This window comes from Ornithorhynchus anatinus, chromosome 1 (assembly GCF_004115215.2).
Source record: "Ornithorhynchus anatinus isolate Pmale09 chromosome 1, mOrnAna1.pri.v4, whole genome shotgun sequence".
Lineage (NCBI taxonomy): Eukaryota > Metazoa > Chordata > Mammalia > Monotremata > Ornithorhynchidae > Ornithorhynchus > Ornithorhynchus anatinus.
In genome coordinates, this window is record NC_041728.1 from 185,893,458 (window position 1) to 185,954,405 (window position 60,948).

General features: G+C 53.6%; 1 protein-coding gene, 1 non-coding gene and 1 pseudogene across 2 annotated transcripts; 2 read left to right on the forward strand and 1 right to left on the reverse strand.

Annotated features, from left to right (window-relative positions):
* The first annotated feature begins 5,318 nt into the window (after positions 1–5,318).
* LOC114815583 lies at positions 5,319–5,456 on the forward strand. The gene has a single exon (XR_003763382.1). It is a non-coding gene; the product is annotated as a small nucleolar RNA SNORA7 (small nucleolar RNA).
* Positions 5,457–11,118: 5,662 nt separating this feature from the next.
* LOC114817196 lies at positions 11,119–11,236 on the reverse strand (annotated as a pseudogene).
* Positions 11,237–33,797: 22,561 nt separating this feature from the next.
* SEMA5B (semaphorin 5B) lies at positions 33,798–60,067 on the forward strand. The gene is made up of 21 exons (XM_029076375.2): positions 33,798–34,000; positions 37,043–37,142; positions 37,695–37,740; positions 40,871–40,933; positions 41,329–41,427; positions 41,882–42,095; positions 43,311–43,596; positions 43,788–43,923; positions 44,369–44,576; positions 44,992–45,199; positions 45,755–45,872; positions 46,578–46,759; positions 47,186–47,329; positions 47,440–47,587; positions 51,361–51,586; positions 54,578–54,793; positions 55,400–55,570; positions 56,396–56,539; positions 57,459–57,503; positions 58,781–58,983; positions 59,202–60,067. Exons 1-21 carry the CDS (start codon positions 33,826–33,828, stop codon positions 59,355–59,357), a joined length of 3,288 nt encoding a protein of 1,095 aa, XP_028932208.1. The 5' UTR covers positions 33,798–33,825; the 3' UTR covers positions 59,358–60,067.
* The last annotated feature ends 881 nt before the right edge of the window (positions 60,068–60,948 follow it).

A 60,948-nucleotide genomic window follows, 5' to 3' on the forward strand; every position in this document is an offset into this window, starting at 1 on the left:
ACCGACCCCGGACGGTGCCCCGACCCGCGGGACGGGCGCCGAGTGGGCGCGGGACGGACGCGGGACGGATGCGGGGCGGTTCTCCCGAGTTGTCGGGTCTGGGGAGGGTGACGGCGGGGCGGGGCGGAGCGGGGCGGTGTTGGAAACTTCAGCCCAAACAAAGAGACCATCCCACCATCACTCGAGTCCGCGATCTGCCCCTTCCCCACCCCCCGCAACGACCCCAACCCCTCCACCCGCAGGGCCAGGCCCCCGCCCACGGGATGGGGGGCAAAACCCACTCCGGAGAGCCGGTGGAGAAAAACCCCGGGACCGCGCCCATGGCCATCCCAGACCCCCGAGGAGGGGAGAGGGGCGGGGGTTTCTGCCCGACGGCGCAGCGCTTTGTGGTTTTTTCATTCATTCATCCATTCAATCGTATTTATTGAGCGCTTACTGTGCTCAGAGCACTGAACTAAGCGCTTGGAAAGTATAACACAGCAATAAAGAGAGACAATCCCTGCCCACAGCGGGCTCACAGGGAAAGAGACATTCATTCAGTAGTAGTTATTGGGCGTTTACTATGTGCAGAACACTGTACTTAGCACTTGGAATGTACAATTCGGCAACAGATAGAGACAATCCCTGCCCCCGACGGGCTCACAGTTTAAACGGGGGAGACGAACGGCAAAGCAAAACAGAACAAAACAAAACAAGACATCAATACAAGTAAACAAGCATCACTGTAAATACATAGAATTATAGATGTATACATATATACACGAGTGCTGTGGGGCAAGGAGACGGGGGGAAGAGCAAAGGGAGCGAGTCGAGGTGACGCTTAAGGTGAGGGGGAGCAGAGGAAACGGGAACTGAGTCTAAGAAGGCCTCTTGGAGGAGGTGAACCTTCAGTAGGGCTTTGAAGGGGGGAAGAGTGATTGCTTGGAGGATTTGAGGAGGGAGGGGGTTACAGGCCAGAGGTATCAGGTCGTTTCCCTACTTCCCTTCCCTACCACCCCCGCTCCCCCCCCCCCACCGGTCCCAGTGCACTGTCCAGGCCGGCCGGGGGAGAGGAGATCTCCGGCTCTGGGGCCAGGGAACGACGGGAATTTTTTTTTTTTAGGTATTTGTTAAGGGCTCACTATGTGCCAAGCACTGTTCTAAGCGCTGGGGAAGATACAAGGTAATCAGGTTGCCCCAAGTAGGGCTCATAGTCTTCATCCCCATTTTACAGATGAGGTAACTGAGGCACAGAGAAGTTAAGTGACTTGCCCATGGTCACATAGCTGATAAGTGGCGGAGCCGGGATAAGAACCCATGACCTCTGACTCCCAAGCCTGGACTCTTGCCACTAAGCCACACTGCTTCTCTTGAATCCACTTGTCAGCTAGGACCACCAGTGACCCTCCCCATCTTCATCGCCCCCGCCTATCCACCCCAGGTCTCTGTCTCCTAAAGACGCACCACAGCCGCACGGACACTGGCTACCTTCCTGGACACTCACCCTCAAAATGATAATGATGATAATAATAATAATATTTGTTAAACGCACTGTTCTTAGTGCTGGGGTAAATATAAGCCAATCGGGTTGGACACAGTCCCTGTCCCACATGGAGCTCACAGTCTTAATCTCCATTTTAAAGATGAGGTAACTGAGACACAGAAAAGTTAAGTGACTTCCTCAAAGTCATACCATAGACAAGTGGCAGAGCCGGCATTAGAAATCAGATCCTTCTGACTACCAGGCCCATGCTGTCTCCACTAGGCCATGCTGCTTCTGAGGCCATGCCCTCATGCTTAGGGATGGACAATTTCACATCCCTGCCTCTTCCCTCTCCATTCCTGACTCTCCCCATTCATCATCGCTGACTTTTTCCCACTAACCCAATATGGACCATCCCATACCCCTTGACTTTCCCCTCTCCATCCCTGACTCTCCCCCAGTGACCCAGCAAGGACCAGCCAATGCTCCCGACTCTCCCCTCTCCATCACTTACTCTCCCCCAGGAACCCAGCATGGAGCTTCCAACACTCTTGATTCTCCAGTCTCCATTCCTGAATCTCCCTCAGTGACCCAGCACAGACTGTTCAACACCCCTGACTCTCCCCTCACCATCCCTGACTCTCCCCCAGTGATCCAGTGTGGACCAACCAATACCCCTGACTCCCTTCTCCATCCCTGACTCTCTCCCGTGACCCAGCACGGGCCATCTGACAACCCAGACTCTCCTCCAGTGACCCAGCATTCATTCATTCATCCATTCATTCATTCAATAGCATTTATTGAGCACTTACCGTGTGCAGAGCACTGTACTAATCGCTTGGAAAGTACAATTCAGCAACAAATAGACACAATCCCTGCCCACAATGGGCTTACAGTCTAGAAGGGGGGAGACAGATATCAATACAAGAAAAAAGGCATCAATAGCATCAATATAAATAAATAGAATTATAGATATGTACATATCAAAACAAGTAAACAGGTATTAATGTAAATAAATAGAATGATAGGTACATATAGACACAAGTTCTGTGGGGTGGGGAGGGTGGATAGAGCAAAGGAAGCCAGTTGGGGTGATGGGGAGGGGAGGGGGAGCTGAGGAAAAGGAAAGCTTAGTCTGGGAAGGCCTCTTGGAGGAGGTGAGCCTTCAGTGGGGCTTTGAAGGGGGGAAGTGTGATTGTTTGGCCGATTTGAGGGGGGAGGGCATTCCAGGCCGGGATGTAGAAGGAGAGAGGGAGGTAAGGTAGGAGGGGGCAAGGGGATGGAGAGCTTTGAAACCAATTGAGGAGTTTTTGCTTGATACAGAGGGTGATAGGCAACCACTGGAGATTTTTGAGGACCATCCAAAACCCCTGACTCTCCCCTCTCCATTCCTGACTCTCTCCCATGACCCATCATGGACACTGGTCCATGGGTGTTTCCAGTCTCTCCTGGACCTAGTGGATTTTGTGACTGCACAGCTCTCTTGGGGAATGGATTCCAGTGGTCACTTCTGCTGGTGCACACTTTAAACTCTCAACAAGTACCAAGAATTGATTGGTGTTTGTGCTGCCCCCCAGCTGCAGCGGGGACCCCTCGCCAGCGGTTGGGGGGGTGGATTCCATGGTAGCCCTCCGTACCCCCTCCCCACATCTGTAAACTCCAACCCTGTCTTTTCTTGCTCTGAGTCCATCCATAAGGCTGAGGCCTGATCTGGCTTCCTCCCCATAAACATAGGGGACTGCCTACCATCTTGGTTGCTGACCTCTATCTCATCTCCCACTCAGGGTGTCCATCCCAAGCTGCTCACCGTGTCTTGGAATGGGATCCAGCAGTCCCCCACCCCCATATGGGCAGAGAGAGGAGCACCTGAGTGGTAGCTGGTCCCTGCTCCCCACAGCCCTTCCAGCCCCAGTCTATAGAGAGCATCCCAGAGAAGGGGTGAGGCTGCCTTCCAGGGATGGGTCACCACTGCCCCAAAATAATGTCTCCATGGCTTCTCTCGCTTTGTTGTATCGGGTCTCGAGGGAAGTTCTTCCCTGTGGCTACCCTGAATCCTTCCTGCTACAAAATCAGCCCAGATTCAGTGTATAAGACCAGAAGGCACCAACTGGAGGAGGCCTTTGGTGGCTGGTCTGAGGGAGGGCAGGTCTGTCCACAGGCAGGGGAATGGATGGGATGACCTGTGGAGTGCCCAACCAGCTGTGGAGACTCTCATCGGCACATTTCTATCCTACCAGTCCATCCCCAGGTCCAGGTGGGAGCTGCTGGGAGAGAAACACAACAGGAAGTGTTTCTGAGTCTGACAACTCTTAAACCATCCCCCAGACCCCCCTTTTGGGTTGGAAGATGCCTCCAGCTGGGGTTCTCTGAGAGGTGTCTCCAACTGGAAGGGTCTCTGAGGGGCATCTCTGGCTGGGAATTCTCTGGGGGATGTGTCCAGCAGTGTCTCTGGGTTAGTGAGAGTAGAAGCAGTGATGCTTATTTACTGCAATGAACTGTACTGAGTGCAATGAACCATCCTGGATGCTGGGGAAAGTCCAACTGAAACAGAAGACATATTCCCTGTCCACAAGGAGCTTCCCCTCTAAAGGGACAGACAGACATCGAAACAAACCAGTAACAAAATCAGAATGCATAACTGGATGTTGAAGAGACAGAGGGCTGAGGATGATTAGAAATAATTACTACTCATCGTCTGATTTAACTCCTCATAATAATAATGATGGTATTTGTTAAGTGTTTACTATGTGCCAAGCACAGTTTTAAGAGCTGGGGTAGATTCACAGTTATCAGGTTGTCCAACGTGGGGCTCACATTCTTAATCCCCATTTTCCAGATGAGGTAACTGAGGCACATAGAAGTGAAGTGACTTACCCAAAGTCACACAGCTGACAGGTGCTTCCTACCCAAATTCTCCCCTCCACCTAACTTTCCCATCAAAATTAAAAACAACATCTGCAACATTGTTACTATTCTAAACTCCTCTTTTTTTAAGTGGCATTTGTTAAGTGCTTACTATGTGCCAGGCATGGTACTAAGCTCTGGGGGTAGATATACAATACACAGTCCATGTCCCATATGGGGCTCACAGTCTTAATCCCCATCTTGCAGATGAGGTAACTGAGGCACAGAGAAGTGAAGTTACTTGCCCAAGATCACACAGCAGACAAGCAGACACCACCCTCTCTACTGAACTCAACTCATTCGCTCCTCTATCCCTTCTCCAATAGCATATCTCTAACCCACAGCCCTAGATCACCTCCACAGTCTGCTTCTTTCGCTCTTGTGCATGAGCTGCAGAGTGCTGCTGGCGGAAATCTAAATATCAGGTTGACTTCATCCACTTCAAGTTTATCCTTGCGTGCTTTAACTCTGCCCTCTTCTCTGCTTGGCAAAATTGCTTCTCCATCCTTATTGACACCCATGTCCATTGCCCTTGCCAATTGTTCCAGATGCTTAACACCCTCCTCAAACCCCCTGACCCCCTGCCTCCCCATCCCTTTCCCCTAATGACCTAGTGACCTGCTTCATTGAGAAAATTGACACTATTGGGTGTGATCTCCCTAAAATCTCCCCTGCCCCACCCCAGTCCCTCCTGCTTCCGGCCCCTTCTTAAACTCCCCAATCTTTCCCAGCAGTATCTCTAGAGGAGATCCCCTGCCTTCTCTCAAAATCCACCCTCTCCACCTGCACATCCGACCCCATTTCTTCACACCTTAACAAAACAATTGCCCCCTCCCTTCTTCCCTCCCTACCTGCCATCTTCAACTTTTTGCTCTCCATTGGCTTCCTCCCCATTGCTTTCAAACATGCCCATGTCTCCTTTATCCTAAAAAGTCCCTCCCTTGACCCCACACCCCTCTCAGGGTTGCACCTGGAGAGGTTCTAGTACTCCACCAGGCTCGGCTACGTGAGGGAGAGTCAAGCAGAGGCCTACCCGTTCCATTCCTAGCTTGGCCAGTGGCTAGCGAGTGGAAGGCAAACTGCTACAAGTGAAATCTCACCCAGGCTGGGCAGCAGCAGCCTGGGAGAGAGTTGAGGACAGAGATTCAAGTTTACTGTGCGGAAGGCGGCAGTGGTAAGCCACTTCCTTATTTTTATCAAGAAAACTCTATGGATATATTACCAGAACGATTGCAGATGGAGAGTGGGGCATTCTGGGAGAGATGTATCTGTGGTATCGCTATGGGTCGGAAACGACTCGCCGGCAGAAGACAAGATGAACCCGCAACTTCCTCCAGCTATCATCCCATCTCCCTCTTACCATTCCTTGCCAAGCTCCTTGAGTGAGTTGTCTACACCCGCTGTTTCAAGTTCTTCTCCTCCAGTTCTCTCCTTGACCCCCTCCAATCTGGCTTCCATTCCCTTCACTTCACAGAAACCACCCTCTCAAAGTTCACCAATGATCTCCTTCTTGCCAAATCCAATGGCCTCTACTCCATCCTAATCCTCCTCGACCTCTCAGCTGCCTAGGACGCTGTCAACAACCCCCTTCTCTTGGAAACATTATTTAACCTTGGCTTCATTGACACTGTCCTCTCTGGGTTCTTCTATCTCTCTGATCATTCTCAGTCTCTTTCATTGGCTCCTCCTCTACCTCCCATCCTCTAACTATGGGGGTGCCTCAGGGTTCAGGTCTATGGGCCTCAGCTTTACTCCACCTACATCTACTCCATTGTAGAACTCATTCACTCCCTTGGTTTCAACTACCACCTGTATGTGGATGATACCCAAATCTACATTTTCCCTTTCCCTTTCTCTCTCCCTTTCTGAAGTCTCGCAGAAGAAATCTCTAATTGGATAACCTGCCGAAACCTCAAACTTAACATGTCTAAAACAGAACTTTTTATCTTCCTTCCCAAACCCTGTCCTCCCTGTGACTTTCCTATCACTGTAAACGGCACCATCAGCCTTCCTGTCTCACCAGCCTTTAACCTTGGAGTTATCCCTGACTCCTCTCTCTCTCTTAACCCACATATTCATCACTAAATCCTGTCGGTTCCACCTTCACAACATTGCTAAAATCCTCCCTTTCCTCTCCATCCATACTGCTACTACATCAATCCAATCACTTATCCCATTTTGATTACTGCATCAGCCTCCTTGCTGACCTCCCAGACTCCTGTCTCTCCCCACTTCAGTCCATACTTCATTCTGCTGCCCGGATAATTTTTCTACAAAAATGTTCAGTCCATATTTCCCCACTTATGTTTGTGAGCAGGGAATGTATCTGTTAAACTGTACTTTCTGAAGCAGTTAGTACAGTGCTCTGCATGGAGTAAGCGCTCAATAAATATTATTGATTGACTGACTGACAGGTGGCAGAGCCAGGATTAGTATCTAGATCCTTCTGATTTGCAGACCCTTGCTTTAAACACTAGGCCAAGCTGCTTCTCCTCCCCTCCTTTCAACCTCTGTATTCACTGTGTCACCAAATCATGTCTGCTCTTCCCCCACAACATTTCCAGGGCCCACCCCTTCCTCCCTATCTAAACTTCCTCCTCACTGACCAGACCCTGTCTTATCTCAACTTGTCTCCTGCATCAGCCTCTCACTGACCTCCCTGCCTTCAGCCTCTCCCCTCTCCAGGCCACACTTCACTCTGATGCTCGGATCATCTTTCTAAAACTTAATTCTGCGCATGTCTCCCCACTCCTCAAAATCCTCCAGTGGTTGCCCATCCACCTCCACATTGAACAGAAACTTCTCACCTTCAGGTTCATGTCACATTTTTGGCTTCTCATCCCCCACTATTTCCCAGCTTGTTTTCTTTGTTCCTCTTAGCCACTGTGCCTCGATCTCTCCTCTCTCCCTCTTCTGATCCCTCACCTATACTCTTCCCTACCCTGGACCTCCTACCTTCAAATCCACCAGGCCCCAATTCTCTTTAAAGCTATGGCCTAGTGGGATGGGCTCTCTTCTCCCACTACCCCCCAGCTTGCCTTCTTTCTTCCTCCTAGCCACTGTGCCTCGATCTCTCCTCTCTCCCTCCTCTGTTCTCTCACCCCTATCCTTCCTTAGCCTGGATCTCCTCCCTTCAAATCCACCAGGCCCCAATTCTCTTCAAAGTTGGGGCCTGGTGGGAGTCAAAGGACCTGGGTTTTAATCCCAGCTCTGCCACTTAATAATAATTATTACTATGGCATTTGTTAAGCTCTTACTATATGCCAAACACTGTTTTAAGCACTGAGGTTGGACACAGTCCCTGTTCCATATAAGGCTCACATTCTTAATCCCCATTTTACACATGAGGTAAGTGAGGCCCAGAGAAGTGAAGTGACTTGCCCAAGGTCACACAGAAGATATGTGGCGGATCTGGGATTAGAACCCATGACCTTCTGATTCCCAGGCCCATGCTCTGCCCACTAAGCCAGGCTGCTTCTCCAAGACATGCTGCTTTTCCTTGACTCGTGTCTGCTGTGTGACCTTGGGCAAGTCACTTAACTTCTCTGAGCCTCAGTTACCTCATCTGTAAAATGGGAATTGATATTGTGAGTCCCAGGTGGGATAAAGACTGTATCCAACCTGATTAGCTTCTATGTACCCCTCTGCTTAGTACAGTACCAGGCACATGTAAGGGCTTAAAATATACCATTTAAAAAAAAAGAAGAAGCACTTCTGAAAGCCACCTGGTCCAGGAAGTCTTCCCTGATTGAAGACTGGAGGGATTGATCTTGTTTCCCTCCAGTCATATCTTCACCTCACTATCTGTCCACCAATTTCACACTTTTATACTCACTACTACCTGGGGCACTTATGTTCATAGTGACTGACATACCCTGCTGTTTAAACACTAATCATTTACTTTACTCCTTTTCCTCCAACCTCCCATCTGCAAATGATTTGTTTGTATCTCACTCTCTAGACTGTAAACTCTTTGAGGGCAGGGATTCTATCTTCTTAGTACAGTGTCTGGCACATAGTAAGCAATTTAACAAATACCATAATAATAATAATAATATTGTACTCTTGCAAGTGCTGAATCTAGTGCTCTGCTCACATTAGACTGAAAGCTCCTTGAGGGAAGGGATTTGTGTCTACTCAATCAACCAATCAGTGGCATTTACTAAGTATCAACTGTGTGCAGAGATATTAAGTGCCTAGCTAAATACAACATAAGACAGTAGGTAGAAACAACCCCAACCCTCAAGGAGTTTATAATCTAGTGAGTAGGACAGACATTAAAATATAGGGAGGGAAAGCTGCAGAATATAATGATATGGACATCAAGGCTATGGTGTTGGCTATGGGGTGAGTATCAAAATGTTTTAGTGGTACACACCCAAATGCATAGGTGAATCAGAGGGAAATAGATTATTCAGATAAGGTTTCCTGGAGGAGATATGATTTTAGGATGACTTTGAAGATGGGGAGAGTGGTGGCCTGTTGGATAATAATAATTGTGGCATTTTTTAAGTGCTTACTATGTGCCACGCACTGTACTAAGAGCTGGGGTGGTTACAAGCAAATTGGGTTGCACACAGGTTATGAAAGGGGAGGGAGATTCAGACAAGAGGGAGGATGTAAGCAAAAGGATCAAGGAAGGGATAGACAAGATTGAGGCACAGAGAGTACGTTGGTGATAGAGGAGCAGAGTGTGCGGGTTGGGCTGTAGTCAGAATTCAGAGAGGTGAGGTAGGAGGGGGCGAGCTGACTGAATACCTTAAAGCCAAGGGTGAGGAGTTGTGTTTGATGAGGAGGTGGATGGGCAACCACAGGAGGGTTTTGAGGAGTTGGGGAGGTGTGCTCAGAATGATTTTTTTAGAAAAATGATCAGAGCAGCAGAGTGAAGTATAGACCACAGTGGGGAGAAGCAGGAATCAGGGAGGTCAGTGAGGAGGCTGATGCAGTAGTTAAGGTGGGATAAAATACGTGCGTACATCAGCGTGGTGGCAGTTATGGATGGAGAGAAAAGGGCAGATTTTAGTGATTTCATGAAGGTAGAACCAACAGGATTTAGTGACGGATGAGTATGTGGGTTGAATGAGAGAGATGAGTCAGGGATAATACCAAAGTTAGGGGCTTGGGAGACAGGGTGGATGGTGGTGTTGTCACCAGTGATGGGAAAGATGGGGTAGCATTGTATGGGACGATGAAGACTTCTGTTTTGGACTTCTTAAGCTGCCTCATTCCCCTGCCCCATCCCCAGCTCTGTCCCATAGCCCGATCCCCAGTCCTGTCCCCCTCCCCCATCCCCAGCCCCAAAGAAGCAGTGTGGCATACTGGATAGAGCAGGGGCCCAGGAGTCAGAAGGTCATGGGTTCAACTCCCAGCTCTGCCTCTTGTCTGATGTGTGACATTGGGCAAGTCACTTCATTTCTCTGGGCCTCAGTTCCCTCATCTGGAAAAATGAGGATTAAGACTGTGATCCCCATGAAGGACAGGGAATGTCCAACTCAATTTGGTTGTATCCACCCCAGTGCTTAGTACAGTGTCTGGCACATAGTAAGCGCTTAACAAATACCATCACCATCATTGTTCTGCTGCCCCATACTCCTGTTCAGTCCCCAACTCCATCCCCCTGCTCTGTTCCCCTGACCGGTCCCCCCTTCCCATCCCCAGCTTCGTCCCCAACCCGGTCCCCCTGCCCCATTCCCCAGCCCCAGCTCCCTGCCCCTTGCCCCTGCCCCATTCCCCAGTCCCACCCCTTGGCCAGGTGCATGGAGGAAGGACACAAGACACAATAAGGCAAGAGGACAATGGACAATCTCGGAATGGGCAGCCTTGAACGTTCGCCCTTTGTGAGCGGAAACACAGCTGCCATTGATGGCGCTGGAGAGGGCGGGGGTCGGGGGGACCAGGGCTGTTTAGACTGGCTGTGTGTGTGTGTGTGTGTGTGTGCCTGAGAGAGAGAGAGAGAGAGAGAGAGAGACCGTGTGTGAGAGAGAGTCTGTATGTATGTTTGTGTGTTTGTGTGTGTAAGTGAGAGTCTGGGTCTCCGTGTGTGTGTGAGCAAGCCCAGGTGTGTGTGTGTGTGTGTGTGAGTGTCTGGGTCTATGAGTCTATATTTGAGTCTCTGTGTTTGCGTGAAAGAGAGATAGAGTTCTGGATGTGTGTGAGTCTTTGAGTGTTCAGGTCTGTGAGTCTGTTTGGGTGTCTGTGTGTGTGTGAATGTGTATGTGTGTGTGTGCGCGTGTGAGGGAGAAAGAATCTAGATGTGTGAGTGTATGTGTGTGTGTGCCCGGGTGTTCAGGTTTGTGCGTCTATGTCTGGATCTGTGTGTGTGCTTGTGTGTGTGAGAGAGTCCTGGTCTGTGAGTCTATCTGAAAGTCTCCATGTATGTGTGTTGTGTGTCTGTGTTTGTAAGTCTGGTTGTGTGAGTCTACGTGTGTGTATATATGTGTGAGAGTCTACGTATGTTTGTTTTTGTGAATGTACGTGTCCCTTTTTTTTATGGCATTTGTTAAGCGTTTACTATGTACCAAGTACTGTTCTAAGTGCTGGGATAGATATAAAGTAATCGGATTGGACACAGTCCATGTCCAACATGGAACTCATCATCTTAATCCCCATTTTACAGATGAGGTAGCTGAAGCCCAGAGAAGTAAAGTGACTTGCCTAAGGTTCCACAGCAGATAAATGACAGAGCTGGGATTAGAACTCAAGTTCTGCTGCCCAGGCCTGTGCTCTTTCCACTAGGTCACACTGCTTCTCTAAGCCTACAACACCTGCTATTCTCAGGAGGTCTCCCATCCAAGTACTAACCAGCCCAACCCTGCTTAGCTTCTGAGACCAGAGGAAATTGGGAGTGTTTAGGGAGATATGGCTGTAGACATATGGTCTTTACATCCCTTTATGTAAGTCTGTGTAGGTGTCCATGTGAACATCTTTAAATCCATTCACAAATGTTGTTTTCTTTTTTCATCTATGGTATTTATTGAGCACTTACTGTGTGCAGAATAGTGTACTAAGCGTTGGGAGAGTACAACAGAATTGGTAAACACATTCTTTGCCCACAAGAAGCTTAGAGCCTAGAGGAGGAGAGAAACATTAATATAAATAAATTACAGATGCATACATAAGTGCTGTGGGGCTGGCATGGATGGAATATCAAGGGCTCATAGGGTGCAGATACTAGTGGAAGGGCAATACAAAAGGGAGAGGGAATAGGGGAATTGAGGATTTAACTGGAGAAGACCTCCTGGAGGAGATTTGAACTTAAGGTTTTGAAGGTGGGGACAGTGGTATTCTGGCATATATGGAGAAGCAGTGTCCCTTAGCGGAAAAAGGACCTGAGGGCTAAACCCAACTCCATCGCTTGTCTTCTGTGTGACCTTGGACAAGACACTTAGCTTCTCTGTGCCTCAGTTCCCTCATCTGCAAAATGAGATTCAATACCTGTTCTCTCTTCTACTTAGCCTGTGAACCCCATGTAGAACCTGATTATCTTGTCTCTATCCCCAGCACTTAGTACAATGGTTGGCATATAGCAAGTTCTTAACAAACCCCATTATTATTATTATTATTATCATCATTGGGGAAGGAGTTCCAGGCAAGAAGGAGGACGTGGGAAAGGGGTCGGCAGCAAGATAGATGTGATAGGAGCACAGTGAGTAAACTGACACTACAGGAATGAAGTGAGCAGGTTGAGCTGTAGTAGAACAGGGAGATGAGGTAAGAGGGGACAAGCTGATTGAGTGCTTTAAAGCGATGGTCAGGAGTTTCTATCTGATGCAGGGGTAGATGTGCAGCCACTGGAGGATCTTGAGGAGTGGGGAGTTGTGGACTACACTTTTTTAGAAGAATGATCTGGGCAGCAGAGGGAAGTATGAACTGGAGTGGGGAGAGACAGGAGGTGGGGAGATCATCAAGGAGGCAAATGCAGGAGTCAAGGCAGGATATAAGATAAATACTTGGATTAACAGTGGTAGCCTTTTGGATGGAGAGGAAAGGGCATATTTTACGTGATGTTGTTGTGAAGGCCAAACCTACAGGATTTGGTGACAGATTGAATATGTGGGTTGAATGAAAGATTAGACATGGATAATGCCAAGGTTTGTGAGATAGGGATGGTAGCAGTGCTGCCTACAGTGATAGGAAAAACAAGGGGAGGACAGCAATTGGGTGGGAAGATGAGGAATTCCTGGACATGTGTAGTCTGAGGTGTAGGTAGAGATGTCCTGAAGACAGGAGTAATTGTGAGACTGCAGAGCAGGAGAGGTCAAGGCTGGTGATGTAGACTTGGAAATCGTTCACTTAAAGATGGTAGTTGAAGCCATGGGAATGAATGAGTTCTCCAAGAGATTGGGTGTATCTGCAGAAGAAAAGGGGACCAAGAACTGAGTCTCGAGGGAGCCCCACTTTTAGAGGGAGGGAGGCAGAGGAGGAAACTGCAAAGGAGACTGAGAATGAGTGGCCAGAGAGATAAGAGGAGAACCAGGAGAGGACAGTGTCAGCAAAGTCAAAGTGGGATAATGTTTCAAAGAGAAGAAGGTAGTCCACAGTATCAAAGGTATCTGAGAGATAGAGAAGGATTAAGATGGAGTGGAGGCTGTTGGATTTGGCAAGAAGGAGGTCACTGGTGACTTTAGAGAGGGCCGTTTTGGTGGAGTGAAGAAGGAGGGAGCCAGATTGGACGGGGTCAAGGAGAGAATTGGAAGAGAAGTGGAGGCAGTTGGTGTAGACAACTCATTCAAGGAGTTTGACGAGGAATGGTAAGAGGGAGATAGGGTGGTAAATGGAGGGAGCCATCAAGGGAGGGTGTTGGGTTTTTTTAGGCTAGACATAAGCATGTTTGAAAGCAGTGGGAAGAAGTCATTGGAAAGTATACGGTTGAAGATGGTGGTTGGAGGGGAAGAAGGGAAGGGGTGAATGTTTAATAAAATATGAAGGGATAGGGTCAGAGGTGCTGGTGGAGGGGCCGGATTTTGAGAGGAGGCGAGAGATCTCTTGAGATAGCGCAGGGGCTATTGGGAGAGTCAAAGAGGGTGGAGGAGGAGGAAGGGACTGGATAGGAGCAGGGGAGATATTAGGGATTTCACGTCTGCTGGCTTCAATTTTTCACTCATTCATTCAATCATATTTATTGAGCACTTACTGTGTGCAGCGCATTGTACTAAACGCTTGGAAAGTACAATTTAGCAATAGAGACCATCCCTGCTCACACTGGATTTACAGTCTAGAACGGGGAATAATGATGGTATTTGTTAAGCACCTACTATGTGCCAAGCACTGTTCTAAGCACTGGGGTAGATACAAGGTCATCAGATTGTCCCACGTGGGGCTCAGAGAAGTGAAGTGACTCTCCCAAAGTCACACAGCTAAGTGGCAGAGCTGGGATTAGAACCCATGAGCTCTGACTCCCAAGCCCGTGCTCTTGTCACTAAGCCACACTGCTTCTCAATAAACACTGCTTTTCCATTAAAGTACTTGGCAAGGTCATTAAGTGCAAGAGATGGGGCAGGGAGATGAAGCAGCAGGGGGCAGTGGGATGGGAGTCTAAGGAGAGAGTTAAACTTCTGGAAAGGTTGGTGAGGCTGATGGATGTTCATTCTGTCAGTTTCTTTAGACTTCCCATCAGTGGCTCTCGGCTGACTGGGTGAAGGAAGCGATTTCCCATCATTTGAGTGTGTTCCGGGCCGAGGTCCTCCAGGCTGTAGCCAGTCACACTGTAGCCAGTCGCATTCAGCCATCCTTGAGCAGCCGCTTCCTGACTGGGATGACGCTTGGAGTCCATAGAGGTGGAAGAGCTTCCCAGGGGAGCAGAAGGAAGCGTGTTGTCCCCCTTGATCCCAGCTATCTCGTGACATTCCCTAGCTGGGCCACGGAGAACACTAGGACAGGCTGGGCCTGCTCCAAGTCCCTGATCCACACTCCATGTCGGCGACAGGGAACAGATCAGGTAGGGTGCCCTCGACTCCAGCCTGGCCAGCCGTGTCAACCTTGAAGCTGCCTCCGTCTCTCAATGAACCATTCTGGACTGCCAGATTTAATCCTTTCCAGAAGGCAGATATGGGGATGGTGTGAAGTGCTTTGGTGAGGGCTGTGACTGCCAAGCATCGGAACTGGTGCTGCTGCTCCCCCCTTCCCCTCCTCCCGGACGCTTGCCCCACCAGAGACTGCCATTGGGAACCACAGAACCCAGTCCCAGACCCTGCGGGCCAGCAGGTTGCCCTGGACTCCTCTATACAGTTTATTCAAATGGGAGTGTTTCCCTGTTGGCCTGGGGCAATAAGCCACTCCCCCCTCCCACAACTCTGCTTTCCAGCCCATGCACCGTGCCACCCTCATCCCCAACACAGCACCTGCACTGTGCCACCCCTGCCCCCTGACACAACCCCCGCACCGTGCCACCCTCATTCCCAAAACAGCCCAACACCATGCCACCCTGACCTCCTGACACAGCTCCCACACCGTGCCATCTTCCACCCTCTATAAGACCACTCACACAGTACCACCACCTGACCCAGCCTCTGCACTGTGCCAACCCCCACTCCTTGGCACAGCCCCAGCACGGTGCCACCCCCAACCTCTGACACAGCCCCTGCACCGTGCCCAACCCCACACCCTGCAATGGCCACTGCCGTGGGAAGGGTTCTCTGCCACCCCTCCTCCCAGTCAGCAGGACAGACTCTGGCCAGACCCAGGGCCTGGAGCCTGGGGCCAGAGGCCTGGGGAAGGGGCGGGTTGTTGGCCCAGGGCCCTGACTGTTCTGGACCCTCACGGCCGGCGTGGTGCGGGCGCGAGCTCTTTCATGGGCACCATGCTGCGGCTGGCCCGGGGTGTGCTGGTGTCGGGTGGGATTTATGGGCTGGAGCTGGCCGCCGGGCCGCTGAGCCGCCGGGCTGCCGGGCCGCTGGGCCTCGGACCATGGCTGGCAGGGTGGCAGCAAGGGGTTGGGCCCACTGGACTCCACCATTAGGAAAGGGGCACCCGGCCTCCAGCGCCCTCAATGCCTAATGCTTATCTGGTGCTGATCCGATCCCATCTCCAGTTGGTCTACCTTGCCTTCGAGAGGCTGCCTGTCTGATGGGGAGCCCATGGCACGCGCACACGCGCACACACACACACACAAGTTGGGCCTGAGGAGTCAGACTGCAGGGCATAAGACTTTCTTCCCACGTTTAGAATGTGGGCCCATTACTGGGCAGGGATTGTCTCTATCGGTTGCCGAATTGTACATTCCAAGCTCTTAGTACAGTGCTCTGCACATAGTAAGTGCTCAATATAAACTATTGAATGAATGAATGAAAACACATACACACACACTTTGTCTCTGTTTCTGTCTCTCTGTCTCTCTCGGACACCAGCCCTGAGGGACACAGACTCCCATCCCCCGACCTGGGCGAGGGGCATATTCTTTTTCATTCATTCATTCATTCATTCATTCAGTCAGTCAGTCAGTCAGTCAGTCAATTGTATTTATTGACAGCTTACTGTGTGCACAGCATTGTATTAAGCACTTGGAAAGTTCAATGCAGCCATGAAGAGTGACAGTCCCTGCCCACAACAGGCTCACAATCTAGAGGTGGGGGAAACAGACCTTAATACAAGTAATACAAGTAAACAGGCATCAATATGAATAAACAGAATTATAGATATATACTTATATACATAAGTGTTGTGGGGTGGGGAGATGGGGGAAGACCAAAGGGCAAGTCATGGTGACACGGAAGGGTGGGGGAGTGAAGGAAAAGTGGGCTTATCATATTTGTATTTGTTAAGCGCTTACTATGTGCAGAGCACTGTTCTAAGCGCTGGGGGAGATACAGGGTAATCAAGTTGTCCCACGTGAGGCTCACAGTTAATCCCCATTTTACAGATGAGGTAACTGAGGCCCAAAGACGTGAAGTGACTTGCCCACAGTCACACAGCTGACAAGTGGCAGGGCCGGGATATGAACCCGAGACCGAGGCTTAGTCAGGGAAGGCCTCTTGGAGGAGGTGGACCTTCAGTAGGGTTTTGAAGAGGGAAAGAGTGATGGGCAGATTTGAGGAGGGAGGGAGTTCCAGGCCAGAGGTAGGATGTGGGCCAAGTGGGCCAAGGGTCGGCGGTGAGACAGGTGATTAGAGGCATAGTGAGAAGGTTAGCGGCACTGAGGAGTGGAGTGTGCAGGCTGGGCTGTAGAAGGAAAGAAGATGAAGTAAGAGGGGGCAAGGTGATGGACAGCTTTAAAGCCAATAGTGAGGAGTTTTTGTTTGATATGGAGGTTGATAGGCAAACACTGGGGAATTTTGAGGAGGGTGACATGTCCTGAGCGTTTCTGTAGAAAGATAATCTGGGCAGTGGAGTGAAGTATGGACTGAAGTGGGGAGGTTCAGTGAGGTTTGGAGAGGAGCAAGCTCCTGCCCCAGGCCACACAGCAAGCGGGACACAGCCGGCCCGAATCGGGCCCAAACGAGTACTCAGACCCTGGAGGTCCCGCAGGCTGTTCGGGTTCCTCTGCGAGCCCAGGGCGGTCACCTACTGCCGGACACACAAAACCTGCCCTGCTGCCCTAACGCACAGCTCGAAGCCAGCTCACCCCACATTCATGCGTTCATTCAATCGTATTTATTGAGCGCTTACTATGTGCAGAGCACTGTACTAAGCGCTTGGAATGTACAACTCGGCAACGGATAGAGACCATCCCTGCCCAACAACGGGCTCACAGTCTAAAAGGGGGAGACAGACAACAAAACAAAACAAGTAGTCAGGGATCAGTACCATCAAGTAAATAGAATCATAGATATAGACACATCATTAATAAAATAGAGTAATAAATAATATATACAAATAGGCAGAAGTGCTGTGGGGAGGGGAAGGGGGTAAAGCAGAGGGAGGGAGTAGGGGGAATGGGGAGGGGAGGAGGGGCAGAGGGAAAGGGAGGGCTCAGTCTGGGAAGGCCTCCTGGAGGAGGTGAGATCTCAGTAGGGCTTTGAAGAGAGGAAGAGAGTTAGTTTGGCGGAGGTGAGGAGGGAGGGCAATCCAGGACAGCGGTAGGACGTGGGCCAGGGGTCGACGGCGGGACAGGCGCGAACGAAGCACCGTGAGGAGGTGAGCGGCAGAGGAGCGGAGGGTACGGATCAGGTCCAGGCCCCACCCTACTCCAGCTCCATCTCAACAACTGACTCCTTTCTCAAGCTCCGCCTCCATGATCGAGCCCCGCCTTCTTGTAATAATAATAATGAATAATTATGGTATTTGTTAAGCACTTCTAAGCGCTGAAAATAATAATACACTACCCCCCCCCGCCCCCGACCAGGCCCCGCCCTCCTCTAGCCCCATCCCCACGTCCAAGTCCTACCCTTCTCCAGCTCCGCCCTGCTCCAACCCAGACTCCGCCCGCCCGTTCCCTGTTGCCATGGTCCCGGTGGACTCCGCGGCGGGGGAGGGTCTCCCCGTTCCTCCTCCCCGCCCCCCGCCCCGCCCCTCCCCCACCTTGCCCCTCCTCTCCCCTCCCCCAGCTCGGAGCGGAGCCTGGGAAGCCTGGAGAGGCTGGGAGGCGGTCTGGGGAAAGGCTGGTTCCCACGGGGCGGGGCGGGACGGGGCGGGACAGACGGGAGGAGAGGCGGGAATGAAGGGGCTTCCATCCCCCTCCCTCCCCTGCAATCCGCTCCCCGCCTTCAGCCTGCAGCCCCCGGACCCAAACATGGGCCCAGACACGGGCCCAGCTCGGCCCGGCCCACACTCCAGAGCAGGAAAGGGTTTCTATAAGCAGCTGTTGGGTCCTGCCTCCTGTCCCGGCTCCTGCCCCTGCCCCTGCCCCGGCCCCTGCCCACCCCTCCCTGCAGTCTGGCCTGGACTCAGTTGCGGCAGGTGGATTGAGGAGGCCGCATGGCCTAAGGGCCAGGGTGCACACTGAGATTGAGGACACAGTCATTAGCACAGAGTAAAGCACTTAATATATTCCCTAGTTCTTTTCAGCGGGAACTTCCTGAGGGAACAAGTTACAGAGGCCGTGGGGGGCGTCTGCACGCTGCAAATCCTTCAGAAAGTCAGGATCTGTTGTTGTTGTTGTTATGGTATTTGTTAAGTTTTCACTATGTGCCAGGCACTGTACTAAGCGCTGCGGCAGATACAAGTTAATTAGGTTGGACACATTCTCTGTCCAAATGGGGCTCGTAGTTTTAATCCCCATTTTACAAATGAGGTTAGTGAGGCAAAGAGAAGTGAAGTGAGATGCCCAAGGTCACACAGCAGACAATTGGTGGAGATAGAATTAGAACCGAGGACCTTCTGACCCTCAGGCTCAGGCTCTATCAGTCCAATCCGCTTCTGGGCTCAGGCAGGGTGGGGGCAGCGTGGCCTGGTGGATGGGACATGGACCTGGGAGCCAGAGGACTTGGGTTCTAATCCTGCTCCACTCCTTGTCTGCTGCATGACCTTGGGCAAGTCACTTCACTTTTCTGTGCCTCAGTCTCATCATCTGTAAAATGGGGATTTGATAGTTCTTTTCCCTCCTACTTAGACTGTGGACACCATGTGGGACAGGGACTGTATTCGGCCCGATTAACTTGTATCTACCGCAGCGTTTGGAACAGTGATCAACACATAGTAAGCGTTGAACTAATACCATAAAAATAAAAAAAAAATGGGTCGGGGCTCAGGCAGTCAGGCAGATGGAAGCGATGGTGAATTCAGAACCCCTTCAGGAGCCCCCAGTTCCCCCTCTCCCCCCTCCCCCCGCCTCCTCAATCCCTGTCCCCGGCCCCCTCGGCCCCCCGCCCCCTGACCCCCAGCTTCTCACTCTCCCAAACAGCCGCTCGGCAGATGGTGAAGGAAAGAAAGGCGGGAATCCGTGTCCAATCTGCTGTGCTGGGAATCCCAGCCGACAAGGAAAGGAATCTGCATCTCAATCTTGTCTTTGTGCCGGGACCTTCAGCGTCCAGGAGATAATAGGTGGGGCGGGAGGCCGGGGGGCGGGGCTTCCTCCGAACACAGAATGCAGCGGGCACTCCGGAAAATGTACGCCCCCCGCCCAGATAGCAAAACCCATGTGGGTACACACGGAGTACACATCCCAGGGAATGCACACACAGAATGTACACCCAAGGAATAATAATAACAACAGTCATTATGGTATTTGTCAAGCGCTTACTATGTGCCAAACACCGTTCTAAGTGCTGGGGTAGATTCAAGTTAATCAGATTGTCCCATGTGGGGCTCACAGACTTAAACCCCATTTTACAGATGAGGTAACTGAGACACAAATAAGTTAAGTGGCTTGCCCAAGGCCACAGAGCAGACAAGTGGTGGATGTGGGATTAGAACCCAAGTCCTCTGACTCATGAGCCCATGCTCTACACACACACACACACACACACACAGTGTGCACACAGGGAATATACCCCTGGGGAATTCACACACAGCAAATGTACACACAAGGAGTGTACGCCTGGGGACTACTGAGAAGCAGCGTGGCTCACTGGAAAGAGCACGGGCTTTGGAGTCAGAGGTCATGGGTTCGAACCCCGGCTCTGCCATTTGCCAGCTGTGTGACTTTGGGCAAGTCACTTAACTTCTCGGTGCCTCAATTCCCTCATCTGTAAAATGGGGATTAAGACTGTGAGCCCCACGTGGGACAACCTGATTCCCCTGTGTCTACCCCAGCGCTTAGAACAGTGCTCGGCACATAGTAAGCGCTTAACAAATACCAACATTATTATTACTTATCCAGGGATGTAGACTCTCAGTGTTGGCACTAGTCTAAAGATCAGTGTTGGAGATGGTGTTGGTATCAGTGCTGGTATGGGGGTCGGTGTTGGACCCAGGCCCAGTGCCAGGGTCAGTCGGTATTGAGGTCGGGCCCAGGTCCAGCACCAGGGTCAGTGACGGTGTTGGTATTAGATTCCCCGATGCTATCGTGGGCATCCCATCAAACCACCTGCCTCACGTCACAGGATCCTCTGTTTCCTCGGAAGCATTACCCTCTTCCCTCTCGAGGACCCAAAAACCCGTATTCAATACTGCACTTAGTCAACATAACCACCGGATTAAACAGTTTTTGCTGCTGCTGACCTTACCTATGACTCTTAACTTTTCGGAATTTCCCAAGGCCTTTCAATCCCCTCCCGCCAATCAGGCCATCCCTGCCCTTCCCTCCAAGCAACCTCCTCATTCCCCTCCATCCAACTCCTCCTCACCCCCTGTGCCGCCCCGAATGCCCCTCCCGCTCCCCCATCCCTGTCATCCTGTCCCAGCGTCACCCCTCCTCCTCCGCCCCTCCACCGGTCCCAGTGGTTCACTCCCATCCAACCCCTCCGTACCCCTCATGCTGAGCCCCACACCGCACCCTGCCACCGTCTCAGCCAAGTGTGGCCTTTGAAATCCCTGCTCCATTATTGGAAAGCTTCCCTTCATCCTTCACCTGTTCCTAACCCAGTTATTGCTTCTCCTCACCATCACTGAAAGCTGGCTCTTCCCGGATGACAGAGTCTCATTCATTCATTCAATCGTATTGAGTGCTTACTGTGTGCAGAGCACTGTACTAAACACATGGAAAGTATAATACAGCAATAAAAAGAGACAATTCCTGCCCACAATGGGCTTACAGTCTAGAGGGTGGGAGGGAGACATCAAAACAAGTAACCAGGCATCACTATAAATAAATAGAATAACAATATATACATATATACATAAGTGTTGTGGGGCGGGGATGGGCGGGATGAGCAAAGGGAGCAAGGCAAGGTGACACAGAAGGGAGGGGGATCTGAGGAAAAGGGGGCTTAATAATAATAATAATGTTGGTATTTGTTAAGCGCTTACTATGTGCCGAGCACTGTTCTAGGCGCTGGGGTAGACACAGGGGAATCAGGTTGTCCCACGTGGGGCTCACAGTCTTAATCCCCATTTTACAGATGAGGGAACTGAGGCACCGAGAAGTTAAGTGACTTGCCCAAAGTCACACAGCTGGCAAGTGGCAGAGCTGGGGTTCGCATGACCTCTGACTCCAAAGCCCGTGCTCTTTCCAGTGAGCCACGCTGCTTAGTCTGGGAAGGCCTCTTGGAGGAGGTGCACCTTCAGTAGGGCTTTGAAGGCAGGAAGAGTGATTATTTGGTGGATTTGAGGAGGGAGGGGGTTTCAGGCTAGAGGTCGGACATGGTCCAGGGATTGGCGACAAGACAGGCGAGATTGAGGCACAGTAAGAAGGTTCATTCAATTGTATTTATTGAGTGCTTACTATGTGCAGAGCACTGTATTAAGTGCATGTGATAAGGTTAGCACCAGTGGTAAAAAGGGGCAAGGTGATGGAGAGCTTTAAAGCCAATAGTGAGGCAGTTTCCCCTGCTGCTCTCTCTAGAGGGGACCTCTTCTCCCACTTCCCAATACACACTGGGAAAGAGGGAAGAGTCAGCTTCCTTCTTACCTCCTAATGTCGCTTTCACACTGTTCCATCTCCCCCATCCTTCTTTTTCCCTTCCTTTGAAGCTCAGATCATCCACCTTTACCACCCACTCCAGTTACTAGTCATAGTCATCTTTTAGGTCCCCACACCCCTTCTCCAACTTTCTGAACCATTTCAATCCCTTTCTCACATTCCTTCTCTCTTTCTCCCTCCCTATATTCATTCATTCATTCAATAGTATTTTTTGAGAACTTACTATGTGCAAAGCACTGTACTAAGTGCTTGGAATGTACAAATCAGCAACAGATAGAGACAGTCCCTGCCCATTGACAGGCTTATATTCTAATCAGGAGAGACAGACAGACAAAAACAATAGCAATAAATAGAATCAAGATATTGATTCTTGGGGATATCAAAATCTATGTAGATGTTCCCAACTACACTTCCACTGGCCTCTTCCTCTCAGTCTTCTACTGCACTGGTCTCCCGATCTCCTGCTCCACCCCTGCTCGCCCACTTGCCAACTTGGACACACACCCGATCTCATAATCCCTAGTCACTGTACAATCTCTTCTACCCTCACCAATCCTGAAACCTGTCTATCCAACTACAGCCTCCTCACCTGTGTGTGGGAGAAAACATAGGTTCTCCCACACACCTTGTCTCTGAAAATCTGTTCTGTTCCTCCACAGAGTCCTTCAATCATTTGACCCATCCACTCTTCTCAATTCATAATGTCCCATTTAGTATCCACACCCAAATTACCTTTACTTGTTAACCAAATTGATGCCCTCAAAACCACCCCCCTCTACTGAACTCAACTCACGCACTCCCCATCCCTTTCCTAATCTCACACCATCAGTCAGCATTCATTCAATAGTATTTCATTCAATAGTATTTATTGAGCGCTTACTATGTGCAGAGCACTGTACTAAGTGCTTAGGATGAACAAGTCGGCAACAGATAGAGACAGTCCCTGCCGTTTGACGGGCTTACAGTCTAATCGGGGGAGACGGACAGACAAGAACAATGGCACTAAACAGCGTCAAGGGGAAGAACATCTCGTAAAAACCGATGGCAACTAAATAGAATCAAGGCGATGTACAATTCATTAACAAAATAAATAGGGTAACGAAAATATATACAGTTGAGCGGACGAGTACAGTGCTGTGGGGATGGGAAGGGAGAGGTGGAGGAGCAGAGGGAAAAGGGGAAAATGAGGCTTTAGCTGCGGAGAGGTAAAGGGGGGATGGCAGAGGGAGTAGAGGGGGAAGAGGAGCTCAGTCTGGGAACGCCTCTTGGAGGAGGTGATTTTTAAGTAAGGTTTTGAAGAGGGAAAGAGAATCAGTTTGGCGGAGGTGAGGAGGGAGGGCGTTCCAGGACCGCGGGAGGACGTGACCCAGGGGTCGACGGCGGGATAGGCGAGACCGAGGGACGGCGAGGAGGTGGGCGGCAGAGAAGCGGAGCGTGCGGGGTGGGCGGTAGAAAGAGAGAAGAGAGGAGAGGTAGGAAGGGGCAAGGTGATGGAGAGCCTTGAAGCCTAGAGTGAGGAGTTTTTGTTTGGAGCGGAGGTTGATAGGCAACCACTGGAGTTGTTTAAGAAGGGGAGTGACATGCCCAGATCGTTTCTGCAGGAAGATGAGCCGGGCAGCGGAGTGAAGAATAGACCGGAGTGGGGCGAGAGAGGAGGAAGGGAGGTCAGAGAGAAGGCTGACACAGTAGTCTAGCCGGGATATAACGAGAGCCCGTAATAGTAAGGTAGCCATTTGGGTGGAGAGGAAAGGGCGGATCTTGGCGATATTGTAGAGGTGAAACCGGCAGGTCTTGGTAACGGATAGGATGTGTGGGGTGAACGAGAGGGACGAGTCAAGGATGACACCGAGATTGCGAGCCTGCGGGACGGGAAGGATGGTCGTGCCATCCATGGTGATGGAGAAGTCTGGGAGCGGACCGGGCTTGGGAGGGAAGATGAGGAGCTCAGTCTTGCTCATGTTGAGTTTTAGGTGGTGGGCCGACATCCAGGTGGAGACGTCCCGGAGGCAGGAGGAGATGAGAGCCTGAAGGGAGGGGGAGAGGACAGGGGCGGAGATGTAGATCTGCGTGTCATCTGCGTAGAGATGGTAGTCAAAGCCGTGAGAGCGGATGAGTTCACCGAGGGAGTGAGTGTAAATGGAGAACAGAAGAGGGCCAAGAACTGACCCTTGAGGAACTCCAACAGTTAAAGGATGGGAGGGGGAGGAGGCTCCAGCGTAGGAGACCGAGAATGATCGGCCAGAGAGGTAAGAGGAGAACCAGGAGAGGACAGAGTCCGTGAAGCCAAGGTGAGATAAGGTATGGAGGAGGAGGGGATGGTCGACAGTGTCAAAGGCAGCAGAGAGGTCAAGGAGGATCAGAATGGAGTAGGAGCCATTGGATTTGGCAAGAAGGAGGTCATGGGTGACCTTAGAGAGAGCAGTCTCGGTAGAGTGGAGGGGATGGAAGCCAGATTGGAGGGGGTCTAGGAGAGAATGGGAGTTAAGGAATTCTAGGCATCGATTGTAGACGACTCGTTCTAAGATTTTGGAAAGGAAGGGTAGTAGGGAGATAGGACGATAACTGGAGGGGGAAGTGGGGTCAAGAGCGGGTTTTTTTAGGATGGGTGAGACGTGGGCGTGTTTGAAGGCAGAGGGGAAGGAGCCCTTGGAGATTGAGTGGTTAAAAATAGAAGTTAAGGAAGGGAGGAGGGCAGGGGCGATGGTTTTAAGAAGGTGAGAGGGAATGGGGTCCGAGGCGCAGGTGGAGGGGGTGGCACTTGCGAGGAGGGAGGAGATCTCCTCTGAGGATACTGCAGGAAAGGATGGGAAAGTAGGGGAGGGGGTTGTTGGGGGGGAGGGGAGAGGCGGAGGGGTGACTTTGGGGAGCTCAGACCTGATCGTGTTGATTTTCGTGAGGAAATAGGTGGCCAGATCATTAGGGGTGAGAGATGGGGGAGGGGGAGGAACAGGGGGCCTAAGGAGAGAGTTAAAGGTCCGGAACAATTGGCGGGGGTGACGGGCATGGGTGTCGATGAGGGAGGAGAAGAAGCTTTGCCTGGCGGAGGAGAGGGCAGAGTTAAGGCAGGAAAGGATAAATTTGAAGTGTGTGAGGTCGGCTTGGTGCTTGGACTTTCGCCAGCAGCGCTCAGCAGCTCGAGCATAGGAGCGTAGGAGGTGGACGGAGGAGGTGATCCAGGGCTGTGGGTTAGTGGAGCGAGAGCGGCGGAGGGAAAGGGGGGTGAGAGAGTCGAGATGAGTAGAGAGGGTGGAGTTGAGAGCGGAGACCCGCTCGTCGAGAGTGGGAAGAGAGGACAGGGCGGCAAGGTGAGGCGAGATGCTATTGGAAAGACGGATGGGATCGAGAGAGCGGAGGTCTCTGTGGGGCAGTAGCGAAGATTTGCAGGGGGAGGGAGTGTGAGAGATGAGGCAGGTGAGAAGGTTATGGTCAGAGAGAGGGATTTCAGAGTTGGTGAGTGAGGAGATAGTGCAGCGGTAGGAGATGACGAGATCGAGGGTGTGACCGAGTCGGTGAGTGGGCGCGGTATGGTGGAGGAGGAGGTCGGCAGAGTCGAGGAGGGATAGCAGGCGGGCGGCAGAGGAGTCGTCGGGTACATCCGTATGGATGTTGAAGTCTCCAAGGATCAGAGTGGGCAGAGAGAAGGAGAGGAGGAAGGTGAGAAAGGGGTCAAGGTGGTTGAAGAAGTCGGAGGTGGGACCGGGAGGGCGGTAGATGACGGCGACAAGTAACTGGAGTGGGTGGTAGAGGCGAATGATATGGGCTTCGAAGGAGGGGAAGGAGAGGGAGCGGGGAGGAGGGATAGTGCGGAAGCGGCATCGGGGCGAGAGGAGGAAGCCGACGCCTCCTCCCTTACCGGTGAGTCTGGGGGAGTGGGAGAAGGAGAGGCCTCCGCTGGAGAGAGCGGCGGCGGAGACCGTGTCTTCGGGAGAGAGCCACGTTTCCGAAAGGGCGAGGAGGAGGAGAGAGCGGGAGAGGAAAAGGTCATGGATGAAAGGTAGCTTGCCTGTAATAGAGCGGGGGTTCCAGAAGCCACACTTGAAAGTAGCTGTGGGTGCAAGGGGAGGAGGAATCACCTCCACAGTCCATTTCCTTTGCTCCTGTGGCCGAGAAACAGAGTACTGCTGACAGAAATCTAGATTTCTGGATGACCTTGTCTACCTAAAATTCATCCTTGCCTGCTTTAGCTCTACCTTTATTTCTCCATCCTTAATGACTCCCATGCCCATTATCCATTGTTTCAGAGATTAAACTCTTTCCTCAAACCCATTGTCCCCCTTAGCTCCAAAATCTCTTGCCACTAATGACCTGGCCAACCTACTTTCTTGTTACTTACTAACATCTCTCTTGTTTCTCTATGGTCCCTGCCTCTTCTGCCCTTTCTTTGACTCTCCCTTTTTTCCTAGCAGTATCTCAAGAGACGATTTCTTGCCTCCTCTCAAATTTCACCCCCTCCACTTGTGCCTCCATCCCTATTGCTTCACATTTTATTAAACACTAACTCTTTCCCTTCTTCCATCCCTGACCGACATCTTCAACTGTACACTTTCTAATGACTTCTTCCCCACTGCTTCCAAACATGCTTGCATAACGCCGAGCTAAAAAAAGACCTCTCTTGACCCCATGGCTCCCTGCAGTTGCCCCTCCATTTCCCTCCTTCCTTTTCTCTCTAAACTCCTTGAGAGAGTTGTCTATACCTGCTATCTTCACTTCCTTTCCTCCAATTCCTTGCTCGACCCCCTCCAATCTGGCTTCCACCCCCTTTACTCCACCAAAACTACCCTCTCTAAGGTCATCAACCACTTCCTTCTTGCCAAATCCTGCGCACTCACTCCGTCCTAACCTCTGTGACCTCTCAGCTACCTTCGACCCTGTCTACCACTTCCTTCTGGAAACATTATCCAACCTCGGCTTCACTGTCATTTTCCTCTCCTGGTTCTCCTCTTATAATAATAATAATAATAATGATGATGGCATTTGCTAAGATCTATGTGCCAAGCACTGTTTTAAGCACTGGGGTAGTTACAAGTTTATCAGGTTGTCCCACATGGGGCTCACAGTCTTAGTACCCACTTTACATATGAGGTAACTGAGGCACAGAGAAGTTAAGTGACTTGCCCAAAGCCACCCATCTGACAAATGGCAGAGACGAGATTAGAACCCACATCCTGTGACTCCCAAGACTGTGTTCTTTCCACTAAGCCACGCTGCATTACTTATCTTTCTGGCTGCTTATTCTCCTTCTCTTTCACAGCTTCCTCCTCTGCCTCCCACCTTCTAATTGTAGGAGTCCTTCAAGACTCAGTTCTGGGTAACCTTCTATTCTCCATCTACACCCACTTTCTTGGAGAACTCATTTGCTTCCATGGCTTCAACTAACAGGCGAAGCAGCGTGGCTCAGTGGAAAGAGCCTGGGCTTCGGAGTTAGAGGTTATGGGTTCGACTCCCGGCTCTGCCACTTGTCAGCTGTGTGACTGTGGGCATGTCACTTAACTTCTCTGTGCCTCAGTTCCTCATCTGTAAAATGGGGATTAACTGTGAGTCTCACGTGGGACAATCTGATTACCCTGTATCTACCCCAGTGGTTAGAACAGTGCTCTGCACATAGTAAGCGCTTAACAAATACCAACATTATTACCATCTCTATGCAGATCACTACCAAATCTCCAACTCTAGCCCTGATTTTTGTCTTTCTCTACAAACTCACATTTCCTCCTGCATTCAGTACATCTCTACTTGGTTGTCCCCCTGACACCTCAAACTTAACATGTCCAAAACAGAACTCTTCCGATTCCTACACAAACCCTGTCCTATCCCATCTTTTTCATTACTGTGGATGGCACAACCATCCTCCCTGTCTCACAAGCCCATAACCCTGTCATTATATGCTACTGATCTCTAGCATTCAACCCACATATTAAGTCTGTCACCAAATCCCGTCTGTTCAACCTTCGAAACATCCCTAAAATCCACCCTTCTACTGGTACTACATTAGTCCAAGAATTTATTTTATCTTGCCTTTACTTCTGCATTAGATTCCTTGCTGATCTCCCTGCCTCTTATCTCTCCCCACTCCAATCTGTACTTCACTCTGCTGCCCAGATCATTTTGGATGTTTCCAGGAGAAAGGGGTGGTTGACAGTGGTTGACAGCCTCACTCTAGGCTTCAAGGCTCTCCATCACCTTGCCCCTTCATACCTCTCCTCCCTTCTCTCTTTCTACTGCCCACCCCACACGCTCCGCTCCTCTGCCGCCCACCTCCTCACCGTCCCCCGTTCTCGCCTATCCCACCATCGACCCCCGGGCCACATCCTCCCGCGGTCCTGGAATGCCCTCCTTCCTCACCTCTGCCAAACTAATTCTCTTCCCCTCTTCAAAACCCTACTTAAAGCTCACCTCCTCTAAGAGGCCTTCCCAGACTGAGCTCCCCTTTTCCCTCTGCTCCCTCTACCCCCCCCACCTCTCCGCAGCTAAACCCTCTTCTCCCCCCTTTCCCTCTGCTCCTCCCCCTCTTCCGTCCCATCCCCTCAGCACTGTACTCGTCTGCTCAACTGTATATATTTTCATTACCCTATTTATTTTGTTAATGAGATGTACATCACCCTGATTCTATTTATTTGCTATTGTTTTAATGAGATGTTCTTCCCCTTGATTCTATTTATTGCCATTGTTCTTGTCTGTCCATCTCCCCCAATTAGACTGTAAGCCCGTCAGAGGGCAGGGACTGTATCTGTTACCGATTTGTACATTCCAAGTGCTTAGTACAGTGCTCGGCACATAGTAAGTGCTCAATAAATACTATTGAATGAATGAATGAATGACAGTGTTGAAGGCAGCTGAGAGATCGAGGAAGATTAGAATGGAGTAGAAGCTGTTGGACTTGGCAAGAAGATCACTGGTGACCTTGCAAGGGTGATGCAGATGGGAGTGGGAGCAGAGAAATGAGGGCTTAGTCGAGGAAGACCTCTTGGAGGAGATCTACCTTCAGTGAGGCTTTGAAGGTGGGAAGAGTGATTGTCTTTTGGATGTGAAGGACGGCATTCCAAGCCAGAGGCACGTTGTGAGTGAGAGGTCGGCAATGCGATGGATGAGATCGAAGTATAGCAAATAGTTGGCATTAGAGGAGAGTGTGTGGGCTGGGCTGTAGTAGGAAATCAGGGAGGTAAGTAGGAGGGGCTGACCTGATTGAAAGTACCCTCTAACAGAGTTGCTAAACTCGTTCTCTGCCTACAAGGAGCTTACAATATAGATGGGGAGACTGTCTATGATAAAAATAAGTATGGCGATGAACCTAAGTGCTATGTGGATGAGGGTGAGGTGAATACCAAGTGCCCAAAGGTCACAGATCCAAGTGCATAGATGACACAGGAAAAAAGGGAGCCCGGAAAAGAAGGTTTAAGAGGGGAAGGTCTCTTGGAGGAGATGTAACCTTAACAAGGCTTTGAAGGTGGGGAGAGTGGAGGTCTGCTGCATGTGGAGGGGAAGGAAGTTCCAGGCAGTGGGGTGGACATGGGAAAGATACTGGTGGTGGGATAGACAAATTCAGGGCACAGTGAATGAGCTGAAGCTAGAGGAGCGGAGTGTGCAGGCTGGGCTATAGGGAGGAGGAACTAAGCAAACATCAATGATTTGTACATATTGGGAGCAGGAGGGAGAAGAAAGATTGTTAGGGGGTCCTGGCTTCAGGGAATTGTGGATCTGGAGGGAGATATCCTGCTTCCTATCTCTGCCTCACAACCCGCATACTTTGCTCCTCTAATGCCAAACCTACTCACCAAAAAGCAGCATGGCGTAGTGTATAGAGCACGGGCTTGGGAGTCAGAAGTTCATGGGTCTAATCCTTGCTCTGCCACTTGTCTGCTGTGTGACCTTGGACAAGTCACTTCATTTATTGCTGCCTCAAGTTACCTCATCTATAAAATGGGGATTGAGACTGTGAAACCCACGTGGGACAGGGACTATGTCCAACCCAATTTATTTTTATCTACCCCATCGCTTATTGCAGTGTCTGATGCATAGTTAGGAAATAACATCATTATTCATTATTATTATTCAGTATTCATCATCATCATCATCATTATTTTTATATTACCTCAATTTTGTCTAGCTTGCCGCCAACCCTTCAACCACGTCCTGCCTCGGGCCTGGAACTTGCTCTCCTTTGATATCCACTCTCTCCACCTTCAAAGCCTTATTAAAACTACATCTTCTCCAAGAGGCCTTCCCTAACTAAGCCCTCATTTCTTTTTCTCCCATTCCCTGTGTCACCCTTATACTTAATAATAATAATAATAATTGGAGAAGCAGCATAGCTTTATGGATAGAGCATGGGCCTAGGAGTCAGAAGGAGCTGGGTTTTAAACTTGGCTCTGCCACATGTCTGCTATGTGACCTTGGGCAAGTCACTTTACTTCTCTGGACCTCAGTTACCTCATCTGTAAAATGCGAATTAAGAGTATGAACCCACTGTGGGACAGGGACTGTTTCCAACCCAATTACCTTGTATCTACCCCAGTGCTTAGAATGGTGCTTGGCACAAAAAAAATGCTGAACAAGTACCATAATTATTAATAATAATAATAATAAGTGCTATGCCTAATCTGATGATTTTGTATTTACCCCAGTGCTTAGTTCAGTGCCTGTCATATAGTAAGCACTTATCAAATATTATTATTATTATTATTATCATTCTTTACTTGCCAACTTCAGTGGGCAGGGAGAATTGAACCAATTCAGAGGTGGGGGTTCCTGCCATCCTGGGACTCTCCCTTTCTTTCACTTCTCCTGTTCCACATCCTATATCAACTTTCTCCTCTCCGGCCCCCTTTCCAGAGGAGACCTCCAAACTTGTTTTCAAAACCAACCATCCCACCTTCCCCTCCAACCCCACCCCCTTACACCTTCTAAACATGCTTGCATTTACCCTTCTTCCATCCTTGTCCACTATCTTCAACTATTCGATCCATGTCTCCTCTGTTCCACAAACAGAGGACACAGTGTGGTCTAGTGAAGCACGTGGTTCAGTGGAAAGAGCACAGGCTTGGGAGTCAGAGGTCATGGGTTCGAATCCCAACTCTGCCCCTTGTGAGCTCTGTGACTGTGGGAAAGTCACTTCACTTCTCTGTGCCTCAGTTACCTCATCTGTAAAATGGGGGTGAAGACTGTGAGCCTCACATGGGACAACCTCATTCCCCTGTATCTACCCAAGCACTTAGAACAATGCTCTGCACGTAGTAAGCGCTTAACAAATACCAAAATTATTATTATTATTATTATTACTCTCCCAAGCACTTAGTACAGTGCTTTGCACACAGTAGGTGCTCAATAAATATTATTATTATGATTAATAATAATAATAATAATGTGTATTTCAGGGCTTGTGTGTGCTTCTATGGTTGGGTGTATATCCGCAAGCGTGCCAGTGTGTCTTCTCCTGACTCTCTAACTGCCACTGGTGTATTTATGTGTTTTTGTAGCATGTGTCAGTGGAAAGAGCACGGACTTTGAAGTTAGGGGTCATGAGTTTGAATCCCAGCTCTGCCACTTGTCAGCTGTGTGACTGTGGGCAAGTCACTTAACTTCTCTGTGCCTCAGTTCCCTCATCTGTAAAATGGGGATTAAGACTGTGAGCCCCATGTGGGACAACTTGATTCCCCTGTGTCTACCCCAGCGCTTAGAACAGTGCTCTGCACATAGTAAGAGCTTAACAAATACCAACATTATTATTATGTGAGTCTCAGTGCATGTATATGGCTCTGTGGATGTGTGTGTGTGTGTGTGTGTATGCATGCACGTGTGCAAAGACACTGGCTAAGGGTTCCCACAGTCCTTGGGGATTGGTTGCACTCATTCTCTCCTGCTCAGACTGAGGGCCGGAAAGGTAGGCCAGCTGCCCCTCTGCAGCTTCTGACCCCAGAGTGACTGAGGTTGCCGGGGTTGATGGAGAAAGGGCTTCTGGGATTGGATTCAGAGGGTTGGGGGGTTGGGTTGGAGAGGGAAGTGTCAAGAACAGAGAGGGGAGAGACAGGGACAGCGAGGAGATGTTCAGGGATGGAGAAGGGAGGGTCAGGGGTGTTGGGTGGTCCAAGCTGGGCCACTGAAGAGAGTCGGGGGTGATGTGTATACATTTATAATTCTATTGATTTGTAATGATGCTACTGATGCCTGTTTACTTGTTTTGATGTCTGCTTCCCTCCTTGTAGACAGTGAGCCTGTTGTGGGCAGGGATTGTCTCTATTTGTTGCTGAATTGTACTTCCCAAGTGCTTAGTACAGTGCTCTGCACTTAGTAAGTGCTCAATAAATACAATTGAATGAATGAATGAATGATGGATGGATGGATGGATGGATGGATGGATGGATGGATGGATGGATGATCCGTGCTGGATCACTGGGGAGAGTCTGGGGTGATGAGTGGTCTCTCCCAGCCCAGAGGACAACAAGCATCCAGCTTATCCCAGAACCCCGTTAGCCTAGAGGCGGACACCTAGGCCAGCTGAGGGATGCACTCTCTCCCTCTCTGCAGTCTCACATTTCCTCTTCCCTTCAAGACATCTCTACTTTGATGTCCTCCTGCCACCTCAAACTTAATGTATCTAAAACAGAATCCTTATCTTTCCACCCAAACCCCCTCCTCTCACTGACTTTCCCATCACTGTAGACAGCACTAACATCCTTCCTGTCTCACAGGCCCGTAACCTAGATGTCATCCATGACTCTCATTCAACCCACATAGTCAATCCATCACTAAATCCTGTCGGTCCCACCTTTACAACATCCCTAAAATCTGCCCTTTCCTCTCCATCCAAACTTCTACCACGTTAATATAATCACTCATCTTATCCCACCTGGATTACTGCATCAGCCTTCTTGTTGACCTTTCATTCTCTTGTCTCTCCCCACTCCAGTCTATATTTCACTCTGCTGCCTGGATCATTTTTCTTCAAAAACGTTCAGCACGTCACCCCACTCCTCAAAAAACTCCTCAAAAAATTCAAAGAAGAGGAGGTTGCCCATCCACCTCTGCATCAGACAAAAATTCCTTACCATTGGCTTTAAAGCTCTCCACCACCTTGACCCCTTTAATGTCACCTTGCTAGTCTTCTACAACCCAGCCCTCACAGTTTGCTCCTTTAACACCAACCTTATCTCTGTGTCTCAATCTCGTCTATCTGGCCACTGATCCCTAGCCTATATCCTGCCTGTGGCCTGGAATGTCCTCCCTCCTCATATCCAAGAAACAACTACTCTCTGCCCCTTCAAGCCTTATTGAGGGTTCAATTCCTCGAAGAAGGCTTCCCAGACTAAATCTCTCCTTTCCTCTTCTCCCACTCCCTCTGCATCACCCTGACTTGCTCCCTTTGTTCCTTCCCGCACTCAGCCCCACACCACTTATGTACATATTAATTCATTCATTCATTCAATTCAATCGCATTTATTGAGCACTTACTATGCTCAGAGCACTGTACTAAGTACTTGGAATGTACAATTCGGCAACAGATAGAGACAATCCCTGCCCAATGATGGGCTCACAGTCTAAACGGGGGAGAGGGACAGAAAAGCAAAGTAAAACAGAACAAAACAAACATTTATTTGTACTGATGTCTGTCTCGCCCCCCTAGATTGTAAGCTTATTTTGGGTAGGGAATGTGTCTATTTATTATTGTTGTACTCTCACAAGCTCTTAATACAATGTTCTAATAAGAATAATAATAATGTTGGTATTTGTTAAGCGCTTACTATGTGCAGAGCACTGTTCTAAGCGCTGGGGGAGACACGGGGGAATCAGGTTGTCCCACATGGGGCTCACAGTCTTAATCCCCATTTTACAGATGGGGTAACTGAGGCCCAGAGAAGTTAAGTGACTTGCCCACAGTCACACAGCTGACAAGTGGCAGAGCTGGGATTCGAACTCATGACCTCTGACTCCAAAGCTCATGCTCTTTCCACTGAGCAGTAAGAGCTCAATAAATGCGATTGAATAAATGAATGAATGTTTTGGTGTCTGGTGGTTGCAGGACACCTCCTGACTGCCCCTGGATGCAAGACCTGCAGCAGTGCTGCCTGCCATGGCCCCGAGGGCCCCACGCACTACTCTGTCCAGTCTCCAGCTCCTGGCCGGACCAGGCCTCGTCCTGCTCAGCCTTCAGCTCCTCCCCATGCCGGCAGCGTCATCTGACCACGACGAGGACCTGTCAGCACAGCCCTGCCTCCGCCGGGAACACCCTACTGTCTCCTTTGAGGGTGAGCACCTCCCTGGATGTCCCTGTTGCAGCGGGAGGGACTCGAGACAGAGTCCAGCAATGGGAAGCAACTGTGGGGAGGTGCCATCCTTCAGGGTCTGGAGACAGGGGCTGCCAGTTGAGGAGTTCTGGAAAGACCCAATGGCCACTCTGCTTGCCTGAGGGCAAACAGTCCAGCCAGGTCACCAAATTGTCCCTCAGAGGTCATCCTATCCATTCCCTCATCCTCACCTTTCTGAGGAGTTGGGGGCTGGCTAGAAGGGGGTTGGGGGGCCTCTGAGTTGCAGGGGACCTGAGGTAGAGTTGCTCATAGTGCTAGGGGTCAGGGACCTGGGGGATCAGGGTAGATTAGATCATCAGATTCCACATGGTCCATATCCCACATGGGGCTCATCGTTTTCATCCCCATTTTACAGATAAGGTAAATGAGGCAAAGAGAGGTAAAGTGACTTTTTATGGTATTTGTTAAGTGATTACTATATGTCAGACACTGTTCTAAGCCCTGGGGTAGGTACAAGTTAATTAGATCAGACACCGTCCCTGTCCTGCATGAGGCTCACAGTCTAACATGGTAGGAGAACAGTTGGTCTAGTAGCTAGAGCATAGACCTGGGAGTCAAAAGGTCATAGGGTCTAATTCTGGCACCTTCACTTGTCTGCTGTGTGACCTTAGGCAAGTCACTTCACTTCTCTGGGCCTCAGTTTCATCATCTGTAAAATGGGGATTGAGACTGTGAGCCCCACATGGGACAGGGACTGTGTCCAACTCCATTTGCTTGCATCCACTCCAGCTCTTAGTACAGTGCCTGGCACAGAGTAAGTATTTAACAAATACCATTATTATTATATCTGTCTGTCTCTCCCCCTGCTCCCCAGACTGTGAGCTCATTGCAGGCAGGGAATGTCACTGTTTATTGTTGTATTGTACTTTCTCAAGTGCTTAGTTCAGTGCTCTGCACCCTGTAAGTGCTTAATAATTACGATTGAATGAATGTCCCCATTTTACAGTTGAGGAAACTGAGGCACAAAGAAGTACAGTGCCTTGCCCAAGGTCACATGGCAGACAAGTGGCAGAGTAGGGATTAGAACTCAGGTCCTTCCCATTCCCCGGCCTGGGTTCTATCCACTAGGCCAAGCTGCTTCTCAGGAAGTTTTGGGAAGAAGATCTGGGCGGAGATTGGAAACACGGGAGGCAGGAAGGCCAGGAAGAGTATCAATCACTCGTCCTATCACAATTGGGCTGTCTCACTGATTGATTCAGAGTGGTGGCTGTATGTGGGGAGAGGAATAGGTGGAAGAGGGAGGGGTTGGGCAGGAAGAACAGGCAAGAATTGTAGAAAGTCACAAACAAGCCAAGGATGACACCAAAGCTTCAGGATTCTGGGATGGGGAGGAAGGTGGTGGTTTTGACCGAGATGGGAAAGTTACAGTTAAAGTTATGGTTAGTTGGAGGCATGTTGAGTGAGTTTAAGGTGCCAGGAGAGGGAGTGTGTGTGGAGAGGGAAATGACCATCCAGGTGGAGAGGCCCTGGAGGCAGAAGGAGAGCCAAGATTTAAAGTAAGGTGAGATATTGGGACTGGAGAAGGAGAAATAGGAGTCATTCACAGTGAGTGAATGGGAGTGAAGATGAGTGTAGACTTAGAAGAATAGGGCACCCAGAATGAGCTCTTAGACATGAGATGAGAGATTGAGTGCCAGAGAACGAAACAGAGAAAGAGCAGTCAGAGAGGTAAGTATTATTAGTATCAGCAAAATTGGGGGCAGAAAGGGAGGGAGGGGGAGGAGAAGGAGGGGTTAGGAGGAGGGAGGAGGAAAGAGGAAGTGGGGTGAGGAGGTGATGGGGAGGGGGCAAGCCAGCCCACACATTTCACTCTTCTAATGACAATCTACTCACTCCTCAATTTTATCTATCTCACTGCCTACCCCTTGCCCCATCCTCCCTCTGGCCTGGAATACCTTCCCCCCTCCCTATATAGAGAAGAAGTATGGCATAGTGGATAGAGCACGGGCCTGGGAGTCAGAAGGTCATGCGTTCTAATCCTGGCTCCGCCACTTGTCTGCTGTGTGATCTTGAGCGTCACTTTACTTCTCTTACCTCAGTTACCTCATCTGTAAAATGGGGATTGAGATAGTGAGCCCCATGTTGGACAGGGACTGTGGCCAATCTGATTTGCTTGTATCCACCCCAGCGCTTGGTACAGTGTCTGGCACATAGTAAGCACTTAATACCATAATTAAGTGCTGAGGGGTGGTCCCATTAAATAGTTAGGAGGGACTCCATAGGGGAGGGGGAAGGTGGAGCACTCAGGGCTCCAAGAGAGTGGAGGGTCTAAGAGTAGTTGGCGGGATCTATGGGCATGGGGGTCGATGGGGACCGCCCTACCCTGGGGGACCTGGGACTAGAGTGCATTCATCTGGGCAGAGTCTGGAAGCCCATTTTCCCCAACTCAGTCCCCTGCCAACTCTGTGTCCCCAAAAAGCAAGCTGAGATGGAGGGCAGGGGCAAGCAGTGGGGGAGCATTGGAAGGGCAGCAGATGGGTTGACAGACTATCCGTTTGCCCCAGATCCTGTGAGAAAGCAACTTCCAGGGAAAACTCCCTCCTGGAATGTAGCAGGGGCTGGGCATTGGAGGGACCCCATTGGCCCGATGGGATGGGACAGGACAGAGCTGGAGAGGTGCTATTGGCTGGGCCGGACTGAGACAGAGGGGGTCACTTTAGCTAGGGTCTGACAACTGGAGTTCCCAGTGTGGGCTAGAGGTCAGGAAGCAGCTGGATGATCCAGGGAGTCATCACCCTCTCTCTGAGCCTCCCTGTCCTTGTCAACCATGCTGGGGAGTGAGGTTGGCTGGGGGCCCTTGCTAGCCCATCCCCCTCTGGAGCTGGCCAGCTCCACAGCCCCTGGGGCCCCTCCCTCTCCCGGACAGGCCTGGTAGAGTTTGTGCTGGTTGGGGAGGCTGGGGGAGGCCGGTGATCTGGACCCTGTCATCCCCGTCCCCTCTCTCCACCTCTCTATTCCTCCCTCCCTCCCTCCCGGCCCCAGCTCTGCAGCCCTGGCTCTCCACCTTCTCGCACCCTGGAACATGGGATTTCTCCCAGCTTGTCTTGGACCCGCCCCGCAACCAAATCATTGTGGGGGCCAGGTGAGGGCGGCGCCAGGGGAGTGCAGAGGGCAGGGGAGGGGGGTAGGGGAGGGGTGTGGGAGGGCAGGGGAGAGGGCACGGTGGGGGGCAGGTGAGGACATCACGAGGGGGATGGGGGGCATGAGGGGGAAGGAGAGAGGACACAAAGGAGAGGGGCTTATAAAGGGAGGTGAGGAAGGGGGCGTGAGAGTGTGTGGGGTGGGGACAGGCAGGAGGAAGGCGAAGGGGATGGGGAGGAGGAGGAGGAGCCGAAAGGGGGAGTCCTGGGCTTCCCTCGTTCCTATCCCTGCTCCCCCTGCCCCAGGGCCCCTCCCCTGCCCCAGGGCCCCTCCCCGGCTGTGCCACTGCTGGTGTTGGGGGCCTGGAGGGATCCCTCCCCTTCCGAATCCTGGCCCAGGTCATCGGGACTTGCCCCAGTGGTCACCCCCGACTGTCTAGCCAGAGGCAGGGTGCTGGACCAGATGACTTTGAGACTGTGTGTCCTTGGGAAAGCAAGTGGGGGGTGCCGGGGTCGTGGCTCACGGTGATTTCTGCTTCCTCGGGCGCCACCAGGAACCACCTTTTCCGTCTCAGCCTGGGAAACGTGTCCCTCCTGCAGGTACGGGGACGGGGGGTGGGGGCCGGGGCGGGGGCCAGGGCGGGGGCCGGGAGGGAGCGATGCCGGGGGGCAGGGAGGCCCGAAGGGCAGGGATGGATCGGGAGGGCTGACGGGTCACCAGCCGGCGTGGGGGTCATCGATCAGTCATTGACCGTCTCCAACTGATATACTGTCATAGAGTCCTCTCCCAAGAATTAGTACAGCACTTTGCACACAGTAAGCGCTCAGTAAATATGATTGAATGAAGGACCGAATGAATGAACCATCCTGAGCACTGAGCCCTGGGAGAGGAGAGGAGAGGAGAGGAGGAGAGGAGAGGAGAGAAGGAGAGGAGAGGAGAGGAGGAGAGGAGAGAAGGAGAGGAGAGGAGAGGAGGAGAGGAGGACCTGCCCTTGGGGAATCCCTGGGGTAGAAGGGGCAGAGCCAGTCCTGCCCTCAGGGAGCCCTCGGTGGTGATGGAGAGGATAATAGGAGAAGCAGCATGGCTCAGTGGAAAGAGCATGGGCTTTGGAGTCAGAGGTCATGAGTTCGAATCCCAGCTCTGCCACTTGTCAGCTGTGTGACTGTGGGCAAGTCACTTGACTTCTCTGTGCCTCAGTGACCTCATCTGTAAAATGGGGATTAAGACTGTGAGCCCCACGTGGGACATCCTGATTCCCCCGTGTCTACCCCAGCGCTTAGAACAGTGCTTGGCACATAGTAAGCGCTTAACAAATACCAACATTATTATTATAATAATAATAATAGGATTTGTTAAGCGCTTTCTATGTGCCAAGCACTGTTCTAAGCGCTGGGGTAGATACAAGGTAATTAGGGTGTCCCACGTCGGGTTAAGTCAAAATCCCCATTTTACAGATGAGGTAACTGAGGCACAGAGAAGTTGAGTGACTTGCCCACAGTCATATAGCTGAGAAGTGGCAGAGCCGGGATTAGAGCTCATGACCTGTGACTCCCAAATCCAGTCTCTTTCCACTAAACCATGCTGCTTCTCTTGTCCGATGCCGTCTTGTCTTCAGTGGACGCCTGCTTCCCCCCAGCCCCGGATCTGTGTGGACAGATACATAGAAAAGCCCCATCCATAGGGACAGATAGACCCAGCCAGGAGAGGGGGTGGGGTGAAATCGGGGAGGGCTTCCTGGAGGAAGCATCTAGTTTGCCATCTGCTCTCCTGGTATCTGCTGAGAGATCCCGAGGCCCTCAGAGGGCATGAGGGACCGAGGCCTCAGTCTCCATTCATTCATTCATTCATTCATTCATTCATTCATTCATATTTAGTAAGCGCTTACTGTGTGCATATCACTGTACTAAGTGCTTGAGAAAGTACAATACAACAATAAGCAATGACAATCCCTGCCCACAACGACTCACAGTCTGGCGAGGCGGAGGTGGCGGAAAGGGAGACAGACATCAATACAAATAAATAAAATTACAGATATATACATTAGTGCTGGGGACCTGGGGGGGGCCGGGGAAGAGGAAAGGGAGCAAATCCAGGCGACACAGAAGGGAGTAGGAGATGAGGAAAAGTAGGGCTTATTCTGGAAAGGCCTCTTGGAGTAGGTGTGCCTTCAGTAAGGTTTTGAAGGGCGGGGAGAGTCATTGTCTGGAGGATTTCAGGAGGGAGGGTGTTCCAGGCCAGAGGTAGGACAGCTGTGAGACAGGTGAGAACGAGGCACAGTGAGAAGGTTAGCACCAGAGGAGCGAAGTGTGAGGGCTGGGTTATAGGAGAGCAAGGTGGTGAGGTAGGAGGGGGCGAGGTGATGGAGGGCTTTAAAGTCAATGTTGAGGAGTTTCTGTTTGATACGCAGGTGGATAGGCAACCACCGGAGATTTTTGAGGAGAGGGGGTGACATATCCTGAATGTTTCTCTCACTCTGCCTTGGGCATGTTTTGTTGTCTGTCTCCCCCTTTGAGACAGTGAGCCCTTTGTCGGGCACGGATTGTCTCTATCTGTTGCCCAATTGTACATTCCAAGCGCTTAGTACAGTGCTCTGCATATAGTAAGTGCTCAATAAATGCTATTGAATGAATAAATACGATTGAATGAATGAATGAATTGCTTACTGGGGACGGCTGGTCAGCTAGTCGCACAGACAGGGCCTTTGGCTGGGGCAGGAGAAACCCGAGAGCACGTGAGGCATACGTCAACATGGCTCAAGGGGCCCAGGCACCAAACGGACACTCGGCATTAAACTGAACCTTACTCATCCAAAAGAAGTTTACACATCAGACAGAAGCTCCCCACCATCTGTTTTAAAGTGCTCAATCAGCTTGTCCCGTCCAACCTCATCCCGCTGCTCTCCTACTAGAACCCAGCCCGCACACTCCACTCTTCTAATGACAACGTACTCACTGTGCCTCAGTCTTATCTATCTCACTGCCAACCCCTTGCCCATATCCTCCCACTGGCCTGGAATACCCTCCCCCTTCCATACATAGAGAAGCAGCATAGTGTAGTGGATAGAGTACGGGCCTGGGAGTCAGAAGATCATGGATTCTAATCCCAGCTTTGCTACTTGTCTGCTGTGTGACCGTGGGCAAGTCACTTCACTTCTCTGTGCCTATTACCTCATCTGTAAAATGGGGATTGAGACTGTGAGCCCAATATGGGACAGAGACTGTGTCCAACTCAATTTCCATGTATCCACCCCAGCGCTTAGTACAGTATCTGGCACAAAGTAAGTACTTAACAAATACCGTCATTATTATTATACAACAGACCACCACTCTTCAAACCTTCAAAGCCATATTAAAATCATATCTCCTCCAAGAGGCCTTCCATGACTAAGCCCTGACTGATTAAGGTTCAAAGAACCCAGGCAGGGAGTGATGAGGAGCCCAGGCAGCAGGACTGAAGAACCCAGACACAGGGCTGAAGAACCCAGGCAGTGGGGCTGAGGAGCCCAATCAGCTGGGTGGAACTGGGTAGCCCAGTGGTCTGATGTATTCAGTTTCCCCCCTGACAGTGGAATGGGGCAGGGGATGTTGTAGTGTGGTCAATGGGATGCTAAGAAGTCAATTTCCACCCACTCCAGGGGTTGCAGGATGATGTGGCGGGAGGGGCTGGGGGGTTAGCTGTGTCCCCTTCCCCCGAGGGGTCCACCGGGCATGTCTTGTGCTGCATCCACAGGCCACAGAGTGGGGCCCAGACGAAGACAACCAGCACTCCTGCAGGAGCAAGGGGAAGACGGAGGTGGGGCCGGGGGCTTGGCTAGGGCCGGGGGGCAGAAATCAGTGTAGGCATGGGCTGGGGTGGGTCTAGGAGTCGGTTTAGGGTCCAGGGGCCCTGGGAGGGTCAGAGATGGGGACTGAGGGGTCGGGAAGGATCGGGGGGGTCAGTCTGCGACTGGGGTGGGTCAGGCAGTGGTCAGTCTGGGGAAGGGAGGACTGGAGAGATCAGCCTCAAGGAACCTTCTGAGGAGAGGTGGGGAGTTTCACTTCAGGGATAGGCAGGCAGGGTCACTATGGGTCAACGTCCTGGGAGATTCCAGGTGGAAGACAGAGAAGGGCTGGGCTAGTGAGGGACTCCCTACGGATCTATGCCTCTCCGTTTCTGCCTGTCTCGCTCTGTCTCTGTCTCTCCGTCAGGATGAGTGCCAGAACTATATACGGGTTCTCATCATTTTCGGCCAGAAGCTCTTCACCTGCGGCACTAACGCCTTCTCTCCGATATGTTCCAGCCGGCAGGTGGCTTCGGGAGCCGGAGCCCGGGAGTGGGGAGACCTGGGGGACTAGGGGTTCAGGGATCGGGGTGCGGGGAGGAGGATGGGGACCGGGGGAGTAGGGGACCCAGGATTTGGGGGAGGGGGTCGCGGTTTGGAGATCGGGGTAGAGAGTGGAGACTGTAAATTCCTTGTGGCCAAGGAATGTATCTGCTTATTGTTGTAGTGTACTCTCTCCCAAGCGCTTAGTACAGTGCTTTGCACACAGTAGGCGCTCAATAAATAGGATCGAAAGAGTGGGGGGAGACCCGAGGCCGGGTGGCTTGGGGGTGGGGGCGGTTCCGGGGGTCCCCGGGGGTCTGGGAGGGTCCGGAGGGCGGGGGTGGTCGGGGGGCTCCGGGGGCACGGGCAGTGCCGGGGGCCTGGCGGGGGACGGGGCGGGAGCCTCCCCTTACCCCCCGGCGCCGCCCCCCGCCCAGCTGGGCGACCTGAGCCGGACCCTGGAGCGCATCAACGGGGCGGCGCGGTGCCCGTACGACCCCCAGCACAACGGCACGGCGCTGATGGTGCCCACGGGGGAGCTGTACGCCGCCACCGTCATCGACTTCTCCGGCCGCGACGCCGCCATCTACCGCAGCCTCGGCCCCGGGCCCGCCCTCCGCACCGCACAATACAACTCCAAGTGGCTCAACGGTAGCCACGGCCCCCACTTCGGCAGCCCACGCCCCTACAGGCCCTGCCCCCATATAATCATCATCATCATAATAATGATAATATTTGTTACGCAACGTGACTTAGTGGAAAGAGCACAGGCTTGGGACTCAGAGGTCGTGGATTCTACTCCCGGTTCTGCCTCTTATCCGCTGTGTGACTTTGGGCAAGTCACTTCGTACGATTGAATGAATGAACTCCTTTGGGCCTCAGTTATCTCATCGGTAAAATGGGGACTACGACTGTAAACCCCACGTGGGACAACCTGATGACCTTGCATCTACCCCAGCGCTTAGAACAGTGCTTGGCACATAGTAAGCGCTTAACAAATACCATTATTATTATATGCTTACTGTGTGCCAGCCACTGTACTAGGCACTGGTGTGGATACAAGCCAATCGAGTTGGACACAGTCCCTGTCCCAGGTGGGATTCACAGTCTTAACTGCTCTTTTGGCCTTCTGGTCCTTCTCTGGGTCTTAGCCTGGTTCCATCCCCTCCCCCTCCCCTTCCCCTCCCCCTGCCCCACCTTGGTCCATGCCCCCTCCCGTAGGTTCAACCCCTCTTTTTTTATGGTATTCGTTATGCATTTACTATATACCAGGCACTGTACCAAGTGCCGGGGTAGATACGAGTTTATCAGGTTTGAACATGGTCCCTGTTCCACACGGGGCTCACAGTCTTAATCCCCATTTTACAGATGAAGTAACTGAAGCATAGAGAGGTGAAGTGATTGCCTAAGGTCCCACAGCAGACAAGTGGCAGAGCTGGGTTTAGAACCCACATTCTTCTGACTCTCAGGCCCGTGCTCTATCCACTCAGACACATTGTTCCTCCCAACTTGTCTCCATCAATCAGTCAATCAGTGGTATTGAGTCTGTGCTTACTGTGTGCAGAGCACTGTACCAAGCTCTTGGGAGAGGACGGTACAAGCCTTGCCCCCTCCCATTCCCGTGCCTCCGCCCCGGCATGCCCCCTCTCCCCCCGCACAGCCCCCTCCCCTTCCCCAGCCCTGTCCCCCACCTGGCCAGGGAAACTGAGGCCCAGAAGTCCCGGTTGTTGGCGGCTGTGACCAGCTCGACCCAGCTCCCTCCCCTGTCCAGCGGGCGGGGAAAGCTCACCCGGGACACCGTCAGGGAAGGACGGTGGGTTGACCCATGGCCCCAGCCGGCTGACCCCTGTCCCCCCACCCCCCTAGAGCCCAACTTCGTGGCTGCCTTCGACGTCGGCCTGTTCATCTACTTTCTGTTCCGTGAGACGGCCGTGGAGCAGGAGTGCGGGCACAGCGTGTACTCGCGTGTGGCGCGCGTGTGCAAGAACGACGTGGGCGGCCGCTTCCTGCTGGAGGCCACGTGGACCACGTTTTCCAAGGCCCGGCTCAACTGCTCGCGGCCCGGCGAGGCCCCCTTCTACTACGACGAGCTGCAGAGCGCCGTCCACCTCCCCCAGCTGGGCCTCGTCTACGCCGCTTTCACCACCAACGCGTGAGCCGCCAAACCCGCCACCGGCACCCCGCTGCCCTCCTTTGCCCCCCGGGCCTGCTGCCCCCCGCTGCCCTCCGCTGCCCTCGACTCTTCCTGCCCCTACGTCACCGCCCTGTGGCCCTCACTGCCCCTGCGCCCCCCCAACCCTGACCCCCGCCCCATTGCCCCCCTCTGCCCCCTGCCCCATCCAGGAACAGCGTGGCCGCCTCGGCCGTCTGCGCCTTCAACCTGAGCGCCATCGCCCGGGCCTTCAACGGGCCGTTCCGCTCCCAGGAGACACCACGCTCCGCCTGGCTCAGCACTGCCAACCCCATCCCCAACTTCCAGGTGGGACCCCCAACCCTGAGCCCCGGGGCCCCGGCCACAGTCCGGGGCGAGAGAGGGGAGAGTGAACTGGCCATCTGGAGGTGGGCCCTGGCGGGGCACGGTGGAGGGGCGGTAGTTCATCCCGTGTCTCTGGCTCGGGCTCGCCAGCCTTATGGCAGGCGCTGCTTGACTTCCTGGGCCTGCCCTGAGGCTTTGCCCTGGGGGCCGGCACTGCAAGGCCGCACTGGGGGTTGGCACTGGAGGGTGTCACTGTGGGTCTGAACCTGGTTAGCACTGCAGGGCAGAACTGGGGTTTGGTAACATTGGAAGTTCAACACGGGCGTCAGCCTGGGGGAGTATGGCCTGCGTGACCAGGCTGAGCGGCAATGTCTAGGGATGAGGCCCGACCCAGGGGGAGGGCGGGAGGACGGACACGACGCTGACCATCCGGGGACGGGGTGGGCAGTGTGGCACCGGGCAGGACGAAGGCCCCAACGCCAACCTGACGGAGAGAAGCCTGCAGGACGCCCAGCGTCTGCTCCTCATGGCCGAGGCGGTGCAGCCCGTGACCCCCGAGCCCCCGGTCACGCAGGACAGCGTCCGCTTCTCCCGCCTGGCCGTGGACCTGGTGCAGGGCAAGGACACGCTCTACCACGTGCTCTACATCGGCACCGGTCAGTGCCCCTCTCTCACCTCGCACCGCCGTCTGCTCGAGCTGGCCAAATGACCCAGCGAGGAAGGCGTGGAGCAGGGGCGGGCGAACGAGGCAGGAGGAAGGGGAAGACTGGGGGAGGAGGGAAGGACTTAGTGGGCGAGACGGTGCCAGGGGAAGGGGGTGAGGCTGGGAGAGGGGGAAAAAAGGGAGGGACTGAGGGGGAGGACGGTGCCGGGGAAGGGGTGAGGCTGGGAGAGGGGGAGAAGGGAGGGACTGGGGGGGTGGACGGTGTCAAGGGAAGGGATAAAGCTGGGAAAAGGGAAAGTCGGGGGAGGACGGATGAGCGATGTCAGGGAGAGGGGTGGGGATGGGAGAGGGGGAGGAGGTCGAGGAGGGTCAGGTGTCCGAAGCCTTGGCCGTCGCCCTCCCGTCAGAGTCCGGCACGGTGCTGAAGGCGCTGTCGGCCGCCCCCCGAGGCCTGCGCGGCTGCTACTTGGAGGAGATGCAGGTGCTGCCCGCCGGGCGCCGGGAGCCCGTCCGCAGCCTGCAGCTGCTGCCCGGCCAGCGGGCGCTCTTCGTGGGGCTCAGCCACAGCGTCCTGCGCGTCCCCCTGCAGCGCTGCGCCTCCCACCGCTCCCGCGGGTGAGAGACCCCCGCACCCCGCTCCCCCGGCCCCCCCGCACCCCGCCCACCTGTCTGCTGTGTGACCTTGGGAAAGTCATTTAACTTCTCTGGGCTTCAGTTGCCTCATCTGGAAAGTGAGGATTAAAACTGTGAGCCTTACTTGGGACAACCTGATTACCTTGTATCTACCCCAACGCTTAGAACAGTGCTTGGCTCATAGTAAGCGCTTAACAAATACCATAATTATTGTTATTATCATTATTACCTCCCGCATCCCCCCCCCACGTGCCCGCCCCGCCCAAGGATGGGGGACGGACACTCCAGCCCTCTGAAGCACTATGGGAGGGAGGGGAGCAATCCGGGGAGGGGTTGTGCCGGGGTGTGGGGAGGTGCCACAGGAACTGGATTGTCCGTGGTTTCCGTGGTCCAGCGCGTTTGGAATGGGGGTGTCTGGGAGGGAGCTAAGGGTTGCCTCCGGAACTTGGATTACTCGTGCTTTCCGTCGTCCGTTGGGTCCGAGGGTCAGAAGCGGGGACGGGGGTGGTCCCTGACTCTCGCTCCGGACGGCGGCAGGGCCTGCCTGGGGGCCCGGGACCCCTACTGCGGCTGGGACGAGAAGCAGCAGCGGTGCAGCACCAGCGAGGACTCCGCTGACAAGAGCCTGTGGACGCAGGACATCAGCGCCTGTCCGGTGAGACCCCTCACCCGGCCCGCCCCCACCCTCACCCCCACCTGCTCGGCCCCGCCCCGCCCCGCCCCCGGGCCCTGCCCTCGGAAATGGGTGTGTATGCCGGGGCGTTTTGGGGTGACTGCGCGCGCGAGGGCGTGGGTGTGTGGGTACACGCCTCTGCCTGTGACATGAACCTATCTGGGAGCGACCTGAGTGATCATGCAGGGGTATGTATGCGTGCATGGATAGATGGGTGACTCCATCTGAGAGCGCGCACTCGTGCGTCCGTGTGACCCCATACATGGGCGTGTGTCTATGGTGGGTGCCTTGCTGTCAACACATATGCATCTGGGTGTGAGCGCACATGTGGGTGCGAACGTACTTCGAAAGGTGAGCAGGTGTGCCCGTATGCCTTGGTATGTTCTCCTGTCTCGCCCACTCTGGTCTCGACCCCCTCTCTCCCCCCCACCCCTCCCCGGCCTCCCCGCAGTGGGGAACATCGGCCGTGCTGGTCCATGAGGAGGCGCGACCGGGCGCCAGGAGGCATGTCGAGGGGCGGTGAGGCTTGATGAGGGGCGAGGAGGCATGAGATGGGGCGAGGTGTGATGAGACGAGGTGCTGACGTGAGACAGCGCGTGAAGAGGAGTGCTGAAGTGGGGCGGGCCGCGGGATGCTGAGGTGTGGTGAGGCGGGACGGGGCGGGACGCGGCGTGTTCCGGCCCCCAGGTGAAGAACCTGACGGTGGACGGGGCGTTCGGGCCGTGGTCCGCGTGGCAGCCGTGTGAGCCGTCGGACGGGCCCGGCTCCGGGGTCTGCCTGAGCCGCGTCCGGGCCTGCGACCACCCGGCCCCCCGCTGCGGCGGCCGAGCCTGCTCCGGGACCCACGTGCAGATCGCCAACTGCTCCCGGTGAGCGGGGCTTCCCGGGGGGAGGGGAGGGCCGGGGGAGCCCGAGACCCCCCAGCTTCGCCCGACACCCACCAGTGTCCCCCGGAACTCTTCCCCCCCCCCCCCCACCCAGGAAGACCCCCAGGGCCCACCCAGGCTCCTCAATCCTGTGCCCTCCCCGCCCCCGCTAGAGGACCCTCAATCCCCGCCCGGGCTTCCCGGCCTCCCCGCAAGTCCCATCCCGACCCCCGGGGAGGCAGATGGAGGCAGGGGGATGCAAGGGATGACCCCGCCCCACAACCCCGCCGTGGGTCGGCTCTCCCTGGCCCCGGAGGCCGGGCGAGATGACCTCCCCAGCCCGCCGGCCTCGGGTCTGCAGGGCCCCGTGGGGGTGTCTGTCTGTGGCATGGGGATGGGGGGTGACCCCGCCATCCCACCCGGGCGCAGGAACGGTGCGTGGACGCCGTGGGCCCCGTGGGCACCGTGCAGCACCACGTGCGGGATCGGGTTCCGCGTCCGGCAGCGCAGCTGCAGCAACCCCGCCCCGCGCCACGGGGGCCGCGTCTGCGTGGGCCAGAGCCGCGAGGAGCGGTGAGGCGGGGGGCCGGGGCCGGGATCGGGGCCGGGGGCGGGGGCCATGGCCGGAGAGCGGGGCCGTGGCCGGGGTGGCGCCCTGACCCCTCCGTGGGCCCGGCCCGCAGATTCTGCAACGAGAACAGCCCCTGCCCGGTCCCGGTGTTCTGGGCCTCCTGGGGCCCTTGGGGTCAGTGCAGCGCCCACTGCGGGGGCGGCGTCCACTCGCGGCTGCGGACGTGTGAGAACGGGAACAGCTGCCCCGGCTGCGCCCTGGTACGTGCCCCGGCCTCCCCAGCGACTACTCAGTCCATCAATCAGGGAAGACCTCCTGGAGGACGCCTAAGGTCTTGGGCTCTCACTTTCTCTCCCTCCCCCCCCCCCCCGGCGCGAAACAGACACATCTGCCGTAGCCCGGTCCTATCAATAGAGTTTGTTGGAAGGTACAGCAGGAGTCATTCCCTAACAACAACAACAACAATAATAATAATGATAGTTTTTGTTAAGCGCTTATTGTGTGCCAAGCGCCGCCCTAACAGCCTGAGGAGATATAATCGGGTCCCACGTGCGGCTCATGGTCTAGGAGGAGAGCAGGGATTCATTCCTCATGTTGCCGGTGAGGGAAATGAGGCACAGAGAAGTTAACAGACTTGTCCAGACACGTGGCAGAGCTGGAAATAGAACTCAGGTCTTCTGAATCCCAGGCCCCTGCTAGACTATGCTGCTTCATGATGAAATGGAATGAGTAATTAAATACACTAATAGATATCCAAATTGACCAATCAATCCATAGTTTGATGGCTCATGATAAGTGTCAGTAGAAATGATCCCTCAAGGATCATACTGTCTACCTTGTGCAGAGCTCTGTATTGAATGGTTGGCAGGAGTACAATAGTTTTTAGGCACAATCCCTGCCTTCAAGGAGCAAACGGTTTACTATGAGCACAGCCCTGTACTGAGTGGTTCCGGGAGTTCAGTAGAGGTGAGATACAATCCCTGACTTCAAGAAGTTTAGAATCTAGTCGGGAAGACAGACAGTAAAATTCAGGTAGGAAGAAGTAATAGAGTAGAAAGATGTGTCCATAAGGGCTATAGGTGGGTATATGAGTACCCAAGTGCTTCAGACATGGGAAAATGCTGAAGAGGCAAGAGTGGGGAAATAGTGTGTGGAAATGAAAGATGAATAAGGGAAGGCTTCCTGGAGGAAGTGTGCTTTCGAAAGGGCTTGAAAGATGGGGAAGGCTATGATCTACCAGATGTGAAGGGGGAAGAAGTTCCGAGCAGGAAGGAAAATGTGAGCGAGAGGCAAGGACACGTACAGTGAGTAGCTTGGAGTAGTGAGAAAAGGAACAAAGTGTGTGAGCTGGGATGTGGTGGGAGCAGGGAGAGAGCTGAATGAGTGCCTTAAAGCCAAACGTCAAGTGTTTCTAGTTAATGTGGAGAGGGATAGGCAACCATTGGACGTTCCTGAAGAGTAAGGAAACGTGCACAGAACATTTTAGAAAAACGATCCGGGCAACAGAATGAAGTATGGACTACACTGGGGAGGGGCATGAAGCAGGAGGTCAGCGAGAAGGCTGATGCAGTAGTCAAAGTGCGATAGGATAAGTGCTCGGATCGATGTGGTAGTTTTAATGGAGAGGAAAGGGTGGATTTTAGTGATGTTGTGAAGGTAGAATCAACGGGATTCCATGGCTACTGAATATGTGGGTTGAGAGAGATGCCAAAGATAATGCCAAGGTTATGGGGCTAGAGAGACAGGAAGTGGTAGTGCTGTTTACAATGATGGAAAATAAAGGGGTAGGAGAGGGTGTGGGAGGGAAGGTGAGAAGTTCAGTTTTGGACGACTTTAATTTTATTGGTGATGAGACAGCTGGCTAGAGATGTCCTGGAAGCAGGAGATGTGAGATTGCAGAGAAGAAGAGAGGTTTGTGGTGGAGAGGGAGCTGGATTAATAGTATTTACTGAGCACTTACTATGTGCAGAGTACTTAGCTAAGAGTTTAGGGAGAGTAATGATAGTAATAATAATAATGCTATTTGTTAAGCACTTACTATGTGTCAAGCACTGTTCTAAGACTGGGGTAGATACAAGGAAATCAAGTTGGACACAATCCCTGTCCCACAGGGGGTTTACAGTCTCAATCCCCATTTTACAGATGGGTAACTGAGGTCCAGAGAAGTGAAGAGACTTACCCAAGATCACACAGCAGACAAGTGGCGGAGCTGGGATTAGAATCCACGACCTCTGACTCCTAAGCCCGTGCTCTTGCCACTAGGCCATGCTAACACAACTGAGTTGGTAGACATGAATCCAGTCCTCTAGAAGCTTACAGTCTAGTTAGGGAGACAGAAGTCAAAATAAATTAAATATAGGGGAAGCTGCAGAGTGGAAGCAGGTGGACAAAAGTGCTGTGGGGATGGAATGAGTATTAAAGTTCTAAGGGGGAAAAGCAGCATGGACTAGTGGCAAGAGCATGGGTTTGGGAATCAGAGGATGTGGGTTCTAATCCTGGCTCTGCCGCTTGTCTGCTGTGTGACCTTGGGCAAATCACTGAACTTTTCTGGCCCTCAGTTAGGCAAATCACTGAACTTTTCTGGCCCTCAGTTACCTCATCTGTAAAATGGGGATTAAGACTGTGAGCCCCATGTGGGACAACTTGTTTACCTTGTATCTACCCCAGTCTTAGAACAGTACTTGGCACACAGTAAGCACTTAACAAATACCATTATTATTATCCAAGTGCATAGGTAACCAGAGACAAGTTTGGGAATTGAGATAACAGTTGAAGCCATGGGAGAGAAGAAGTTTTCCAAAGGATGGAGATGGAGAATAGAAGGGGATCCAGGACCGAGCCCTGAGGGACCGCTACGGTTAGGGTGTGAGAGACGGAGGAGGAGTCCGCGAAAGAGACAGAGAAGGAGCGAATGGAGAGACAGGAGGAGAACCAGGAGAGGACAGTGTTATCGAAGCCAAGATTGGATAATGTTTCCAGGAGAAGGGGTTGGTTCCACAGTGCCGAAGGCAGCCCAGTGATCGAGAAGACTCAGTTTGGAATAGAGGCTGTTGGGATTTGGTGAGACTGAGGTCACTGGTGACTTTGGAGAGGGTGGCTTGGGTGGCGAGGAAGGGTTGAAAGCCAAATTGTAGAGGTTTGAGAGCGGAGCTGAGGAAAGGAAGTAAAGTCCGCTGGTGTACACAACCCATTTCAGCAGTTTGGACAGGAACGAGCCGAGGGAGAAAGGCTGCTAGCTGGAGGGAACAATGGGATCGAGGGCTGTTTTTAGAAGAGAGGGAGACCCGGACGTGTTTGGAGGCAGAGGGGAAGGAAGAGACATCGATTCATTCCTTCATTCAATCGTATTTATTGAGCCCTTACTTTCGCCCCTTCACCTCCTCCAGGAGGCCTTCCCAGACTGAGTCCCCCCTTTCCTCTGCTCCTCCTCCCCTCCCCATCACCCCTATTCCCTCCCTCTTCTCTACCCCCTCCCCCTCCCCGCAGCACTTGTGTATATTTGTACATATTTGTTACTCTATTTTATTAATGATGTGTATAGATCTATAATTCTATTGATCTATTTTGATGCTATTGATGCCTGTCTAGTTGTTTTGTTGTCTGTCTCCCCGCTTCTAGACCTTGAGCCCGTTGTTGGGTAGGGATTGTCTCTATCTGTTGCCGAATCGTACTTTCCAAACGCTTAGTCCAGGGCTGGGCACACAGTAAGCGCCCAATAAATACGACCGAATGAATGAACGCAGAGCACTGTATTAAGCGCTTGGGTAAGAGCAATGCAGCAGTAGAGAGAGACGGTCCCTGCCCACAACGAGCTCAGAGGGTAGAGGGAGCCGATGAAGATGGGGGGAGGAAGGGAGGGAAACAGGGCGGGCGCCGGGGGGTTCAGAAGGTGGGAGGGGAAGGGGCGGGAGGGGCAGCGGGTGCTGGGGGGTCGGGGGGATTGATTTCGGAAGCGAGTGGGAGGGAGAGTGGGGGGGGCGGGGGGCAGGGGGCAGGGGGTCGGGTCCGAGTAGCCGTCCCGGTGGTGCCCCAGGAGTACCGGCCGTGCAGCCCCGAGCCGTGCCCGGAGGTCCGCAGGAACACGCCCTGGACCCCCTGGATGCCCACCAACGGGACGAGGGGCGGCGCCCGCCTGGAGCAACGCTTCCGCTACACCTGCCGAGCCCCCCTGCCCGACCCCCGCGGCCTCCAGCTCGGCCGCCGCAGGACCGAGAGCCGAGCCTGCCCCCGGGATCGTCCCGACGCCTGCGACACCCACGGTGGGGAACAGCCCCCTCCCCCACCTCTGTCCCCTGCCTTCTTCCCCCTGCCCCCGGGACCGTCCCGACGCCTGCGACATCCTCGGTGGGGAACAGCCCCCTCCCCAACCCCTGCCCCCTGCCCCCTGCCCCCTGCCCCCTGCCCCAGGGACCATCCCGACGCCTGCGACACCCAAGGTGCGGAACAACCCCCTCCCCGCCTCCCCCACACCTCTTCCCTGCCCCCTGTCCCCGACCCCTCCCCTTCCCCCTCGCCCCTGCCTTCCCCCTCACCCCTCTCCCCTGCCTCCCGAAACCTTTCCACTGCCTGCGACACCCACCGCCTGCGACCCCCCCAACCCCGCCTCCCTTGTTCCCCCCTTTTGGGTCCCCCACCTCCCTTGCCACCGTCCCCCACTACTTCCCCCCTCCCCAGGAAGCTCGGCCGCCTGTGACACCGATAATACAAACCTGCCCCTTCCCCTCTTCTCCCCCACATCTTCTTCTCCCTGCCCCTACCTCATTCCTTCTTTTTTCTTTTTTTTAAAAAAGGTACTTGTAAAGCACTTACTATGTGCCAGGCACGGTACTAAACGCTGGGGTAGATACAAGCTTATAGTAATAACAATGGTATTTGTTAAGAGTTTACTATGTGCCAAACACTATTTTAAACGCAGGGGTAGATAAAGAGTAATCAGTTGGTCCCGCACGGGGCTCACAGTGTTAATCCCCATTTTACAGATGAGGTAACTGAGTCACAGAGAAGTTAATTGGCTTGCCCAAGGTGCCACAGCAGAGAAGTGGCGGACCCACTTCTGATTCCCAAGCCCGTGCTCTTTCCACTAAGCCACACTGGTTATCAGTCCTTGTCCCATCATGGACTTAATTTTAAAGCTCATTTTACAGATGAGGTAACCGAGACACAGAAAAGTGAATGAATTGCCCAAGATCATACAGCAGACGTGGCAGAGCTGGGATTAGAACCCAGGTCCTTCTGACTTCCAGGCCCGGGCTCTATCCACTAGACCATTCTGCTCCCCATTCTAACTCATCCCCTGCACCCCTTTCAGGACAGGGTTTGTGTGGAAAGATGAGAACATGTTAAATTCGAGGTGTCGGTGGGACATCCCAGTGGAGATGTCCTGAGGGTAGGAGGAAATGTGAGACTGCAGAGAAGGAGAGAGATCAGGACCAGAAAGGGAGATTTGGGAATCATCCTCATAGAGATGATAGTTGAAGCTGGGGGAGTGAATGAATTCTCCAAAGGAGTGGATTCAGATGGAAAATAGAAGGGGACCCAGATCTGAGCCGTGAGAGACTCCCACAGTTAGGAGGTGGGAGGCAGAGGCGGAACCCATGAAAGAGCCTGAGAATGAACGGCCAGAGAGATAGGAGGAAAACCAGGAGAGGACAGTGTCAGTGAAGCCGAAGTTGAAGAAGCAGCGTGGCTCAGAAGAAGCAGCGTGGCTCAGTGGAAAGAGCACGGGCTTTGGAGTCAGAGGTCATGAGTTCGAATCCCAGCTCTGCCACTTGTCAGCTGTGTGACTGTGGGCAAGTCACTTGACTTCTCTGTGCCTCAGTTACCTCATCTGTAAAATGGGGATGAAGACTGTGAGCCCCATGTGGGACAACCTGATTCCCCTATGTCTACCCCAGCGCTTAGAACAATGCTCTGCACATAGTAAGCGCTTAACAAATACCAACATTATTATTATTATTATGATGTTTCCAGGAGAAGTGATTGGTCGACAGTGTTGAAGGCACTGTTGAAGTGTATTGAAGTGTTGAGACGTCGAGAAGGATTAGGAAAGAGGAGAGGCCATTAGGTTTGGCAAGAAAGAGATCATTGGTGACCTTGGATAGGATACTTTCTGTGCAGTAAAAGGGGCGGCAGCCAGATTGCAGAGGGTCGAGGAGGAAATTGGCAGAGAGGAAGTGGAGGCAGTGCAGATAGAAAACCCGCTCAAGGGACAGGAATGGTAGGAGGGTGATGAGGAATAACTGGAGGAGGCAGTGGGTTCCAGAGAGTGATTGCTGAGGGGAAGTGTGAGTAGCTGACAATGGTGGATAGCGGGGGAAAGAAAAGGGGGAAATGTTTTAATAAGATGCTGAAGAATGGGGTTGGAGGGTCAAGATTTATGCATTCATTCATGCATTCATTCAATCGTATTTATTAAGCGCTTATTGTCTTCAGAGCACTGTACTAAGCGCTTGGGAAAGTACAATATAACAATAAAGAGTGACAATCTCTGCCCACAACAAGCTCTCAGTCGGGGGTGGGGGGGAGGGCGGTGGAGGGGGAGACAGACATCATTATAAATAAACAAACATCAATACAAATAAATATTTAGAAGTGAACTGGGAGATTCCCACATCATCAGTGATTTTTACTGAACACTGACTCTGTGCTGACTACTGTAGTAAGTGCTCAGGAAAGTACTAAACAAGAGAGTTGGTAGAAATGTTCACTGCCCACCAAGAACTTACATTCTACTTCTTACAGCTTGCCTCTCTCCTCTTGAGAGATGGCTGGAAAGGATAAATGTGGATGGGGGTGTGGAGAGGGCTGGGATTGGGGAAGTGATGAGGAGATTTGGTGGAGTACACACATGATGGTTTCAATTTTGCCAACAAAAGAGTTGGCAAGGTCATCAGGGTGAGAGAGTGGGGAGGTTGGAGGGATTGGGGGTTTCAGGAGGGGGTCTTGGATAGTTGATGTGCTCAGTGGGCATGGGAGGCAAGAAGAATGGAGAAGTATTGTTGTGGAGTAGAAGAGAGGGAAGAGTTAGAGCAGTCGGGGATGAATTTGAGAGGGACAAGATTGGCCTGGTGTCCGGATTTCCACCAGCAGCGCTCTGCGACTCGTGCACGAGTGGAGGAAGGGACTTTGAGGGTGGTCCCGGGGCTGAGGGTTGATGGTTCGAGATCGGCGGAAGGATGGTAGGGCGGGGGCTTGCCGGGCTCCAGCAGCACAGCCCTGTGACCCCGTCTCCCTGCCCCACCATCCCCCAGCCCTGGTGGATGAGCTGCTGAGCGTCCAGAGCTCGGCCAGAGCGGTCAGCGGTGGCTGGTCCCTCTGGGGCCCGTGGTCTGGCTGCTCCCGGGATTGCGAGCTCGGCTACCGCCTACGACGACGCACATGTGCCAACCCGGAGCCCCGCCATGGGGGGCTGCCCTGCGTGGGAGCAGCTGTTGACTACCAGGACTGCAACCCCCAGCCCTGCCCAGGTAGGCCCTACCGCCCCCTAGCCCTGCCCATACCACCACCGTACCCCTAGGTAAACCCCACTGCCCCCCAGCCCTTCCCAGATAGCCCCTGCCTCCTCCCTGTTCTGCCCAGGTACTTGCCAATACCCCCCGAGCCCTGTTCTGTCACCCACTGAGTTTCACCTTGGTATTACTCACCCCGGCAGCCCAGCCCAGGTGCCCACTGAGTCCTGCCCAACTATCTTCAACCTGATTTGTTTGTATCTACCCCAGCGCTTAATACAGTGCCTGGCACATAAAAACACTTAATGAATGTCACAATTAATATTAATTATTATTATTATTCCCGGCCTCCCATCCCTGCCCAGGTAACTCCTAGAGCTCCCTCCAGCCCTTCCCAGGTAGCCCCCGCACCCTTCCGTGCCCCTAAACCCCACCGCATCCTGCCCACGTACCCCCCGCCTGCCCAGATAACACCTCTACCCCTACCCTAGAGGTCTGTGCCTGGTGCCCCCTTCCCCACTGGGGTCTTGCTCTGTCGTGGGGAGGAGGTGGGGGTGGGGGGCGGTGCGGAGTCTCTTCGTGCGGGGCTCAGTGGTCCCTGTGCCCGGGGGGCGGCGGGGGCAGTGAAAGGTTCCTGGTCCTGCTGGTCATCCTGGTCATCCTGCTCGGCCCCGTGCGGGGGCGGCCACTACCAGCGCACCCGCACCTGCTCCAGCCCCGGGCCTGCCGACCCCCAGGATATCTGCTTGGGGCTGCACACTGAGGAGGCGCTCTGCAGCACCCACGCCTGCCCAGGTGCTGGGGGACCCCGGTGGGCGGGAGATACTGGGGCATCGTGGGGGATATGCAGGGCGGGGGATTTAGAGAAGGAGCGTGGCTTAGTGGAAAGAGCACCAGCTTGGGAGTCAGAGGACATGGTTTCCAATCCCGGCTTCATCACTTGCCTGTTGTATGACTTTGGGCAAGCCACTTAACTTCTCTGTGACTCGGTTACCTCATCAGGAAAATGGGGATTAAGACTGTGAGCCCCACGTGGGACAACCTGGTTACCTTGTATCTACCCCAGCACTTAGAACTGTGCTTGGCACATAGTAAAAGAGTTTAACAAATACCATCATTATGATTATTATTTGGTGAGCGGCCCTTCTGCAGCACCCAGGCCTGTGCAGGTGTCAGGGTGCAGGGATACCCCAGCTGGGTTGGAGGATATAGGTGGGGGGAGCTTCTGCAGCAGCCACACCTGCCCAGATGCCAAGGCGCAGGGTGTGGAAAATGCAAGGGGGCGCAGGGGATGCAGAGGGTGGGCTTGCAACAGCTCCACCTATCCAGGTGCTTGGGCGCGGGTGGCAACCGGGAGATGATTATGGGGGACATGGGGATTGGGGTGAGGGGGGGGATCTGAACCTGGGAGGGGGAGGGGGTGGCAGGCTGCTCCGGAGCCCACCTATTCCCTTTCTCCTCTGAACTTCTTCTGGGGAATCCCGATGTTGGGAGGGATAATGGGGGTGCGGGGTGGGGGGTGGGGGGTGGGGGGTCACGAGGCCCTCTCTAGTGCCTCCCCCCACCCCCTCCTCGGTGGGAGAGGGGTCAGGACTGTGCTGACGGCCGGGTTGGCTGCAGGCGGATGGTCAGTGTGGTCGGAGTGGGGCCCGTGTGAAGAAGGTGGTGTCCAGGTCCGCAGCCGCTCCTGCGAGGGCCCTGGCCTGGTCCAGTGCACGGGGAACGGCACGCAGCACCGAGGCTGTCTCCACGGCGAGAGCCCGGGTATGCAGCCCCCCCCGACCCTTAATGATAATAATATTAATGTAATATTTGTTAAGCTCTTACTATGTGCCAAGCTCTGTACTAAGTGCTGGGGTGGGTACAAGCAAATTAGATTGGAGGCGGTCCCTGTTCTGTTTAGGGCTCACAGTCTTAATCCTCATTTTACGGATGAGGGAACTGAGGCACAGAGAAGTGAAGTGACTTGCCCAAGGCAGACAAGTGGCGAAGCTGGGATTAGAGCTCATGACCTTTTGACTCCCAGGCCTGTGACCTATCCTCTACACCATGTTGCTTCTCCTCGCCATCATCTCGGCCCCCTAATCCCCCCCTCCCCAACCACCCCCCAAAGCTCCCTAGCTCCCAACCCCTGCCTCCCCCTGTCCTTAAGTACCTCAGATCCCCTTGCTCCCAATCCTCCCACCAAATCTGGCAGGGAAGTGGGGAGGCCTAGTGGATAGATCCCGGGCCTGGAAGTCAGAAGGACGTCAGTTCTCAACCCTGCTCCTCCGCTTGTCTGCTGCATCACCATGGGCCGGTCGCTTCACTTCTCTGGGCCTCAATTCTCTCATCTGTAAAATGGGGATTAAGATGGTGAGCCTCATGTGGGACAAGTACTCTGTCCAACCTGATTCGCAGTGCTTAGTACAGGGCCTGGCACATAGTAAGTGCTTAAATACCACAATTGTGATTATTAGTAGCGCCGAGACTGCCTCTCCAAAGAGAGCCCTGTAGGCGACACTTTGGCCCTCCCCAGTGTCCCCAGAGGCACCTTCCAGCCCCTGAGCCCGCCTGGTCCAACAGCTCCCGCAACTCCTGCTCTCAGATCCCCCACAATCCAGCTGGAGGCCGTGGGGCCAGAGTGGACAGGCCCCTGCACTCCCAAGTATGATTAACTGATTGGGTCCCCGTGTCTCCACAGTGATCCTGCCGGCATCTGGCATCCATCAGGGCGGCAACTGCGCAGGTAGGACCCCCACAAGATCCCTGGCCCCTGTCCCTCCCCCAGGCTCCTCCCCCCTCCCCGCCCCCTACCTCCGGCCTCTCCCTGAGGGCCCCCCCGCCCCCAGCCCTGGTTCAGGTTTTGGCTCCAGGGAGGTCATGGGGTGTCTGTCCTTGTCCCCGATCTCACCCACCCCTTGTTCCCTTCACTGACCCTGCTGTTGGGAACGGAGTTGGGGGTCCCTGTTCACCCCCCTCCTCGCCAACCTTCCTCCCCAGCCCCGCCCCTTCTCTTCACTGGTTTTCTCCTTCGCCCGAGACTCTGCCTATGGTCCAGAGCAGTAGGCCGAGCAGCGAGCAGGGGCGTCAGTCAGGTGGTCAGCAGGGGGCTCACTGGGCAATAATAATAATAATGTTGGTATTTGTTAAGCGCTTACTATGTTCCGAGCACTGTTCTAAGCGCTGGAATGCACAGGACGGTCAGTCAGGTGGTCAGCAGGGAAGTGATCATGGGAGTCAGGTGGTCATCAGGGACCCCAACTGAATGGCAATCAGGAAGGTCAGTCAGATGGTCAACAGGGGGCTTAGCTGGGCAGTGATCAGGGTGATCCGTCAGGTAATCAGCAGCATGTCCAGCCAGGCAGTGAACAGGGTGATTAGTCAGGTGGTCAGCCAGGCAGTAAGCAGGATAGTCATTCAGGCAGTAAGCATGGTGGTCAGTCAGGGGGTCTGCCAAGCAGTGAGCAGGGTGGCCAGCTGGCTGTCGGGTCTTTGGGCTCCTGACTGGAAAGGCGGCTGGTGCTCTGAGTTGGGGGCATGCTGAGACCTGGGGCTGGGGGCTGGTGACCCCTCCAAGTCTGACCCCGGGCTGCGGGTGGACCCAGGGTTGCTGTCAGCTGGGGGCGGCGGTGGCCAGAGGACAGCTTCTCCCCAGCAGCGTCAGTCTGAGATGAGGCCCCCACCCACTCTCCCTAAGGAGGTCTTCTGACCTTCTGCCAGCGCTGAGTCATGGAACTCCAAACACTCCCAATCTACTCCCAGTGAATGGCCCCAAGATTCCAGCCCCAACAGGGGCCATCCCGCTCATGTCCCTGTCTTGGAAACCCTCCCCCCTCCCACCCAAGATGGCAGGCATCTCTTCTGTTCCCTCAGATATATGGGGCTCCAGCCCACTCCAGTGCCCCTTCTCCGTGGGCCTCAAGTCCTTCCCACCTATACTCACTGCCCTACCCTCTTTTAGGGGGCCCCGCAGACCCTCCCCACACCCCCGTCGCCCAGCTCACCTGCCCGTGGTCCCCGCAGGATTCAGCCTCATCCATTTGATTGCCACTGGCATATCCTGTTTCTTGGGTTCCGGCCTTCTGAGCCTCGCCATCTACGCGTCCTGTCAGCGCTGCCCACGGCAGACCCCGGAGTCCTCGGCCATCCACCCTGCCACCCCCAACCATCTGCACTACAAGGCGGGCACTCCCAAGAACGAGAGATACACACCCATGGAGTTCAAGGTGCAGCATGGCCCTGGGATGATGCAGGGATGGGCGGGCAGGCGGTTGGATGGTGTTGGGGGGCACTGCTGCATCCCACCACGCCCCAGGGTTTGTGCCATCCCTGATTTCCCACCCCACCTTCCATCACCCAACCTGGCCTCAGTGGTATGGCCAATAGGGGTGAGAGGTGGGGGGCCGGGCTGGGCATCTGGGTGCTGAGGATGCCCCTCTTGCAGACCCTGAACAAAAACAGCCTGCCCCCCGATGAGCGGCCCGGCTTCTACCCGCTGCAGCAGACCAACGTGTACACGACCACCTACTACCCCAGCTCCCTGAACAAGTTCGACTTCCGGGCCGATGCCTCCCCGGGCCGGACCTTCACCAACAGCTGAGCCTTCCCGCCGCCCACGCCGTCACCTCGGGACATCCCTTCTGCAGGCTGGCCAGTTGGTGGGCTGCCACGCTGCCCTCTTTCTGGACATGAGCCCATGCCGGGACTCCCAACCTGGCCTCGAGTTGTTTACTCTGACTGGCCTCTGGGACTCACCGGACACTGGGGCCTGAGGACCTGGGGGCTTGGGGACTGGGGATCTGAAGGCCTGGGGGTCTGGAGGCCTGGGTTGGACTTTGTGCTCAAAACGGTAGCCTCCTTCACACTCAGCCATGTTTCCCCTGATCCCCCATGATGCCCTGAGCTTGGGGCCGGGGCTGTAGGGAATGGAGCAAGGCCTGGGGTCACCTCCCAGGCACAGACAGGATTACCAGAACTGGGGCCTCCCCCATGTTATGGGAAACACTGAATTTTGCTCCCTGGCCCAGCCCTGGAGGGATTTGGGAATGCAGTGGCTGGGGAGACTGGGGACTTAGGAGCCAGGTTTGGGGTGGGGAGGGTGGGCAGAGGCATGATGGCCGAAGTGAGCGGGGACATAGGGGCCCGGGAGACCAGAGGCACAATGGCTAGGGGACCAGGGACCCAGGGGCTGGGGGAACCAGAGACAAAGTTGCCAGAGGTGCCAGGGATCGATGCTGGGGGGCTGGGGGCCGGGATGACTGGGGGCTCAGAGACTGGGGGGACTGAGGTTACAGTGGCTGGGGGACCGGGGACCCAGAGGCCAGGGGGACTGAAGACATGGGGGCCGGGGCACCAGGGACCCAAGGCCTGGGAGGACTGAAGGTGCAGGGGTTGAGCACAAGGACTCAGGTGGTGCTCGAACCGGGAGAAGGGGAGGGGGGCAAACGCTTCATCCCCTTGGAGGAGTGAGGTAACCCTGAGCCTTGGCTCCCTTGGATGACACTGACTCAGTTCCGGGAGGTTCTGCGAACCTTGGACCCTGGTGACGGATCTCGGTCACTGACCAGATCATGTACTCCAGTCACGGATCCCAGTCCTGGAGTGCAGTCACCTACTCTGGCCACAGACCTCAATCACGTTCCCCAGGCATGGACATTCTATTTCCCTGAGGCCAGTGTTCAGGGTTGGGGAGACCTTGGATCCCCTCAGGACAGGGGCCAGGTCTCTGACTGCCTGCCCGTGGACCTGGGCCGGCCTGCTCTCGGCCTGGCCCCTTCCCCTGCAGCACCCTGCAGAGAGATTAAACCATGACTCCAGCCCTCACTGTCTCCTCTGTGTATGTGGGGGGCAGCAGTCACCAGATTCCACTGCCCAAACCGGGGGGTTTGTGCCCCAGGTTCACAGCCGGGCCACCGGAAGTCTGCAGGGGATAGGCGGAGGCTCAGGCCCCAAGTGGACACCGGCCCCGCCCAGTACATGCTGGGGAAAAAAGACTGAATGGCCAGGGCTCCATCCCACAGACCATCCTGGGGACATGCACCAAGTCCAGTGGGTCACAGGTCAGCCAAGCCTGCCTTGGGGGTGACCTACCATGTCCACCTGGTGCCAGGGTCAGCCACTTGGCCCGGATCCCAGGAGAGGCAGAAAGCAGAGCCTGGAGTGGCTGTCACACACTCAGGTCAAGACACACA

What these genes read in the sequence shown, in the direction of transcription:
- SEMA5B (XM_029076375.2), top strand. Translation starts at nt 33,826, where the DNA reads ATGGCCCCGAGGGCCCCACGCACTACTCTGTCCAGTCTCCAGCTCCTG. An exon ending in GGAGCAAGGGGAAGACGGAG is followed by an intron (nt 40,934 to 41,328) that starts GTGGGGCCGGGG and finishes TCTCTCCGTCAG; the next exon opens with GATGAGTGCCAGAACTATAT. An exon ending in CGTGCTCTACATCGGCACCG is followed by an intron (nt 44,577 to 44,991) that starts GTCAGTGCCCCT and finishes CCCTCCCGTCAG; the next exon opens with AGTCCGGCACGGTGCTGAAG.